Source organism: Aegilops tauschii, chromosome 5 (genome assembly GCF_002575655.3).
Source record: "Aegilops tauschii subsp. strangulata cultivar AL8/78 chromosome 5, Aet v6.0, whole genome shotgun sequence".
Classification (NCBI taxonomy): Eukaryota; Viridiplantae; Streptophyta; class Magnoliopsida; order Poales; family Poaceae; genus Aegilops; species Aegilops tauschii.
Window position 1 is genome coordinate 544,106,292 of NC_053039.3, and position 70,155 is coordinate 544,176,446.

General features: G+C 46.8%; 5 protein-coding genes and 1 pseudogene across 7 annotated transcripts; 1 reads left to right on the forward strand and 5 right to left on the reverse strand.

Annotated features, from left to right (window-relative positions):
* Window positions 1–2,983: 2,983 nt before the first annotated feature.
* Window positions 2,984–9,845, reverse strand: LOC109765184 (probable disease resistance protein At1g61300). 2 transcript variants are annotated; one of them, XM_073498385.1, is made up of 8 exons: window positions 9,389–9,801; window positions 8,438–8,626; window positions 8,106–8,361; window positions 7,695–7,917; window positions 7,458–7,596; window positions 5,757–5,960; window positions 3,906–5,674; window positions 2,984–3,553 (listed from the first exon to the last, which is right to left on the reverse strand). In XM_073498385.1, the coding sequence occupies exons 4-8, from the start codon at window positions 7,781–7,783 to the stop codon at window positions 3,499–3,501; spliced, it is 2,256 nt and encodes a 751-aa protein (XP_073354486.1). In that variant the 5' UTR covers window positions 7,784–7,917; window positions 8,106–8,361; window positions 8,438–8,626; window positions 9,389–9,801; the 3' UTR covers window positions 2,984–3,498. The 2 variants fall into 2 exon arrangements, with proteins under 2 accessions (XP_073354486.1, XP_073354485.1); XM_073498384.1 differs by having other exon boundaries at window positions 2,984–5,674; window positions 9,389–9,845.
* A 1,950-nt stretch (window positions 9,846–11,795) lies between these two features.
* Window positions 11,796–13,082, forward strand: LOC109765185 (probable F-box protein At2g36090). Its single transcript, XM_020323967.4, has one exon. The coding sequence runs from the start codon at window positions 11,905–11,907 to the stop codon at window positions 12,850–12,852; it is 948 nt and encodes a 315-aa protein (XP_020179556.1). The 5' UTR covers window positions 11,796–11,904; the 3' UTR covers window positions 12,853–13,082.
* A 19,812-nt stretch (window positions 13,083–32,894) lies between these two features.
* On the reverse strand, window positions 32,895–39,462 carry LOC109765182 (probable disease resistance protein At1g61300). Its single transcript, XM_020323963.4, has 7 exons — window positions 38,977–39,462; window positions 38,231–38,419; window positions 37,900–38,155; window positions 37,559–37,781; window positions 37,322–37,460; window positions 35,620–35,823; window positions 32,895–35,537 (listed from the first exon to the last, which is right to left on the reverse strand). Exons 2-7 carry the CDS (start codon window positions 38,390–38,392, stop codon window positions 33,060–33,062), a joined length of 3,462 nt encoding a protein of 1,153 aa, XP_020179552.1. The 5' UTR covers window positions 38,393–38,419; window positions 38,977–39,462; the 3' UTR covers window positions 32,895–33,059.
* Window positions 39,463–40,124: 662 nt separating this feature from the next.
* On the reverse strand, window positions 40,125–46,671 carry LOC109765181 (probable disease resistance protein At5g63020). Of its 2 annotated transcripts, none has more exons than XM_020323958.4 (7): window positions 46,382–46,671; window positions 45,677–45,867; window positions 45,345–45,600; window positions 44,946–45,168; window positions 44,704–44,845; window positions 43,089–43,292; window positions 40,125–43,005 (listed from the first exon to the last, which is right to left on the reverse strand). In XM_020323958.4, the coding sequence occupies exons 2-7, from the start codon at window positions 45,836–45,838 to the stop codon at window positions 40,423–40,425; spliced, it is 3,570 nt and encodes a 1,189-aa protein (XP_020179547.1). In that variant the 5' UTR covers window positions 45,839–45,867; window positions 46,382–46,671; the 3' UTR covers window positions 40,125–40,422. The 2 variants fall into 2 exon arrangements, with proteins under 2 accessions (XP_020179547.1, XP_020179548.1); XM_020323959.4 differs by having other exon boundaries at window positions 46,377–46,658.
* A 2,599-nt stretch (window positions 46,672–49,270) lies between these two features.
* Window positions 49,271–56,803, reverse strand: LOC141023134 (probable disease resistance protein At1g61300; annotated as a pseudogene).
* Window positions 56,804–61,283: 4,480 nt separating this feature from the next.
* On the reverse strand, window positions 61,284–65,115 carry LOC141023135 (uncharacterized). Its single transcript, XM_073499462.1, has 11 exons — window positions 64,799–65,115; window positions 64,428–64,504; window positions 63,718–63,785; window positions 63,492–63,638; window positions 63,248–63,397; window positions 62,511–63,090; window positions 62,221–62,426; window positions 61,934–62,134; window positions 61,732–61,863; window positions 61,541–61,653; window positions 61,284–61,470 (listed from the first exon to the last, which is right to left on the reverse strand). The coding sequence occupies exons 1-11, from the start codon at window positions 65,113–65,115 to the stop codon at window positions 61,284–61,286; spliced, it is 2,178 nt and encodes a 725-aa protein (XP_073355563.1).
* Window positions 65,116–70,155: the final 5,040 nt, after the last annotated feature.

The following is a 70,155-nucleotide window of genomic DNA, read 5'->3' on the forward strand; positions in this document are numbered from 1 at the left end:
CTCGCGGAAGTAAAACCGTGACTCTCGTGAAAGAAAAAAAAACAGAAAACGTGTTTTTTCGTTTCCGAAAGGCACGGCCGTGACTCTCGCTAAAGCACAACCGTGCCTCTCCCGAAAAAAACATGACTTTTCACGAAAGAAACAAAAAAAGTAAACGCGTTTTTTCACGTAAACGCTAAGGAAGACCGGGGAAAAACCAAAACGTCGAAAAAACCTGGGAAAAACCGTTTAAAAAGCCGAAAACGCGTGCGGAAAAATAAAAAAGACAAAATCTAAAGGGAGCGTCCAGAACATGACACGTGACGAATGGTTGAGAGCGCGCCAAATGGCGCTGATTGTCGCGAGGCTCCCGAAGGAGCGCTCGTTAACTAGTTGCTCCCCTTTTGTGCAGCCTCCCCAATCCTGTCAAAGACCGCGAGAGCTACATCTCGCTTATAGTGAGACTATCTACTGTCTCGCCCGAACTTTTTTTCGTGTTGTGTACATTATTGGGCCGGTCCGTTTCTGAGCGCGTACTCGCTCGCCGGTAGCGTTCGCTGCATTTTGCTATGTTTTTTTGTTTCTTTTCATTTTTTTCCTTTTGTTTCTTCACGGGTTTCTTAGTTTTTTTCCTTTGCTTTTTCACCCGTTTTCTTTGTTTTATTTCCTTATTTCCTGGTTTTTTATTTTTGATCCTTTTTCTTTGGTTTTGTTTTGTTCTTTTCTACTTTCATTTGTTATTCCTGGATTTTACTGGGTTTTTTTCCTTTTCTTCACTTGTTTTTTCTTTTATTTTTATTTTCCTTATTTTTTCTGGTTTGTTTTGTTTGTTTTCTTGTTTCTTTCTCGGTTTTCACCTTTCCATTCTTTTCTATTGGCTTTATACCATTTTATTTTATTTTTTCATTAAGTATTTCTGTACTTTTGTTGTTATTGTATTTCTTTGTTTCTTTGCCGATTTTTCTCGGTTTTGTGTTCAACACATATTTTACATACATGTTTAACATTTTTGAAAACAATTATTTTCATGTCTAATTTTTTCCACACACATTGTACATTTTTAGTATATATCTGTTAAACTTTTGTACACATATTTATATTTTTTAAATACAAATTTAACATTTTTTAATACATGGTCAGCATTTATCAATACACAGGGAATTTTTTTAATGGCAATAAACATTTTTTTTCACACACAATATACATTTTTTGTATACACCAGAAACCTTGTTTGTAAAGGTTCGGTCGCCGCCTTTAAGGGCGTGAGTAGAATAAGGTGGTCGTAATGACATCTTGGGTAGCATTGTGCCTCCACACCTCTGCAACGAAGACCTACCACCCCCAAAGAAGGGAATTTCGGCAACACATCCTCGTCTGATCGTTACTTCGCGCCTTTACTTTGTGCAATCTTTTATTGTGTGTTTATCTTGTGCTTGCATTTGTTATTTTTGTGTTTGTCATATAGGTCGATCACCTAGTTGTTTATCTAGACAACCTATTTTCTTGTATCATCGATGGTTGAGAGACTTCAGCCCACGCTCGCGGATGAGTTTGTTGGCGTAGGGCTCAAAATGCTTGTACTCATGGAATGAAGTGTGAATGTTGGCCCAAAATGTTGAGCCATTTTGCTCCGTGCCATGGATCGGATCGATACTAGTGGCCAAGCACAAATCGCACAACAAATCATCCCCCTCCTTCATGTTGAAGCTCTCTCCTTTACCCCTCTTCTTTGGATCGGCAACAAATTCATTTGGATCATCGTCCTCACCGTCCTCCTCCTACTCATGCTGCCCGGTGGCCCAACCCGAATATGTGTATGTGCCTGGTTGGGTGTACATATCGGATTGGGTGTACGTGCCCGACTGTGTGGACTCCAAGTCATCCACCTGCACGTCCTTGTAGCAACCTCCGCCAACACCTCCGTCGTGAATTATTTTGTTCGCATCATCGTGCGACAACTCATCCGCTTGAGGCATATCCGTGGTCGACCCCCGGAGCGGCCAGGCGGTGAACGTGTCGAGCCGGCGGGCGGTGGCCGTGGACAGGCACTGGTACACTGGCGAGACGCTGGTGCGGTACGCGGTGGTGCTCGGCGGGAGCAAGTTCTAGGCCACGGTCACCTGCTCGGAGGAGGCCGGGTGCCTTAACCTTATTAGGGAGGTCAGCCTGGCCGTCGAGGACGCCGACGGCGCGGCGGTGAGCGGCGAAGGCAGCCTGCGGCTCCTCGCGGCCGCGATGGAGGGACCAAGGAGGAAAGGAGGGGAGAAGGAAAGAGAAGAGGCCAAGAGGAGGTACGAGGAGTTCGTGGGGAGCAAGAGGGGACGGAAGGAGTCCAAGGCGAGGCGGGAGGTGCTCGTCGACCTGTGCTGCTCCGCCGTCAGCGCCGTCGCCGTGCTCAGCTTCCTCGCCTCCATCGTCGACTCGTACGCTAGAGCCTAGCGCACCGTACTCGAGACATGTACACCAGTTCTTTTCATTACGATAACACTGAAGCAAACAATCGTATTTGTACTGTCGGAGCTGAAAATTCAGGCAGTTGAAGGCCGCACAGTATGCACTGCGTATACTCTGCCGTCCGACCTGTTCAACAAATTGACAAGGTCTCAAAGCTGCAAACCAGAAGGATGCATGTGCTCCCGTCAATATATAGCAGCACTTCACCTTCACATCAGCCCTGAAACCAGCAGGATGTGCTCCGAATCCAAATTTACAATAAAAATCGTGAAAACAGAAGTTGTGGAATTAGAAAACAAATTACACGCATTTAGCACATAGCTTGATGGACCGGCTTAACCAACAAGCGTTTGCTGGGGAGCATGGCAAATGCGAACATGTTTCATGGCAGTTTGTGTTGGCCGAGGATGGCAAATTTAGTTAGCAAGCACGGCAAATTCGGTTATTTGCCGTGCTTGCGAACTAAAATTTCAGGATTTATTGTGCTTGCTAACTAATTTTTTTTTGCGACAATGGTAATTAAATTTGTTATCCTTAGAAGTGATATAAATTACCATAAAAAATGTACTCGTATTACCGTAGCTTGATTTACACCTCCGAACAAGTCGGTAACAATTATACTCCTGCCAACCAGGGAACAGGCCAAGGTGTAAATGGAAGCATGAATAATACAACTCGGGAGCTGAAGGAAGCATCCTTGCTGATAACACTCCTGGACGATTTACAACAATACAGTTGCCTATCCGTCATGGTATTCATGCTAGAAAGAAGCGTACAGGATGGAATGGACGGATCACTCATGGTATTTATTCTAGTACAATTTAAGTCTGGGTTGCAGGAAAGATTTGACACCATCGAGGTCCAATCTCTCCCAGGATTTAACATCAATCTCCAGTAGCTGCAATCTTCGTGGCAAGCTGTCCATCTTGAAAGGAAGACTCTTCAATTCTCGAGAATATCCAAGCTCCAGTCGCTCTAGGGATGGAAATGTCACATTGGGATCTCCAATACTGACCAGCGATCTGCACTTCGAAATGTTCAGATATTTGAGGCAGGGAAACGTCTTCACATTGTCTTGTTCGCTGAACTTGTCATCACCAAGGTGCCTAGTAAATGCTTGCTGCATCAAATCACAGGCAACTATTATGAGTTGTTCGAGGCAAGGCAGATAGATCGCCCAAGAGAGGTCATTTAGCTTCCCGCAGCCCCCCACCATCAAGTAGGCAAGCCTTGGAAAAAGAGATGCTGGAGATGTTCCCATCCAAGTTATCTCTCTCAAGTCTGACAAAGCTGTCAAAATGAGCCGACTGAGAGTACCAAAACAACAGGTTGGTCCTGCCAACTTGTGCCCTAATATAATTTCCTTAATGTCGCACATTTCAATTTCCAGTTCATGCAAGGTTCCTCGTGTGAAGTCATGAATAGCAGAGGGGTCAAGTGAACACGTCGTGAGTATGTGCAGATTTAAATACCTGATGGCGAGCTTGCTGCTTTCTCTTAGAAATAATTCATACTGAGGGAAAAAAAGGACATAGATGCCAACTGCTTTCAAGTGGGATAGGGTGCCCAACTCTTGAAGCATTCTTGGAAAAAGGTCATCACCAACTTGAATTTTGAAGTCTATTACTTGCAATGCTTGAAGGCTAGATATGACCCCCTCTGGTAACCTTTGTATGATAGTCCCTTCAAGGTACAAGAACTTGAGCTTAATGAGGTTTCCAAAGTGACGAGGCACTTCTTTTATATAATAATTATGGGACAAATCAAGGTGTTCCAGGTTTGCCAAAGAACATAATTCTTTAGGTATCTCCCTCAGATGGTTGAAGCTCAAATCCAAATATGTCAGTGAAGTGAATTTCTTGACTTCTTTAGCTATCATACTTTCATTCAACCGATTATTTCTAAGGCATAACATCCGCATGTGACGAGGATTGGTACCAACAGGAGGAAGTTCTGACAAATAGTTATTCACCAATGAGACACACTCAACTTGGCTCCAAGGGATACTAAATTTTTCATCTTGGGCAACTCCTCCATAGGCAAACCACTTGCCATTGTTTTTACCACAGCCACAAGAGATCCATAAAGCCATGTCACGAACCACATCATGCATTTTAACAGAATCATACAATTTTCCACAACCATCTAACAAACATGCTGCTGAAAGGTCACCCATGAGACTATATGCTTTTGTGTAGGAACTTTGTATGTCTCGCTCATCCACTAGACCTAAGCCAATCCAACATCGAGCGAGCTCTTCTTTGGAAATATTGTTATCCTCTGGCCATAGTGCACAAGTCAAAAAACATTTCCTCAGAGTGTTGTTGCGTAAACTATCAAAACTAAATTTGACCTGGCTGAAAACAACTCTTTCCATATCTAGAGGGTCATCGTTATCGCAACATGACCGTTTCATATGTTGGATGGCATATTCCCACTCAATTGTGTCAAATTTTGCATACATTGCCCTTCCAATAGTTATCAAAGCTAATGGCAAGCCCTTCATTTCCTTCGCAAGTTCTCTTGCAAGAGTACCAATGTGAGGACTATAAGAAAGAGTTTCGTTCCCGACCTTATCTTTGAATAGCTGCCATGCCTCATCCTCCCGCAGACAAGTTACTTTAAACTCTTTTCTCACCTCCATTTGACCACAAATTTTTCTTGATCTTGTTGTGAGCACCACTTTTCTCTTGATTTGGTTCACACTTCCAAGGGGGTATGGCAAGCCAACTGCTTGCAGATCAATTTGGTCCCAGAGATCATCCAGCAATATAAGAAAGTTTCTCTTCTTCAGGAAGTCAAAGATGACACGAGATTGAGATTCCATATTACCATCTTGGTTCAGGTCAAGTTGGCGTGCAATGTGAATTTGGATCTTTTCCACCGAACACCCCCTTGAAGCTGTCACTTGTACGACATAGTTAAAGGTCACGTCTCCATCCAGCGAGTTCTTGATATTTTTCAAAAGGTGTGTTTTCCCTACTCCACCTGGACCCCATATTCCAATCACTCCCACAGGATCATCCTTAATGAACCGCAAGGCCTCTTGAAGGTTAAGTTCCTCTGTAGACATTGATGGACCAGATTCGACTGTAATAACATGAGGAGTATCATTGAGACATTCTTGGACCGCACAGGCATTTTTAGCCGCCCCCAACCCAAGAATAACATTCTTCTCAGTACCATCATTCAGAAGCAAGTTGTTAGTGGCATCCTCCATATTTTCCAAAGTCCTTTCTACCTTCAAGGCATAAGTTCACACATGTAAATTAATAATCGAAATGGGCATTAAGATCAGCTATACAATTCTCAAAGGAAGTTACCTGTGGTATTATTAAACTACTCACACCAGCTACAATACATGTATTTCCCGTTTCACCAAGCCTATTGATTATATGTGATGTATCTGGTCTGTTTGCTTGGTTGCCATCAATGCACATTATCCCTAGCTCGGTGCATAACCGTATCTGTTTCAATTGTGTGTCCTCGGGTGATTTCCCCAACTTATTCCTCCAACTTTGAAGTACCTATTTAGATAAGAAACTGAACTGTGTTAGGTATCTATACAGAGAATGATCAATGTATAGCTGGGTACAGTGACTCAATATGTACTTGCAAACATACATATAGTAGCACATCTCATTTCTTCATATTTAAAATAGTAACAACAACCATTCAGTAAAACTTAAAATTATCTAGTCAAAATAATAATATGTCTGACCAACTTATGACTAAAATAAATTGTTATAATTCCAGCATTTATTAGCAGACAAAAATAATGGTAAAATATGGGTAATTAATATAGTATGTTACTACTACACTGCTATGGCTTAAAGTGGCTCATCATGCCTAGGCATGTATATGCGATGCTATTGTACATCTAGGAGTACAACCCACCATGCCGCCACACAACCAACCCATCACATCTACTAAACCACCACTTCCACCCCATAGGCCCAACAAATCTACCCACAAATTACTGTCATTTTATCATGACTTTATGACCCCTTTAGAAGTTAAACCATTTTTTTAGTTATGACCATGCCTTATTGTCACATCTAGCTTATGAAGGACAAAATTTCTTTAGTTGTTCATAATCACCTCAATAGCTTGGCTGGGAAGAAAACAAATTGCATGAGATGCATAGGTTAAAACCTTATGTGTCCTTTGCTTTTAATTAAAAATATACAAATGTTCTCATAGCAGTAAAATCATGCCATATTCCAATGGCTAATTGCCTTTGTAGTTTCACATGGTTGATTTGAAGATAAATTTGACGGTTTCAAACTATAAACTCGTTGTTTGCATCTTATAAAATCACATAGAAGAAACTATGAACTGCCAGTAAAAGAATTCTACCTTGTACTCACAAACCAATACACAAACAAACAAAGAACATTGCTTCACTGACAACATCAATTCAAGCTTGGGCAGGAAAACATTACTCCAAAATAAATGATTGTACCTATAACTGCTTATAGACCATCCAAACGTGTAGCAACAAAAAAAGGTACAAATACAATATTGCACCTCTTAATAATAGATATGTAGAACTCACATGCAATGGTTCTATCTAACTAGGTTCACAAATCATCCTATTACCTCCAATTTTTCTATCATTCGGTAATCCATATTTCAGAGCTTAACATGCTCTCCAATATAATTTTATCACTTATCTTACTTCTTGTGGATACTGTGTCAACTATCAGATATATCGTTACTCATTGACATGTCTATTACTCTCACTATGCAGACAAGAAGAGCCAACATTAATGGAATTTAGATATGCCTTCGTGGATCCTAGAAGGATCTAGCACCATATAAATTGCATTTCCATGTTCTGCTGAAACAAATAGAAATAAAGGCTATCTTCCTAGAGATACTTTACTACGTCTGCTTTGAAGAATGATACCATGTAATCTCTCAAAGAAGTTCAAAGTAAAAGAGAAATATGGCTATTTTCAAATCTAGCGTTTATCCTTTTCTTGAGGGAGGTCTAGCCTTTATTTTCAAGTTATTCTTACATCATCAACATCAGGATATGCTGGATACCACTTTTTTCCTGTCAGCATCTCTATAATTACGACACCAAGACTGTAAATATCTGACTTGTATGTGATTGTGTATATGTCTCCGCTATGGAACTCTGGTGCCATATAACCCCTGCACAAAAATTTGTAGTCATCGAATGGGAAATGGAAAAATAATGCAATTTAGTCCTAAGAACAAAAAGAATGATTCAAGAGGCTTTGCCAACTTACAGCGTTCCAGACATATTTTTGGTAATAGCCCGACTTTGATTTTCATTAAAGTACCTTGACAGACCAAAGTCGGTAATTTTCGGTGTCATGTTGTCATCCAGCAAAATATTTGCGGGCTTCAGATCTAAGTGAACAATATGATTCAAATGAAGGTAATGTAAACCCTCACATATTCCCGTTATTATCTGATAGCTCTTTATCCAGTCAAGTCCACAAGATGCATCTATTAAAGAAAGAGAGAATCCAAGAAAATATGGTTTAGTGTTTGTTATATATTAAGTGCTTAATTTGGAAATGCTAGATAGAATACGACACCACAAGTGTCACGGCATGTGTGGGCTGCTTGAACAAAATAATATTTATTATATTTTTTTAAAATGGAAACAAAAGTTGCACGTCACATGATCATACCTTTGATATACTCATCAAGACTTCCTTTAGGTACATACTCAAAGCAGAGCAACCTTTGTCACACATCTGCCATGATAAAATCTCCGTTGTGACCTACCATTTCTCCTTGTATGTTAGCACAATATCCCAAAAACCGTACTATATTTTTGTGCTTCACCATCATTAAACAATGAATCTCTTCATCAACTTTATTATCAGGAATATCAAGCCTTTCAGACAGCTTCTTCACAGCAACGGTCCCATTCTCAAGCATTCCCTACAAGTTGCAAGATGCTTTGTCAGCATCGAAGTGAGTTCTTGGATCAACCGAACACAGTTGTGGGTTGCCTTACCTTATAAACCACCGCAAACCCACCGCTGCCAATTTGATGGTTCTCGGAGAAACCATCTGTGATGTCTTCCAAAAGTGATAATGGCAAGGCCTTTGGCCGATCGTTTTCATGAGATAGCATATGCTCGAGTTCACTTCGTGCAGCACTAGCTCGACGACCCATTAGCAATAACGCACGGCTAGCAGTACCCTTGAAACAAGAGCAAGCACGTCACAAGACTCAGCTTCTCAGGCACTCGAGTAATCATGAAAGACACAGCTACAGAACAGAGAAATTCTTCTGCAATAACTACATTCTTGTTCCCTCAGACCCAAGAGGGCAAACATTGTAAAACAACGAATCTAAAAGAACAGGAAAATGTTATGAAACAGAGCAAGCATGCACGTATCTGCTCAACCGCTCCACAAAACTCAACACGTGCTTGACGGCATAGGTAAAACTGCAATAAGTCTGAAGCAAATAAACAAAAAACATAGAGTTGCGATGATGCAACAGGCATGCATTTGGATGAATGCCCAAAAGGAACCCAAACACACCTAAGAAGCAGCTACCGATCATGCAAGAAGAGCATTTGTAAGTCAGACGATGATATCTTCTGAAAGGAAAAAAAAAAAACAAGTACGTGTGGTAATAACCGGGAGAACCTTGGCTAAATTTTTGAGTCGATGAACATCAGGGCTAGGCGGCTAGCTACAGCCTTACAGCGACTCGACTCACGCGATTCGTTGGCTAGAACGCGATTAGCCTCCGACTAGGATCACCAAGCCTCCCCCTCTCCTCTCAGCCTATCCTGCACATCCTCCGTTTTGAGTTTTGTTGTGGCGATTTGGTCCGATTAACCACGTCTAGTCGGACTAGTTACTCCCAAAAATTTATATACATACATATAGAACTAACAGAAGATAACGGTAACCACGGCTAAGAAAAGATTGTAAGATCAGAATTACTTACTGTGAATCTCCTGTCTTTCCAGAAATCGCTTCAAGAAATATCAGTTACGTAGTATACTATATCACAAACGAGCTCGGTCCCCTTTTCAGAACAAAGGCAAGAAGAACTGGCTTCAAGAAAGATCAGACGCGCTTGATCTCTGCCCCCTTTCCAGAATCACAGAAGTAAAACTAAACCAAGATCTGAAGTTGCGGACGGTGCTGGAAGAGGAAAAAAGCCTATCACGCGGCGGCAGGCGTGATAAGCAACGGAGAACAATCGGCGATAGAGCGCCAGGAAGTCAAGCCGGAGAAGTTTCACAACAAGTTGCAGTAGGCAAGGAGGCACGCACGTCCGTAGGAATGATGAGCGATCCAATGAAGGCCACCGGCTTTTGTGGCTGCAGCGGATGCACGCTCCCTTTCGGGCGGGGTACCAGAGACTAGGCGATGGCCTTCTTTTTTGTGACCCTACGGTTGGCCCACCCGGGCGATGCTGAGGTTGAGGTTGGCCCGGTCTTCCCCATCGATGCTGGCTCACCGGGCCACACGATCTGTATGGATTTGTACCGTCCATAAAAAAAACTGTATGAATTTATTTATTTTTGAGAAACTTTCATCTAATCATCTTCAATCATAGCAGTACAAAGAACAAGAGAGCTAATAAAAATTACAATCATGTCTTTGGACCACCTGGCGACGACTACAAGCACTGGAGTGAGCCGAAGGCACGCCACCATCATCGCCCCTCCCTCACCGGAGTCGGGCAAACCTTGTTGTAGTAGACATTCGGGAAGTCGTTGTGCTAAGGCCCAATAGGACTAGCGCACTAGAGCAACAACAATCGCCGATGAAGAAAGTCGTAGATCAGAAGGATCAAACCTGGAAACACTCAAACAAAGACGAACGACGACCGAATCGAAACAGATCCACCAAAGACCAGCACCGACCGAATCCCGCGAGATCCAACGGTGACACACCTCCACATGCCCGACGACGGAGACACGTCGGGACGGGTTAGAACGTGAGAGACATTATTCCTACTCAGAGACATCGCCGCCTCACCGCCGCACAACCACTACCGCCGCATAGCCATTACGCCCGGATCGACGGGCCAACGTTGACGCCACGGCGCAACTGGCGTGACAAGTTCCTCAAAGAGGAGTTACCGCCGGCGAACGCGAAGGCACGCAGGCGCATCCTCTACTACCTCGGTGGCCGCAATGGTGACTCGTCGTCGTCGTAGGCCATCGTGCCAGCCGAGGACAGGATGGCGAGGCAGGCGGCGCGGTAAGAGCGGCGCAACACTCTATTTTCACAAAGTCGGATCGGGCGCCAACCTGGGTCCGCTACGACCCGACCTGATAGAGGCCTGGGCCTGCAACTGGTCTGTCACCACCGCGGAAAAAGGTCGCGCAGCTCCGCTGCTGCCTCGACGGGGAGCTTGCCAAAATTGGCGAGTAGTGGTCGCTACGCGACACCTTCGCTGTCAGCAGGGGTAAGGCCGCCTTCAGGGCAGCACGGCCAGGGTCGGCATTGGCCGCGACAGCCCTCCGCACGGTGTAGGAGGAAGTGTAGCGGCTCCTCCGCGAGTGCCAGGCAAGGCTGTTGCGCCCCGCGCCCTTCCACCGCTGGAAGGACTACTCCGACGATGACGACACTAGACGGTGACAGTGGTGCGGGAGGTCAGCGTCCACTACAAGTTAGCCTCCTATATTTTCTCTTTAAATTTTTAGTTAAACAGACAAAATATTGTTTGTTTTATTATGTAAATTATGACTGGAATTTAGTGAATTTCGTCATGTTTATACAAATTTGTTTTAAAATGGATGTGAGCACGGTTCTCCCTTCTTAATTAGTAGATGAGATAAAGCTTTTGGCTCCGTTTAAGAAAAAGAAGTAATGTGATGTGAATGGAGGCCGGCCAAAGCTTCAGGGACCATAAACATGCGGGTAAGCAATGTCTCCATCCATCTCACCCGAACCACAAAACCTAACCTATAGTTTACGGGCCGCAAAGCCAATCTGATTGCAGAGCCTGCTCCGGCGTGAGCTGCTGTATAGCTCATTCGACGTTGACACGGAGTTTGCAGGTCAATGTGGCAGGCAGACGTAGTAGAAGATGGAGCAGTATTTTAGTCGGAATCAGAGCAGGAACGCAACTGCTTCAACCGGTTCTTTCCATTTGGAATCAATCCATGCAGCAAGGTACGTCCCCCCTTCGGCCGAATCGTGCCCGGCGGCCTGTCATCGTGTCCTTCCGTTTGGCCGGGCGTGCCCGGCCTGCCATGGTGTCGTTTTCGCCATGGCCTAACAGGGAGGGAAGACACGACAAGGCATCAGCAGACGGATACGGCGCCAAATAAACACATCTTCACGCCTATAAAACAGCTCTCGCTCGCATTGCTATCCACCGCGTTCCCGCTCGGTGTCTGGACTTTGGAGAGTGTTGTTCGATCCACCTCCGGCCGCTCTCGCTCGTGGTTACAGTGCAAGCTACACCGGCCGGTAGTAAGAGCAGAGTCCACCGACGGGAAAATGCGGACGACCACCGTGGAGGACTTGCCTGCCGACGTGCTGGCCTACGCGCTGCGCCGCCTGGACGGCCCGTCCCTGGCCGCCGCGAGCTGTGCTACGGCAGGCCTCCGCACCCTCGCGGCGGACCCGGCGACGTGGCGCGCGCTCTGCCTCGCACAGTGGCCGTCGCTGGGCCTGGAGACCTTGCTGGAACACAGCGTCCTTGGCTCTGCGGCCGTCTCACCGCAGCGGCTCTTCGCCGACGCCTTCCCCTTCCCGTCCACTTCCACCTCCACGGATGCCACGGCAGCCGATCAGTGTCTCCCCGGCGAGCTGATCTCCGCCGTGGACATCTACCAGAATGGCACGCCCCGGCCGCTCTTCTCTCGGGTCATGGAGACCTCCACGTCGTCCTCGTGGTTCCTGACATCGCCCTTCCGCGTGGACGCCGTCGAGTGCAAGAACCCGGTGCCGCTGCGGGCGGCCCCGTTCTCTCCGTCGGAGCTGGAGCTGAGCTGGATCGTAGTCGATCCCCGGAGCGGCCGGGCGGTGAACGTGTCGAGCCGGCGGGCGGTGGCCGTGGACAGGCACTGGTACACGGGCGAGACGCTGGTGCGGTACGCGGTGGTGCTCGGCGGGAGCAAGTTCGAGGCCACGGTCACCTGCTCGGAGGAGGCCGGGTGCCTTAACCTTATTAGGGAGGTGAGCCTGACCGTCGAGGACGCGGACGGCGCGGCGGTGAGCGGCGAAGGCAGCCTGCGGCTTCTCGTGGCCGCGATGGAAGGGCCGAGGAAGAGAGCAGGGGAGAAGGAGAGAGAAGAGGCCAAGAGGAGGTACGAGGAGTTCGTGAGGAGCAAGAGGGGGCGGAAGGAGTCCAAGGCCAGGCGGGAGGTGCTCGTCGACCTGTGCTGCTCCGCCGTCAGCGCCGTCGCCGTGCTCAGCTTCCTCGCCTCCGTCGTCCTACGCTAGAGTCAGGGGTCCATCCGGGATATCTCTACCCCGTGAAACATGTACAACAGTTTTCCCACTAGAACAGACGATCAAAAAAAGTGCAGAGATTTGACTACTGAATACTGATAGTGAAGCGAACAATCCTATTTTTCTGTGCTGTTGGTCCCGAAACTCAGGGAGTTGAAGGTCGCACGGTGCTCACAATTTAACCATGGTGGTCTTCTGAAAAAGTCTGTAAAAATAGCCACCGGGGGAAAGGCATCCTTCTCAAAGTACAGTTATTATGCCAGGTCTCAAAGCATGGTGAAAATACCACTATGTCAATACTAGCTTAAATTCTGAAACTGAGTACTACTGCTAGTACCATTTTTCTTATAAAGGGCATTTTATTGACTTAAAATGTAACATCAAGCGAATACAAAGCATGCTGAGTAATATCCAAACTCTGCATAACTAAGATACACACAGTCAAACAAAAACAAGCTGAAAGAACGGAAAAAGACAACATATCAACAACAGTAGGATCGATAGACCGACATTCTGCCACCCATGCTGGGTAAAGACCTCCCTAGCCACCCACTTCAACCGCATACACACCGCCTTAAACAATGGTTGATACTCTGTTCGGTGTAGCGTAAACCATGTACGAAGCGAGTGCGTACATCGAAAAATAACATGCAAAGGAGGGGTGTTTTTTCGCTCGAAAACCAAATCATTTCTACATAGCCAGAGCACCCATAATAAGGCATATGCTCCCACCCGAATTAGCGTTTTGACCTATTTAAAATTTCGTCCAACCAATGACCAAAAATATTGCAACACTTGTGGGCGAATACAAATTCGATGCTATTTGGATGACCGACCATGCAGAACGCGCAAAGTTGTATTGAAAAAAAGAGGTGTTTGATTGTCTCATCATGAGAAAACTATACTTCTTACTTCCTTGCCAATTGCGACGGAGAAGATTGTCTTTGGTTAGCACAACTCCCCTTCAAAGATACCACATGAAGATTTGAACTTTTACCAAATACATCGAGTCGAAAGTTGTGCGGAAGTAGAGTTTGAACACCATAGTTGGTGCCTTTTGAATGTAGCAGGTGCTGAGCAGGTCGGCAGTGTAGATAAATGCTTCCGGATTCGTCTGAGCCAGAGGAGGAGAAGGAGGAGGAGGAGGGGGTGGAGCACGAGGAGGAGCACACGACCATGAAGGACACTAGCCGGAGGAGGAGTAGGACGTTGGCGAGGCAGAACCGGCGCCTCCGGCTGCGGGCTTCACCATGCTCAAGGCATTGGCGGAGTTCGAGCTGGCCCAAGCAGAGGAGGTGGCGGAGTAGCAGGCCATCCTCGACTCTATCAAGTCGAAGGTGGATGTAAAGGTCAACCACCGCTTTCTCCGCCAGGCAAACACGGAGCTCGACGAGATCTTTAGTCCGGATGAGGCGGATCCGGAGGTGCACTTGGACGCCAATGACCATGAGGCCCGCGACTCCGGCACAAACTTTATCAACATCTTCGACTAGGAACACAAGTAGTGTAGTTGTTATGTAGATCATGTCCTTGCATGTTTTTTTAATTAAAATGCATTCATGGATACGCCCCGGCGCGTGTGTGGACTTTTGGCAACTCAAATTAGAGCATCTATAGCCGGACATGGCAAATTCGGCCCCTCAAATGCTCGCGGACGCGTCCAGGGGCGTTCACACGCACTAACTGGACACTCTTCAAATTGTGTCGTCCACATCCGTATATCTTATATCCAATCCTCTATATCCATACTAAACCATGCAACATCGACCAAACTATGTAGATCAAACAAACATAGAAATAGACATAGGCAAGCACAATACGTTGGTCAAAAGATGACGACCGGATGTTCAAAGGACCAGCAAAGTTCACATAAACGACTGACAACTTTAAATAACTATACTAAAACTTGAAATTAAATTGAAGAAGGTGAATCTTCACCACTTCCAGGACGGCCCTTTCCCCTTCTAGTCACCCGCGCAGTTGTAGCCGTCGGCGGCTGGTGGAGAATCGTTTGATTCGTTGGACGAGGAGCCGTCGTTGTCGGAGGAGGAGGAGGAAGAGATGGTGATGAGGCCATTGAGGCGCTGGACGGCCCGGTCCTGCTGGCGCTTGAGCTTCTCTAGCCGAGTCGCCTTCTCCTTGGCCTCGCGCTCGGACTACTCGATGGCAAGCCCGAGAACCTCCGCGTTCTTTCGGCGGAGCCGCCGGATGTCTGTCTCCGTCGTCATTGTCGGTGTCAAAACTGGCGGATCACGGGTAGGGGGTCCCAAACTGTGCGTCTAAGGCGGATGGTAACAGGAGGCGGGGGACACGATGTTTACCCAGGTTCGGGCCCTCTCGATGGAGGTAATACCCTACTGCCTGCTTGATTGATCTTGATGATATGAGTATTACAAGAGTTGATCTACCACGAGATCGTAGAGGCTAAACCCTAGAAGCTAGCCTATGGTATGATTGTTGTTGTCCTACGGACTAAGCCCTCCGGTTTATATAGACACCAGAGGGGGCTAGGGTTACACAGAGTCAGTTACAAGGGAGGAGATCTACATATCCGTATTGCCAAGCTTGCCTTGCACGCCAAGGAGAGTCCTATCCGGACACGGGACGAAGTCTTCAATCTTGTATCTTCATAGTCCAACAGTCCGGCCAAAGGATATAGTCCGGCTGTCCGAGGACCCCCTAATCCAGGACTCCCTCAGTAGCCCCCGAACCAGGCTTCAATGATGATGAGTCCGGCGCGCAGATTGTCTTCGGCATTGCAAGGCGGGTTCTTCCTCCGAATACTCCATAGAAGATTTTGAACACAAGGATAGTGTCCGGCTCTGCAAAACAAATTCCACATACCACCGCAGAGAGAATAATGTTTCCACAAATCTAATCTGCTGACGCATTTTGCAGTATGACAGCACACCACGGCCCGGTCATTATTCGAACCGTTTTTCACAACCAGCCACCGCACATATCGCGAGGCGGTTTCCTTGGCACGTCTTGTCTAAGCAGAGATCGTGTCCCCTTATCACGGGATTCTCCTCAATATGGGTGTGGGTAACCCAACCGCACCATCAATTACGGCGCTTGGGGAATAAGAGGTTTTACCGGGTGAGTGGGGAGGCGCATCGCCTCTTCCGCCCTTATAAAGGGACAAGGATTCACTCTTTTCACCCACGCCCTCTTCCCGATTCATTCCCTTCCGCTCAAGCTCCAGCGCCCAAGCGTTCATCTTTTCTGCCCACAAAAGGTCTTCCGAAGATGTCCGGATCCGGAGCAAGAGGCAAATGGATGGCCTCTACCGTCCGAGAGAAGGATATCAAAAAGCTTCGGGAGGCCGGGTACCTGGCCAAGAAAATCAGCCACCGTCTCCCGACGGCGGGACAGATCGTCCCTACTCCGGAACCCCACGAGAGGGTTGTATTCCTCCCTCACTTTATCCGCGGGCTAGGGTTTCCCCTCCACCCGTTCGTTCGTGGCATCATGTATTATTATGGGATCGATCTTCACGATATGTCCCCTAATTCCTTCCTCAACATCTCGACATTCATTGTCGTGTGCGAGGCTTTTCTCCGCACTTCGGTTTATGGCTGAAGATTTTTAATGTGAAGCCCAAGGTGGTGGGCGGCGAGCATGCGGAGTGCGGGGGCGCTATGGTGAGCAAGATGCCCAACGTCATATGGCCAACGGGAACCTTTAACGATTCTGTCAAGGAGTGGCAACAGCAGTGGATTTATATCACTGAGTCGCGCGGCAAGGAATGGGCCGCCTTGCCCGAGTTTCGATCCGGCGTCCCCCTGCGGCTTACATCCTGGGTTAAGAAAGGCCTGGACTGGTCCTCGTCCGACGAACTGTCGGTGCTCCAGACGCGCGTTGAGGATATGGGAGACAAGAACATTGAACTTGTCAATGTGGTCCAGGTGATGTTAGTTCGCCGGATCTTGCCTTGTCAGCACCGGACCTGCAATTTATGGGAATTTGATCCGGCCAGGCACCAGACCTTGCGAGAGCTTTTCGGCTCCTCGCACAAGGACATTTGGAAGGTGCTTTTGAAGTCCAGCAAATCATGGCCGGACTCCACCGAGGACCGCGGGTACCAACTGTCCCGCCCTGCAAGTTCGGTAAGTCATCAAAACTTTTTATCCGCGTAACCCAAGGGAAGCGCTTAACGCGTTTTATACAACTCTCCCAGGGCTGGACGAAGAAGGCGGAGCGGATCCATTGTTTAACCCCGCTGCCCGAAAAATTGGACATCCCACTTCTGACGAAGATGCTGGTCCCGGCGCCTTACAAGGTACCAAAGAAGACGGCCGAGAAGGAGGCCAAAAAGACCCGGGGCGGCCTTCGTCGCCGCGGCACTTCGGACACAATATTCGAAGGCTCTAATGCCCATTCCGCCTCCGAAGAGGACGAGGAGGAGGAGGAAGATGAATCCCCTACGGGGGGGGGGGGGGGGGAGAAAGAAGAGGACGGCCTCCGCACACTTGGAGGCCGAGCTGCCCAAAAGGGGAAAGGCTCCTCTTCCGGAGGAGTCCACTGCCGCCACCGACAACGGCCCGGCATGGGATCCCAGGGCCCAGCCCCTGGTGAACTCGTAAGTATATAGAATCCGAGTACGTTTTAGGCGTCCGGACATATCGTGGCTTAGTATTTTAACCTAAGCCATATTTTTTGTAGTCTGGCGAGGTCCCGTACCAAACAATCCTCATCAGAGGACTTGCTGAGCTCAAATGCTATGGAGAGCGGGACGCCCCCAAAGGCCCCTTCCTCCAAACAGGTGCATAACACCGAGGCTTCGTCCCAGAAGGATGAGGGAGGCCAAGGAGGAAAGGAAAAAACCGTGAGGGCGGCGCCTGGAGGTCAAACCTCAGGGGCCGGACATGTGGGGGAAAAGATTCCCATGGGGGCTGACGGCGGGGGCGATCTTGAGTTCGGCTCCCAGCCGGATACGATTCCAGAGACCTATACGGCTCCAGAATCAAGCAGGCAGCCTCCTTCGGCTGGAGGGGGCGTGCCTGTTCCATCGGCGACCTCTGTCTATCCAGAAGTGTCAGATGCTTTGTTGGTGGCGTTGAAAGACGCCTCCATCGTTGATGAACACCGTGCCCTTATGGGTGCGGTGATTGAGAAGATTCAGGCAACTGAGAGTGGACTGAACGAAGCCTGTGTCAGCCTTATAAGAGGCTTTGAGGTATGTTTTATGGGTTGTCGAAGAGTGTCATAGTGTAGATAGTAGCCCCTGATACTCTGTTCGGTGAAAGAAAGAACCGGACAGAGGATCGAATTTTATGTTCGCAGGAAGACTCATTGAATGGCATCTATTTCTCTTCTGTTATAAGCAGGTGTCTGTAGCGGCTGCTACTTCTCATACTGCGGAGATCTCCGGGCTGAATCAAAGTCTGGAGCGGGCCACAGAAGAACTTGGCCAATTGAAAATGCAGTTGAGGGATAAACAAGGTATGCACAAGTCTTGTTCGCGTTTATTGCGAATGAATTTTCAGTATGAACTCAGCTTTATGCTTGCGCTAGGGATTGTGACTGAAGTCGAAGCCCTTAAGAAGGCTGTGGCCGAGGCCGAGAAAAAGGCAGCCACTGAGCAGGCTCTTCGTGAGAAGCACGAGGCCAGGGTTATTAAAGCTGAGCAGGAGCTGCAAGAGGCCGTGAGGAAATGCGAGACCTTGGAGCAGAGTTTAACAGAGAAGGAATCCGAACTCACCAAGGCGCATCAGGCCACAAGTGATGCCCGGGGGGAAACCCAAAGCACCCTGCAGGAGATCCAAGAGGCGAGAAAGATCGCGGCTGGTAAGGCTTTTTCCCTGTGGAGTAAGTATTTGGGGGGAAAACTTATGTTTCTAATTTTGAATCCGGATTTCTCAGGGGTATTTGCCGAGCTACCTCGCAGCATATCAGATGCCGCCCAATTCCACCGAGCCGAAGAAAGGAAAACTGCAGATAAGCTCTTCTGGTCGCAGTATTTGGCACCGAATTATCCGGTGCCTTTTACCGATCAGCTGAAACAGCTGATCGAACTGCATAAGGCGGCGGAACTAGCCATGAAAGATTTGGTTATCCGGCTATGGCTTGCCGAGCCGATTCCAAGCAGCTACTTCGGGCTCGTTAAGCGGCTCGTAAGCGCTTGCCCTCGATTTGACGTCATCAAGCGGTCGGTCTGCATAGAATGTGTGCGAATGGCCTTCGCCCGCGTAAAGGTGCACTGGGGGAAGATGGATGCCGAAAAGCTGATGACCGAAGGACCGCCAGAGGGGAAGGAACACCGCAAGCCCGAATTATATTATGAGAGTGTCCTGAAAGGATCCTACCTTGCAGCGGAGCTATGCACCAATGACATTATATTTCCATGAATGCCAATCATGTTGTCCTTTGTAATGTTTGAACAAGGTCGTTTATTTGTCGCCTGTTATATAAAAGTTTACCCTCCTATGCGGCCGTTTTACATGTTAAACCTGAGAGTTGGCCAGTCGTCGGCTTCTGCCCCCACGCAAGAAGTACGGGGGTGCTCGGGATAAACCTGAGCACTCTTTATCCCATTTTTGGGTCCTTCGAAGGAGGTGCTCAGCACAACGAACCAGGCAATCGGACTATAGGGCTTTATCACTCTCACTTAGCCATAGGAGCTTTAGTATGGTAGGCGCAGCCCCTGGTGTTCGGAAGACCGTACTAGGGGCTCTATAAGCACCTGATCGGAGAAAGAACCGATCCATCGCACGCTGCATTGGTTATGGCATTATGCGGGAGAAATCCTTAATGATTTTGTGACCTCTCGAACAGCTGACCAGCTCTCGACGTATCATGACAATCAGTTTTCGGCTTTCTCTACCGAGGTGCTCGTCCGGAAGAACCGGGACACAATCGCAGTAGTTCTCCCAGTGCTACCTTAGCCGATATAGCGGAACGTAAGGTACCAAAACATGGGAGCCGGGCAAACCCAACTATTGACCCAAGACATGATTCGGAGCTGATGCATATAATGCTATAGGTTCGGGGTGCCGAGCTTGCATGAAGGTGTTCGGACTTTATTGCCGTGTTATGGGTAAAACGAAGCCCCTGGCATATTTTAAGGCATATCGCTGTGTACGGATGCCACTTGACAAAATGATTTCAATAAGAAATAATAGCAGGTAAACGTCATAGAAATCCACATGTTGTATTTGAATAGTACATCTATGCGTATGGGTACAAGTAATGTGATAAAAAAAGGAATATGATTTCGGAACGTGCTGAGACCAGGGGGAAGAGGCCGAGTGCGGATCCGTAATATAGCCGGACGGTCACTGCGGGGAATGTCTAAGGATTCCCTTACGCGTTCAAGCTGCCTCCGTGTAGCCCATCCTGGTCGGCGCAAAGGTGAACCTGCGAAGGAAATGTAAGAAATATTTACGTGCCGGAGGGCGGTTGAGCCGCTGAGTTCGGCCTGTCCTGGCCTTCGCCGGAGTGTTTAGTTGAGCCCTGGATGGGCCAGACTATCCTTTCGCGAAGTAGTTCGGAGTCCCTTGACGGTGTCTGAAAGCCTGGACGTCGGCTCAAGGTTCGGCTGCAAGGTGCTGCTCGTTGTTTCTGCTGCTAAGGCAGTGGTGTATTTGTTGGTGCCGAGGGAAGGTTCGGCCTTGCCATTAACCGTGATGACGCTGCATGGACCGGGCATCTTGAGCTTACGGTGGGCATAATGTGGCACCGCGTTGAATCGAGCGAACGCGGTCCGTCCGAGCAGTGCTTGATAATCACTGGTATAATGCCTCTGAAAGTGGCTTTAGTGGGTTTGATCGTCGAATGATCGATGCCCATCTTGCGCACTGTGTCCTGGTAAAGCAGATTTAGACTGCTACCGCCGTCCATAAGGACTCGTGTGAGGTGGAACCCGTCTATTATTGGGTCGAGGACTAGTGCGGCTGGATTGCCCTGATTGGCGTTAACCGGACGATCCATGCGGTTGAAGGTGACCGGCCCTAGTTTATATTGTGGGACGACTAGTTCCGTTGAGTCGCCATCCCTAAGGATGCATATCCGGTCCGAGTTGGTAATTTGGGTGGTATTTACCACATTCACCGATTGAATATGCGGGGGAAATTTCTTTTGCCCTCCTGTGTTCGGTGGTCTGGGCTCTTCGTCGCTTTGAGACCCCCCTTCGTCTTTGGCGCCTGTCATGCCGGCTTGTTTGAAGACCCAGCATTCTCTGTTGGTATGGGTGGCTGGCGTTTCTGGGGTGCCATGAATTTGGCATTGGCGATCGAGTATGCGGTCCAGACTGGATGGACCCGGATTTTTATTTTTGGGTGGCCCTTTCCGCTGACCCGACTTTGAGCCCCTGAACCCGGCATTAACTGTCGTAATTTCGGCGTTTTCACCATATTTGCGGCGCTTGTGTTTGTTGCGTCATGGTTTGCCGTTGCTATCCCTGGCTTCTGATATGCCAGGTTTGCTTGCTGTATTGGTACTACGAGCCAACCAGCTATCTACGCCCGCACAAAAGCGGGTCATAAGTGTCGTGAGGGCTGCCATGGATTTTGGCTTCTCTTGGCCGAGGTGCCGGGCGAGCCATTCGTCACGGATATTATGCTTAAATGCCGCTAAGGCCTCTGCATCCGAACAGTCGACTATTTGGTTCTTCTTGGTTAGGAACTGGGTCCAGAATTTCCTGACCGATTCCCTTGGCTGCTGAGTTATATGACTTAAATCGTCAGCGTCCGGCGGCCGCACATAAGTGCCCTAGAAATTGTCCAGGAATGCCTCTGCCAGGCTCTCCCAACTTCCGATGGAGTTTGCCGGCAAGCTATTGAGCCAATGCCGAGCCGGCCCTTTGAGTTTTAGCGGGAGATACTTGATGGCATGTAGGTCATCCCTGCGGGCCATGTGAATGTGGAGGAAGAAGTCTTCTATCCATACCGCGGGGTCTGTAGTACCATCGTATGATTCAATGTTTACGGGTTTAAAACCCTCTGGGAATTCGTGATCCATTACTTCATCAGTGAAGCATGGGGGTGTGCGGCGCCTCTGTGCCGGGCTATATCACGACGCAGTTCATACGAGTCTTGTCTGCTGTATTCGGCCCGACCGGATTTGCTTTTGGTATATCCGGCGTGACGGTCATCGTCCCGCGTTGGTGCACGCCCCCGTGATCCGTAGATCGATCTTGCATGTTTTGCCTTGTTTTCCAATACGTCTCGCAGGTCCTGCATGTTGCCCCGGGCCTTGGTATTTTTGTTTGATTGGCGGCGGGGCGCGGGCTGGACTTCAGGCTGAAATGCCTCTCTGTCTCGGCCACGAGGTGGCCGATCAGCCGCATCATACGCTGGTGATGTAGGTTTCAATGCTTCCTCCTCTAGTTGAGGTAGCAACCTGCGCTTTGGATAACTCTTGGTTGGGCGTTCGAGTTCGGATTCCTCGGCCGCAAGGACTTCGGTCCATCTGTCTGCTAGCAAATCTTGATCAGCTCGAAGCTGTTGTTGCTTGTTCTTCAGGCTATTTGCTGTGGCTATAAGCCGGCGCTTGAAGCGCTCCTGCTCGATGGGATCCTCAGGCACGGTAAATTCTTCGTCGCCGAGGCTCACCTCGTCTTCGGAGAGAGGCATGTAATTGTCATCCTCCATTTCTCCATCTGCTGCCTGTTCTGGAGGGCTAGCTTGTTCATCCTCCCGCTCTAAATCTGGCTGCAGGGGATTGTCGTCGTCTTCGGCACTATCCGGAGTGTTATTGTCTCTTGTGCCGGTATCGCTGCTTTTGCTATGGCGAGACTTAGAGCGGCGCCGCTGACGTCGATGCTTGGGTTGCTTCTTGGAGGGCTCATCCTCTGCTGTCTTATCGCCATCGCCTTCTTTGGGGGTATCCACCATGTATATATCATATGATGAGGTGGCGGTCCAGCGCCCTGTGGGCGGTGGTTCCTGTTCGTCTCCTGCATCGTCGTCCATACCGTCGATGTCTTCGGAGTCGAAGTCGAGCATGTCGGTTAAATCGTCGACAGTGGCTACTAAGTGGGTGGTGGGTGGGGAGCGAATTTCTTCGTCGTCTGCATCCCATTCTAGCCGGACATAGTTCGGCCAAGGTTCTCCTGACAAGGAGAGAGACCTTAATGAATTTAGCACATCGCCAAAAGGCGAGTGCTGAAAGATATCCGCAGAGGTAAACTCCATGATCGGTGCCCAGTCGGATTCGATAGGCACGGACGCAGGCGGCTCGGAGCCCGTGGCCGGGGACGAATCCAATGGTTCGCCAACACGGCTCTCGTAAGGGGTGAAGTCAGTATTCGGCTCTATCGCCACTGAGAGTGCGGCCTCCATGGCGGGGTCTATCCACCCATCCTCGGATGGCGCAATCTGTTCCAGATTGAAGGCCGGAGTAGTTACAGGTGTGATCTCCTGAACACAATCCGACGGGAGAGCTAAATCATACTCGTTGTGATTGTGCGGCGCACCTGACATGGGCTCGAATCCATCGAAGATCAAGTCTCCGCGGATGTCGGCAGTATAGTTCAAGTTTCCAAACCTGACCTGATGGCCAGGGGTGTAGCTCTCGATCTGCTCCAAATGGCCAAGCGAGTTGGCCCGCAGTGCGAGGCCGCCGAACGCGAAGATCTGTCCGGGGAGGAAAACCTCACCCTGGATCACATCGTTGCCGATGATCGAAGGAGCCATCAAGCCTTACGGTGACGACACAGTGGAACTCTCAATGAAAGCACCAATGTCGGTGTCAAAACCGGCGGATCTCGGGTAGGGGGTCCCGAACTGTGCGTCTAAGGCGGATGGTAACAGGAGGCGGGGGACACGATGTTTACCCAGGTTCGGGCCCTTTCGTTGGAGGTAATACCCTACTTCCTGCTTGATTGATCTTGATGATATGAGTATTACAAGAGTTGATCTACCACGAGATCGTAGAGGCTAAACCCTAGAAGTTAGCCTATGGTATGATTGTTGTTGTCCTACGGACTAAGCCCTCCGGTTTATATAGACACCGGAGGGGGCTAGGGTTACACAGAGTCGGTTACAAGGGAGGAGATCTACATATCCGTATTGTCAAGCTTGCCTTCCACGCCAAGGAGAGTCCCATCCGGACACGGGACGAAGTCTTCAATCTTGTATCTTCATAGTCCAACAATCTGGCCAAAGGATATAGTCCGGCTGTCCGAGGACCCCCTAATCCAGGACTCCCTCAGTCATAAGCGACCAGCGATAGACCCACGCGAGTCGCTCATCCTCGTCGAGCGTCGCCGGTAACCCATGGCGGTGGCAGACAGAGCTCTCCGCCGCGTCCCTCTTCCTTGCCCGCCGGCGGGTGGCGCGCGCTTCCGACTCTGGCGTGCGCGTCCGGGTCAGTGGGGCGGGCACAAGCACCACCCCTGCTGGCATGGGGGAGTAGCAGCCGGCGGGGGCAGGGGACGACGTGGAGGAGGTGTGGACTGTGTAGCCCGCGCGGAGCCAAACGCGGGCCGGGAGGAGCCAGCGCCGACGGGGAAGAGGCGAGGCGGCCGATCCAGAATTGCCACCGATGTCCACCTTGGACCTCTCGAGGGTAATGCCGAGGGCCAGCTCGTCGTCGGAGTCGGAGGAGGAGTGGTTGCCGGCGCTCGATATGGTTGCCGCAGTCATCGGAGTGGATCGAATCAAAGAAATCGGAGGGGAGAAGAAGAGACGGATCGAGAGTGAAGTGAGGCTCTGGGTTGGGGATATTTACGGGGACAGAGTGGGGTCAGGTGGACCGGGCTGACGTGTCCGACGCCCGAGCAGCCTTATATCCGTCATATATTTGAGCTGGATACGAGGGGCGTCGGACATTTGAAAGCCATTTAAGACGTCTGGCTGGATTAGATTTTCGTGACCGCTCAGTGGCCGGGAGGGCCTTCTCAGCCACTTAGAGCATCTCCAATAGATGGTCCAAATTTTGACGGTCCAAAACCGAAGATGTAAAATTTGGACCGTCAAAAAGTGCGTTTTGGAGCTTTAAAAAAAGGCCAACTCCAATAGATGGTCTAAATTCGTGGTCCAAAAGAGCAACTCCAATAGATGGTCCAAATTCATGGTCCAAAACCGGTTAGAGATGCCTTGGGGAATTCCGTCGAACACCTCGTGCGCGTGGTGGAAGAAGTTGGCCGCCGGTTGGATTGGCTGCTGCTGACGGCTGCGGTCGGCTCCGGACGGCGGCGGTGATAAGAAATGAGGTTGGAGGCCAGCCAAGAGGAGCTCGGCGGGCGGCGAGGACTTGTTCGGCAGCCGGGCGGAGGGCGGCGGGGAGGCGGTAGTGCGGCTGGCGCAACGGCCGTGGACAGGCTCACGGCCGACGGGAGGAGGTCGGCGGCAGCCTAAAAGACCCGGCGGAGGCCTACTGCGGCAGCCGGACCGCCGGAGGGGCCGAATCCCGCCCTGGCTACCACTCGATTCGGCGGCGTCCGAGCGGCGGCGGGGAGGCGACGGGGGCGGAGGGCGGCGGCGGCGGAGGGGATGTGGGGTGGTGGCGGGGCCGACGACGAGGTTTTGGGCGGTCGCGGCGGCGGATTCCGGCCGGCTGTTCTTCGGGCGGGCGGACAGGCGCGGGCGGGAACGGAAATGAAGTGGCGGTTGGGTGTTCGCGGGCGGTGGCTGGTTTTGGACCAGATGCATCTCGTGATGTATATTTGCATCGCGAGGTGTTGCATTTTACATCACGAGAGAAGGTCGCAGTCTAATTTTTTTTATATGGACCATCTGTTGGAGCAGCGTTTTTTGCCCCAAGACGATCCAAAAGTTAGTTATTTTTACATTTAGATCATCTATTGGAGATGCTCTTAGGATCGTGTGGTTGTGGAATGCGGATGCTCAAAAATGCTTTCGGCTCTTTCCACGTCACATCGCCGCCGGCCGCCACCAGGAAGATCGAGGCGGCGCCGCTGCGCCGTGCGCCTGGGGTGAGGGGCGGGGAGGCGACGGGGCCGAGGGCCGCCGTGCGCGCTGGGAGCAGCCTCCGCCTCGGGCCGATTCGACGCCGGCGCTGCCTCCGCGGCTCGGCCTCGTGCTCTTATCGCTGCGCCGTATCGCGGCGGATGGCGCCTCAGCCGGAGTGCGCCGCTTCGCGCGCGCCTGAGGGTGCTATGGCGTAGCCACTCGTCGGAAGGAGCCCGGCCGAGGGGCGCTGGAGGGCCCTCGCCCGTGCTGTTCGGCTGTTCCAGTGCTTCAACTGAAGGAATTTTATTCGAAGAACAACATGGTACCTTCTCCCTTCTTTTCTGTGGATGTTTTGTTGATGGTGGTGCCCGAGGTATAAAAATGAGATTCTAGTCGAACTGTGATTCCTAACAATGCTAAAACCGGGTGTAATCTTGTTATTTCTTAATATTCTTTTCCCCGGTTGTTCTTGCTTAATGAATGTGGGATGCATCTCTCTATCCTACAAAAGTCTACAGCACAAATCTGATTAATTTTACAAGTTCGGTACCACAATGCGAATAACCGTCATACAAAGGCTATTTGACAAACACAGCAAAAGGCAAGCACAATTAATCCAAGCAAAATCAAGCAGATTGCAAACCGGAATGATACAAAATCAAGTAGCTATCTTGATTCTTGACACGTGCGGAGACACACAGAGCAAACAATTCTCTGAAAAGTAGTCACGGAAAGAAAACCCCACACTTCTAATCCTTTTCCACCCATTCCTATTTAAACTTGCACATTAGCATCCATCATCTGCCGTGCAACACCCATGATGTTTGAAAGGGGTTGGTAATTAGCCATGTCCCCTGCACTGCCGGTAAGGAGCATACCTAGTTCCAGGTCTCTCATATCCTCCAAGGCACCTTGCAGTTTTGAGCTAGTGTTCTTGTTCTGGAATACTGTAATGCAGTCTGGCTTGCTTTGCATCATCCATGTACATAACTTTGTCACTGTCTTGATTATTATCAGATACTCAATTGAGGGACCCTTCCCTTCCAAGCTATCAACAGAGTGGCCCTTGCACTGTTCTATTATATGATTCAGTTTATCCACAAAGTCATCCATGGAAAGAGGAATGAGCGCAAGTGCATCATCAAAATCATCTGGACTTATCTCCAGTTTGTCACATATCTCCAATGTAAGGCCTAAGAAGGCTGCCAGGGATTTTCTTCTAGCACCTACAAGCTGAGTAACAGCCGGCAAATTGTCATTGGGATTGTTTCTGTTAGCAGCGTGAGAGTGGTGAGCCCCGAGAAAACTGTTCAAGCGATAAAATGCCCGAGAAAATGGGGGCCGGCCCCGGTTGTCCTGTGGAGAACCTGTCTGATTTGCATTTGCTGCTTGTTGCTGCCCAAGGTTGTGCTGTGGAGAACCCACCTGATTTGTGTTTGCTGCTTGTTGCTGGCCCGGGTTATGCTGGGGAGAACCCGCCTGATTTGTGTTTGCTGCTTGTTGCTGGCCTGAGTTATGCTGTGGGGAACCTGCCTGATTTGTGTTTGCTGCTTGTTGCAGGACCGGGTTATGCTGGGGAGAACCCGCCTGATTTGTGTTTGCTGCTTGTTGCTGGCCTAAGTTGTGCTGTGGAGAACCCACCTGATTTGTATTTTCTGCTTGTTCAACATTGCATATAACTTTGAGCACCTGCCATGCCAAAAAACAATTTAGTAAAGAAGAAACCTCTTATTCTAAGAACAAGGGTGCATGTGCGATATTTCAACAGCAATGTTACATCAAGTAAAAGGAAAAATGGTCGTGCATATTCTACTCATGATGTGTACTAATTAAAAACCAAGGTATGATAATATTCATTAGTCATTACTTTTTTCGATAAACAAAATTGTTAAGGCTCATGCCTTTTTATTGGAATTTCTGCTATGGAGTACGCATGGTCCCAACGAACTTTTGTGGTCTGTTTGGCATGCATCAGTCCAAAACACGAGAAGAAAACAAAACCTTTTTTTGGGTTCCAGTTGACGTTTGGAAATTCGATTGTAGCAAACAGGTCCGTGGTGGCACACTACAATGAAGATGAGGACTGCGAATTTTTGTGTCAGATCAAACTTAGATACTACATCAACCTAGTTCGAGATAAAGTCTACTGGACTGTTGGATATAAGTTCACAAATTTATGTTATGTTTCACCACGCATGTTATTATATCCTCTATCTGAAAAATGTGATGCAGATGACAAAAAATGAGATATAATAAATAAGTGACTTCACCATTCCGAACTGCTCTTTCGTATCTGTGAAGCGTAGAGTACTAATAGATTATTGGAAAAATAATACGGAAATCTATATGCACTCTTACCTCATGTAGATTTGTTTTGACTGATGCAAGATACTCCTCCCTTTCTGCAGGATTAGAATTTGCACAAAGTTGCATCAGCAGTTGTGCTATGGGAGTTTGATATAATCTGGGGTTTACTGCATTAATCATATCTGTGAGCAGCTGAACTGAAGTATTTGTCTCTGTGCTGAAATTCATGATCGTTATACAATTGGCATTGTCCATTGCCAGTACTGCCAATGCTTCCCCTGCTGTCTTCTTGAGTTCTTCACTCTCATTAGCAGCATCAAAGAAGATGTCCATCAAGTCGTTAATGAATTCAGCTACGCCATCAAGTCCAAGGGTAGCTTGAGTGGACGTATCCAAAGATAGCTCCGTAAGGATCTTTGTTGCTGGAACCTTTAGCTTGTCGTACATGTGGTCCTGTTCCAAGATTGAGCAAATATCGTGCGCTACTATCCCGTTGCTACAAATATCTCGGCGTATCTTTTCATTGGTTTCATCTGTGCCACTGACAAGCATGCTCACCACTTCCAGTGCCTTCTCAGTTATTTCCATGGTGATACCATCATCTCTGAGGATCTCATACACTTTATTTTTGACTGGGGATATGATCTTGGAGAAGAGACCCTTGTAATCATATATGTGTTTGCAGTTGTCCGGGTTAACTGCAAGCTTGGCAAGAATCAACAGGCCATGGATAATTAGAGGTTTGCTTTCAGCTCCACTGGTAGTCCTGGAGGATCGAAGAGTTCTTTGCTGTCTATTTCTGATGATTTCTGCTCTCTGCCGAGCTACCCTTTCCATTAATTGCTTAACAAAAATACAAGATCCATTGCTTTCTCCTCCATTGGCAGCGCTGGCTGACTGAATAGCCCCCTGCTGGTCAATTGTGATGTCAATAGCTGTCTGATGGTCAATGTTGACATTGGTAGCCGGTGTTGATATTTTCGTAAAGTAGGGATCAATCATGGAAGAAATGGACTCTGTTGCTCCTGATATGTCAGCCAGGCGCAAGTTGCTAGCAAGATGTGCCACAATTTGTGCGATGCATATTTTTGTCCTCTGATCAGTGCGGCTCTTTGAGGTAACCATGTCAAGCAGCCTGGAGACACAGAGCGGTGAGGATTGTATCTGGGATAGTGTTCTTGTTCTATGGTCCTCTTGGGATGTCAATCTATGCATCACCAAAACTGCATCAATGCGGTCCTGACTGTACTCAGATTTCATCATTTCTGCTGCGAAGGAAGCCAGGTTCCTGTTGATGGTACCTGCCACCCCATTTTTTATGGCCGTGCCCAAGGTTTTGTCCATATATTTGTCAATCAATTCTCTCTTGTCCTCAAGTCCATACTTGAAGCTCACGTGGTTTGCGAGATCAGAACGATACAACCTCAGAAACAACCACAAGATGAACAATCCACCTTGGAGAAGCACGAGAGCATAGAACAAGATGAGTGCACGAAACACATTGGAATTGTCATGGTGTCTCGACAGGATGGCAAGGAGACGATAGATGGAAAGTGATATGCAGCCTAACCCTGCGATCATTGGAACTGCAAGGACCAATATTGCTAAGAAGGCCGTAAAGTATATGAAATCCCTTGCACTTCCAAGTCCCAGCATGAGATAGTAAACGAATTTAGAGCCAGTTGCTCGGCCAGTCAGCGGCCTTCCTCGCCCCCATTTCGTGTAGTGCTCGGCGCCCAATTCAAGGAATGCTGGTGGAACTTGGTTGAAAAATTCTGCCTCGGGGCTTACATTTATGCCCACGACCCTGTTGCTCATCAGAGGCAAACAACTAATTACTGGATCTGTTTGTAGTACGACTAGTCATCTACAGTCATAAGAAGAGGGCGAGGATTGAGGAGGTACGTACCTGGCTGTTTGGATGAAGACGATAGCAGTGATGACCCAGAAATCAGCCGTCTGTAGAGAAGTGGAGAAACCGCCGAGCAGGACGACGGTCGCCCAGACTAAGGCGAGGGCGCCGAGCCCCGTGGCAAGGATCTGCAGGAACATCTCGGATACCATGCAGATGTTAAGCGGCAGCTCCGGCACCTGGTGCAAGGGCGTGTCTCCGCTCGTTGGCCGTTCAAGGTCGAGCCCTCGAGCACCTTGCAGCTGGAGTGCATCCTTCAAGACCACCACGACTCCATGCACCAGTTGCACCACCACCCTCGAAGTCATCTCCATCCTGCTTGCGGTCTGTTCAACCAAGCAGCTTGGTTCTCCTCTATCAAGTGTTCCAGTCTTCTAGCTCTAAATGCTGTCTGGGAATGCAAGCGCATACATATATCCTAGAATCACAGAGACAACCACCAGGTATTAACGCGTACGAATTTCATATACCACCTCTTGTCTCCTTGACCAGATTCTAGGACTTGCTGCGTGTTAGTACTATTCTATATAGCCAACTTGGAAGTAAAAGTTAGTATGTGCAACGGCCACTATGCTATCTTAATCATGGGTACCCACGACCACGTGCACGACCTCGATGCACATCAACCGATCCGAATCATATTGTAGCTGGTAGAGCATGATTATCGTCGAATGCTTTAGGATCATCTTCCCAAGTCACCACATTAATATTTATCCTCTCGGACAAGATCTTGACAGGATCACCCGCCCCTGCTTCGTCTCCCCGATGCGACTTGGCGGCCACCCCCACCGGCCACCGCCACAACAATGGCGGAGCCAAGATTGGCTGACTGACCCGGGCGAGAAACTAAGGGCGAAAAATAATCCCCCAAAAAAACTAGTTTCATGGCAATACAAAAGCAATGGTTTGATGCACTTGATAGGTTGTCTCCTATGCAGGCCACTGTACTTGCCGTTTCAGTGTGGCATATCTGGGAAGCTCGCAACACTGCTCGTAATGGTGATGACCATGTGCAGCCTACCTGCGTTGCTATGAAAATTCTTGCCTATGTGGACCTCATTCGACAACACTGTTATGACCCGGACATTCAGCACAGGCGTGACAATATTTGTTTCCCCGATCGATGGTCTCCGCCGTCGCCAGGTACAATTTTGATTAATTTTGATGCTGCTGTTTTTCCTGGTCTACAGAAGGTTGGAGTGGGCATTGTCATTCGAGACCATCGTGGAGCTTGCCTAGTGGCGTGCAGCCAACCTTTATTAGGAACAGCAACACCGGAGCTTGCTGAAGCATGGGCATTACGAAGTGCAGTCTCACTTGCTTCTGCTGAAGGCTTTTCATCTGTGATTTTTGCTTCAGACTGCTTGTCCTTGGTGCAACGTATAAATTCTTGGTGTGTCGACAGATCGGTTGTGGGTGCTGTGGTTGCGGATGTCAAGTTGCTGCTGGAGCCTTTCTCCTCGGCTTCCTTTCGTCATGTCAAGCGGACTTTGAACAACTCGGCGCATACCCTAGCTAGGTCTTGTGAACGTGCTGTATCTTGTTGTATTTTTCATTCTGTTTTTGGATCAACTGTGGGCAGTTGAGAGTTGCCCTACCTTATAAACCACCGCAAACCCACCGCTGCCAATTTGACGGTTCTCAGAGAAACCATCTGTGGCAAGGCCTTTGGCTGTTCGTTTTCGTGAGATAGCATGTGCTCAAAGTCATTCCGTGCAGCACTGGCTTGGCGACTCATTAGCAGTTACGTGGGGCGAGAGTACCCTGAAACAAGAGCAAGCACATTATTTGGGAGGCCCACAAGATCCAGCGATCCAGTTGCTCGAGTAATCACAAAAGATATAGCTATGGTATAGAGAACAATCTTTTGATTCTATGAGTAGAAAAAAAATTCAATAACTACAGTCTTATTCCTTGAATGGATAAACATTGCAAAATAACAAAACCCAGTTAACAGGAAAAAATGTTGTGAAACAGAGCAAGCACAAGCATAGCTCCTCCACAAAACTCAACACGCACTTGACGGCATAGGTAATTAGAACAAGGGCAACTCTAACGGATCCCCTAAAAATAGAGGAGTAAACCGGCGGAGTCCAAGGCCAGGCGGGAGGTGCTCGTGGACATGTGCTGCTCCGCCGTCAGTGCCGTCGCCGTGCTCAGCTTCCTCGTCTCCGTCCTGCTCCGATAGAGTCAGGGACCTGCCGGATATCTGTACCTGGTGAAACATGTAGCACAACAGTTTTTCCACTAGAACAAATGAGCAAAAAGAGTAAAGAGAGATTTGACTATTGACAGTGAAGCGAACAATCCTTTTTTTTGGGGTACTGTTGGGCCTGAAAATCAGGCAGTAGAAGGTCGCATAGTGCTCACAACTAAACCATGGCGGTCTTCTAAACAATTCTGTCAAAATAGTCACCGGGGAAAGGCATCCTTCTCAAAGTAAGTACAGTTATGCCAGGTCTCAAAGCATGGTGAAAATACCACTAGGCCAATACTAGCTCAAATTCTGTAACTGAGTGGCACCGTGCCCAGCAAAGACATGGCTTCAGGCTTCAGCAGCCAGAGCGCTCCACGCATTTGCAACCAGAATGGTACCTCCGAGGCTTGCACAAGTCGATTGAACGACGCCAGCCACAGGCTTGGACAGATTCAGAGACTAGAGCAGCATGTGCTCCTGTCAAAACACACCACTTAACATAGCACAAATATTTACCCAAAATGTAGCACTTGCAAATTTCAAAAACTATGAAAATAGTTAGTGTAGTAAGAAAACAAATTGCACACGTTTACTTCATTGCTGGCTGCAACCAAGATCGATTGAAAAGGGGATGCATCAGCTGCAAACAGGAGACCATGTGTTCCTGTCAGTTCTGGATTATTTACCCAAGCCAGTTCTTAATCCAGAAGGATGTGTTCCCGTCAAAAGGTAGCACTTGCAAATTCCAAAAATCGTAAAGTAAGAAAACAAATCGCACGCATTTAGTTCATAGCCTGTTTTACACAAGTCGGCTAAGAATTATATCAATTATTACATATACATATTCCTATCAATCAAAGCTACAGGCCAAGGTGTAAACTGAAGCATGGATACTATAAACATGCATGAAACAAGCTCATGGTATTTACTCTTTTTCTAATTTAAGCCTGGGCTGCAGGAAAGATCTGACACCTTCTTCCAATTCCAATCTCTCCCAGGATCCAACATCAATCTGTAGTTCCTGCAGTTTTCGTGGTAAGTTGTCCGTCTTGAAAGGAAGCCTATTCAATTCCGGACAATGATGAAGCACCAGTCGCTCTAGGGATGGAAATGTCATATCAGGATCCCCAATACCGACCAGTGATTCACACCTCAGAAATTTTAGATATCTGAGGCAAGGAAATGTCTTTGAACTGTCTTGTCCACTGCACTGGTTATCACCATGGTGCCTCATAAACGCTTGCCGCATCGAAGAACAATCATATATTACGAGTTGTTCGAGGCAAGGTAGATCCATCGCCCAGGAGAGGTGGTTTAGTTTCCCGCAGGAATGCACATCCAGACAAGCGAGCCTTGGAAATAGAGATGCTGGGGATGTTTTCGTCCAAGTTATCTCTCTCAAGTTCGACAAATCTGAAAAGCTGAGCTGATTGAGAGTACGAAAACCGCAGTTTGGTTCTGCCAACCCGTGTCCAAATATTATTTCCTCCATGATGCACATGTGAATTAGCAGTTCATACAAGGTCCTTGGTGCAAACTCATGTGATAGAATATCAGAGAAGTAGAATGCACGTGTCTCGAGTCTCCGCAGAGTTAAAGACCTGATGGGGAGGTCCTCACTCTCTCGTAATAATTTATACTGAGAAAAACACATGGCAGTGATACCAACTGCTTTCAAGTGGGGTAGGGTGCCCAACTCTCGAAGCATTCTAGAAAGAAGGTCCTTCGGAATTGGACGTAGATAAAAAGTGTTGAAGTCTATTACTTGTAATGATTGAAGCTTAGATATGACCCCCTCCGGTATCCTTTGTATGCTAGTCCATCCTAGGTACAAGAACTTGAGCTTAATTAGGTTTCCAAAGGAGTAAGGCACTTCATTTATTTCAATATTATGCGACAAGTCAAGGTGTTCCAAGTTTGTCAGGGAACATAATTCTTCAGGTATTTCTCCGAGATTGTTGAAACGCAAATCCAGATATGTCAGTGAAGTAAATTTCTTGATTTCTTCAATTAATATGCTTTCATGCAACCAGTTATTTCCAAGGCATAACATCCTCATGTGGCATGGATTAGAGCCAACAGGAGGAAGTTTTAATACATAGTTGCACATCAATGAGACAAATTCAACCTGGCTCCAAGGGATGCTAAAATTTTCGTGCCGGCCAATACCCGCACGGACAAACCACTTGCCATTTTTCTCATTGCATCCACAAGAGATCCATAAAGCCATGTCACGAACCACATCATGCATTTTAAAAGAATCATACATTTCTCCACAACCATCTAACAAACATGCAGCTGAAAGGTCACCCATCAGACTATATGCTTTTGTGTAGGAACTATGTATATCTGACTCATGCACTAGACCCAAGCCAATCCAGCATCGAGCGAGCTCTACTTTGTAGATATGTTGATCCTCTGGCCACAATGCACAAGTCAAGAAACATTTCCTCAAAGTATTGTTTCGCAAACTATCAAAACTAAACTTGATCTGGCTAAAAACAATTCTTTCCATATCCAGGGGGTCATCGTTATCACAACATGACCGTCTCATATGTTGGATAGCATATTCCCACTCAGCCGTATCAGTTTTACCATACATTGCCTTTCCAAGAGTTATCAAAGCTAATGGCAAGCCTTTCATTTCTTTCACTAGTTCTCTTGCAAGAGCTTCAATGCGAGGACTATAAAAAAGAGTTTTGTGGCCGACCTTATCCTGGAATACCTGCCATGAGTCATCCTCGTGTAGACAAGATACATTCAAATCTTTCCTCACCTCCATTTGACCACAAACCCTTCTTGATCTTGTTGTGAGCACCACCTTTCTCCAAATTTGGTTTGCATATCCAAGAGGATATGGTATGCCGACTGCTTGTAGATCAATTTGACCCCAAATATCATCCAACAATACAAGAAAGCTTCTCTTCTTCAGAAAGTCAAAAATGACACGAGATTGAGATTCCACATTACCATCTCTGTTCAGATTGAGATGGCGTGCAATGTCAGTTTGGATCTTTTCCACTGAACACCCCCTTGAAGCTGTCACTTGCACAACATAGTTAAAGGTCTTGTCATCATCAATTGAGTTCTTGATTTTGTTCAAAAGGCGTGTTTTCCCCACTCCACCTGGACCCCATATTCCAATTACTCCCACTGGATCATCCTTAATGAGCCGGAGGGCCTCTTGAAGGTTACGGTCGTCAACAGACATAGATGGCATAGATTCGACTTCAACAACATGAGGATTATCATCGAGACATTCTTGGGCCTCTTGAAGTTCCTTAGCTGCCTCTTGCTCAATAGTAACATTCTTCTCGGCAATATCATTCATATAACGAACATTGTTCCTCCTCAGAAGCAAGTTATTGGTGGTATGCTCCAAATTTTCCAAAGTTCTTTCTACCTTCAAGGCATAAGTTTACATGTCTAACTTAGTGCTCGAAATTGGTATTAAGTTCAGTTATAAATTTCACAAAGAAACTTACCTGTGGTACTGTTGAAGAAGTCAAAACAGTTATAATGCATGTATTTTCTGATTCACCAAGCCTACTGATTATATGTGATGTATTTGGTCTGTTCGCTTGGTTACCATCAGTGCATTTTATCCCTAGGTCAATGCATAACCGTATCTGTTTCAAAAGTGTGTCCCGCTGTGATTTCCTTAACTTATTACTCCAAGTTTCAAGTACCTATTTAGATAGAAAACTGAAGTATGTTAGATATGTAGAGAAAGAATGCCCAATCCATACCTAGCTAAGGTGAGCCATCATGTACCTGAGACATAAATACAGTAACACGTCTCATGTAGAAAATAATACCATTTAACAACCAGTTCCTCAAAAGAAACCTTTTTAATTGAAATAATAATATGTATGAAAAATTTATGACTACAAATAAATTAGAAGACTAAAATAATGGTAAAATATGGAGTACTATGTTGCTATGGCTTTAAAGTGTGTCATTATGCCTAGGTATGTATATGTGATGCTATTCTACAACTAGGAGTAATCTTACTTTACACCCAAGCCAACCCACCAACCCATCACGTCCTACTAAACCACCACTTTCCACCCCATAGGGAAAATAATATGCCCAAGAATTGCTGTCATTTTCCCTTTAGAAATTATTAACCATATCTTTTTGTAACCATGACCACGTCTTAGTTCGCATCTAACTAATACATATAATGAAGGAGTGAATTTTTAATTCTTCACAATCACCTCAATAGTTCGCCTTGCAAAAAACAAACTGCATGAGATGCAGAAATTATATGGGTTGTACCTGTTTTTGTTTTCAAGGTGAATGAGACCAAACTATATCTCATCTAGATGAGTTCTAGCATAACTGATATTCCAATGATGAAATTAGCTTGGCAGGTAGTTGGACATGGTTGGTTTGGCGCAAGTTGACTGTTTTAAACTATAAATCCTTACATTTTTTTAATAGAGCATCTTATAAAACCACAAATAAGAAACTGTGAAGTGCTATCTACCTTGCTGTAGAATAGGTTATTGTACTCGCAAAGCAATATACAAACCAACAAAATACATGGACTCGTAGACCACATCAATTCAAGCTCAAGCAACAAGAAATATCCTCCAAAAAATAAAGGATTGTACTCAACCACATCTGAATCACCCACCCATGTAGCAACCAAAATAAATAAAGTACAACTACAATATTGCACGTCTTAAAAATAGAGATGTAAAACCGACATAAAATTGTTCTATCTAACTAGATTAAAAAAAATTCCTATTACCTCCATCTTTTGTGTCATTTATTAACCACATTTAGAAGATAAATGTGTTCTTTAATATAATATTATCCCATATCTTAATCCTTGTGGATATTGTATCAGATATAGCGTCACTCTTTGTCTTGTCTATCTTCCCTTACTCTCTTCGCCATGTATAGACCAAAAATGGGTGACATAAACAAATTTTAGATGTGGGTTCTCAGCACCATATAAATTGCGCTTTCATTTTCTGTTGAAAAAGATAGAAATAAAGGTTATCTTCCTAGAGATACTTTACTACACATGCTTCGAACAATGATATTATGTAAGGCCCTAAAAAATTGCAAAGTAAAAGCAAAATATGTTTATTTCAAAAGCATAGTGTTTATCCTTATTTGAGGGGGGTGGGGGGTGTCTAGCCTTTGTCATGAAACAGTCGATATTGTTCTTACATTATCAACATCAGGATATCCTGGATACCACTTCTTTCCTGTCAGCATCTCTATAATTATGACACCAAGACTATATATGTCCGAGTTGTATGTGATCGTGCATTTGTCTCCTCTATGAAACTCTGGTGCCATATACCCCCTTCGAAAAAATTGTACTCATGTCAGCGAATAAGGAAAAGGAAAAGGGTGCAATTTCTGCTTAAGACAAAAATGATTCAAGAGGCTTTGCCAACTTACAATGTTCCAGCCATATTTTCGGTAATAGCTTGGCTTTGCTTTTCATCGAAGCACCTTGACAGACCAAAATCAGCAATTTTTGGTGTCATGTTGTCATCCAACAGAATATTTGCCGGCTTGAGATCTAAGTGAACAATGCAATTCTGGTGAAGGTAATGTAAACCTTCACAAATACCCTTTATTATCCGATAGCTCTTTATCCAGTCAAGTCTAGAAGATGTATCTATAAATGAGAGAATACCACAAGATAAGTGACACTACATGCGTGGCTGCTTGAGTTAACTAATCTTCAATATATTCATTAAAAATGGAAACAAAATTTGCAGGCCACATGATCATACCTTTGATATACTCATGAAGACTTCCTTTAGGTACATACTCAAAGCAAAGCAACCTTTGACGTACATCTGCCATGACAAAATCTCCATTGTAGTTTTCCATTTGGCCTTGTATGTTAGCACAATATCCCAAGAACCGGACTATGTTGTTGTGCTTTACCCTCATCAAACAACGAATTTCTTCATTGAATTTATTATCAGGAATATCAAGACTTTCAAGCAACTTCTTCACAGCAACAGTCCCATTCTCAAGCGTTCCCTGCAAGTGCAAGATGCCTTGTCAGCATCAACTTGAGTTATTACATCAACCCAGGGCAGTTGAGAGTTGTGTTACCTTGTAGACCACTGCAAACCCACCGCTGCCAATTTGATGGTTCTTAGAGAAACCATCCGTAATGTCTTCCAAAAGTGATAATGGCAAGGCCTTTGGCAGCTCGTTTTCATGAGATAGCATATGCTCGAGGTCATTTCGTGCAGCACTAGCTTGGCGGCCCATTAGTACTTACGCCCGGCAAGTAGTACCCTTGAAACAAAAGCAAGCATGTTATTTAGGACTAGGAGGTCAAAAGACACGAGTAATCATGAAAAAGACACAGCTATGAACATAGTGTTGCTCTGTTGTTGGCAGGTTGTGCGGGTGTGCAAGCTGCTCTCCCAGGTTCGAGACTTGGGCTCGCCGGGTGCTCAGGTTGCTTCTCCTATAAAAAAAATATGCTGCCAAGGGGTAGTCCTAACTGCTCTCCTCTTTTTAAGACACGGCTAGCCGACTGCCGTCTTCTTCGTACGGCTTATCTTCCACTCTGCACTCAGCTGCCGCCCATGCTTCTGGACACCGGCACCCTCTCCCTGACCTACCCCCTCTGCAAATCTGCCCTCGGCCTTTCCTGCTACACCTACAGCGACCTCTCAACCTATCCCGTACATTACATCCCCTGCTTTGAGTTTTGTTGCGGCGATCTGGGCCGATTAGCCACATGTAGTTGGACTAGTTACTCCCAATAATTTACAGTGATATAGAGCTAACAGAAGAAGACGTTAACCACGGCCAACAAAAAAGATTATAAGATCAGAAGTACTCACCGTGGATCTCCTGTCTTTCCAGAAATCGGTTCAAGAAAGATGAGCTTGATCACAAACGAGTTATGCCCCGTTTCCAGAATTGCGCAAGTAGAACTAAAACGAGTTCTGGAAGAGCGAAGCGGCAATCGCGCGGCAGGCGTGATAAGCAACCCAGCCAGAAGAATCAGCGATACAAGAGCAAGGCGCCAGGAAGTGAAGCCGCCGGAGAGCTTTCAACAAGTTGCGCACTAGGCAAGGGAGGCATCTTTTCTTGTGGCTGGAGTGGATGCACGCTCCCTTTCAACTTTCGAGGCAGAGATTAGTCAATAATGGAGGCCACAAAAGAAACGGAGCGGGAGGATGCTGAGCTGGCGCTTGGCCCGGGAGGTGCTGGTGGACCTGTGCTGCTCCGCCGTCAGCGCCGTCGCCGTCACCGTGCTCAGCTTCCTCGCCTCCGTCCTGCTACGCTAGGGTCAGATATCTGTAGTGCTGTTCCTCGTGAAACATGTACATATACAACAGTTTTCCCACTAGAAGAGAGGAGCAAAAAAAGTACAGACATTTCCCCTCAACAAAAAGTACAGATATTTGACTACTGACACTGAAGCGAACAATCTTTTTTTTTTTTGTACTGCTGGGCCTAAAAATTCAGGCAGTTGAAGGCCGCACGGTGCTCACAATTAAACCATGGTGGCCTTCTAAAAAATTCTGTCAAAATAGTCACCGGGAGAAGGCATCCTTCTCAAAGTACAGTTATGCCATGTCTCAAAGCATGGTGAAAAAAGAAATACCTCTAGGCCAATACCAGCTCAAATTCTGAAACTGAGTACTGCTGTTAGTACCATACCAGAAAGCACAACACACCATTCCTTCAGTTCCAAGAGAGCCTGTCCATGAGTAAACTGGCGCGCAAGCAAAGCTCCGATCCTCCTCCAGCTGCAATCAAGAAATTCCCAAACATGCTCCAGCTGCAACCAAGCTCCACACATTTGCCAAGTCCCCTGCAACCAAGCAGCAACCAAGATAGTACCATGGTTGGCACAGATCGACTGGAAAAGGGATGCATCAGCTGCAAAACAGGAGAGAAGACTGTGTACAGATTCAAAGATGAGGGCAGCACATGCTCCCGTCAGCTCTGAATCAAAAAGAATGCGCTCCCCGTCAAAATGTAGCACGTGTAAACTTCAATAATCGTGAAATAAGAATACAATTGCACACATTTAGTTCATAGCTAATTTTATCAGAGTGCACACAAATGGAAACACCTCCTGACAAGTCGCTAAGAATTTTTACAACATGGCCAACAGGAAGCATGAATACAACTCGATCGGGAGCCAAAAGGAAGCATTTTTTTCCATGACACTGCATAAACATGCATGCACGATAAAACTCCCAGACGAGATACTGATACAGTTGCCTATCCTTGTTGGGCCCAGAAAGAAGCATGGAGTGGAATGGACGGATTGCTCATAGTACTCCATACAATTTAAGCTTGGGTTCCAGGAAAGATTTGACACCTTCTTCCAATTCCCCTTTCATTCTCTCCCAGGATTTAACATCAATCTGCACAAACTGCAGGTTTCCTGGCAAGTTGTCCATGTTGAAAGGAAGACTCTTTAATTCTGCACAATGTTCAAACTCCAGTCGCTCTAGGAATGGGAATGTCACATCAGGATCACCAATACTGACCAGCGACGAGCACCATGAAAATCTCAGATATTTGAGGCAGGGAAATGTCTTTGAACTGTCTTGTTCGCCGAACTTGTTATCACCATGGTGCATCACAAATGGTTGCTGCATCGCATTACAGTTAAATATGTTGAGTTGTTCGAGGCAAGGCAGATACATCGCCCAAGAGAGGTGTTCTAGCTCTTGCCAGTACTCCACAAACAAACACGTGAGCTTTGGGAATAGAGATGCTGGACATGTTTCCATCCAAGTTATCTCTCTTAAGTTATCAAACTCTGATAATTGGAGCTGATTGAGAGCCCCAAAACAACAGCTTGGTAGTGCCAACTCTTGTCTTATTATTATTTGATCCAAGTTGGCCATGTGAATTGTTAGTTCATACAAGGTCCTTCGTGCAAAGTTATGTGATAGAATATCAGACAAGTTGAGTGCACGTGTCTCATGATCCTCCAGAATTAAATACCTGATGGGGAGGTCAGCACCTTCTCTTAGTACTGCACATCCCACATGGATACCAACTGCTTTCAAGTTGGGTAGGGTGCCCAACTCTAGAAGCATTCTAATGCCCTCAGAAACTGGACGAAGAGTTCTGATGTCTATTACTAGCAATGCTTGAAGTTTAGATATGACCCCCTTTGGTAACATCTGTATCCTAGTCTCTTCTAGGTACAAGAACTTGAGCTTAATGAGGCCTCCAAAACAGTGAGGCACTACTTCTATGTCACTATTTCCCGATAAATCAAGGTGTTCCAGGTTTGCCAAGGAACATAATTCTTCAGGTATCCTGTGCAGCTGGCTGAAGCTCAAATCCAGGTATGTCAGTGAAGTGAATTTTCTGATTTCATGATATTGTAATCTACTCAAGAAGTTATTTCCAAGGCATAGCATCCTCATGTGACAAGGATTAGAGTCGACAGGAGGAAGTTCCGACAACATATTCATCATCAATGAGACACGTTCAACTTGACTCCAAGGGATGCTAAATTTTTCATCCCAACCAACTCCTGCACGGACAAACCACTTGCTATTATTCTTACCGCAGCCACAAGCGATCCATAAAGCCATGTCACGAACCACATCATGCATTTTAACATAATCATGCATTTCAAGATATTCATTATACATTATAATTCCATGGTCTTCCTCTAACAAACATGCAGCTGAAAGTTCGCCCATCAGATTATATGCTGTTATGTAGGAACTTTTTATCTCTGGTTCATCCACTAGACCTAAGCCGATCCAACATCGAGCAAGCATTTCTCTGGGAATCTTCTGATCCTCTGGCCATAGTGCACAAGTCAAGAAACATTTTCTCAAAATGTTGTTTCGTAAACTATCAAAACTAAACTTTACCTGCCTGAAAACAACTCTTTCCATATCTAGCGGGTCATCTTTAACATACCATGACTGTTTCATATATTCGATAGCATATTCCCACTTAGCCGTATCAGTTTTTGCATACATTGTCTTACCTATAGTTACCAAAGCTAATGGCAATCCCTTCATTTCCTTCACAAGTTCTTTTCCAAGATCTTCAATGCGAGGATTATAAGAAAAAGTTTCATGACCGACCTTCTCTTTGAATAGCTGCCATGCCTCATCCTCCTGCAGACAAACTACTTTAATATTTTTTCTTACCTCCATTTGACCACAGACTTTTCTTGATCTTGTTGTGAGCACCACTTTTCTTCTGAGTTGGTTTTCAATTCCAAGGGGATATGGTATGCCAACTGCTTGCAGATCAATTTGGTCCCAAAGGTCATCTACCAATATAAGAAAGCTTCTCTTTTTCAAAAAGTCATAAATGATACGACATCTAAATTGCACATCAGAATCTTTCCTGAATTCATCCAGATTGAGTTGTTGTGCAATATCAGTTTGGATCTTTTCTACCGAACACCCCCTTGAAATCGTCACCTGTACAACATAGTTAAAGGTTGTGTTCCCATCAAGCGAGTTTTTGATATTGTTCAAAAGGTGCGTTTTCCCCACTCCACCTGGACCCCATATTCCAATCACGCCCACGAGATCATCTTTAATGAGCTTGAGAGCCTCTTGAAGGTTGCGGTCCTCAACAGACATAGATGGACTAGACTCGACTGCAGAAATATGAAGATTATGATTGTGACATTCTTGGGCCTCTCTAAGGTTACAGTCCTCAACAGATATAGATGGACCAGACTCGACTGCAACAATATGATGATTATCATTTAGACATTCTTGGGCTGCACGAAGATTTTTAGCTGCCCCCTGCCAATGAGTAACATTTTTCTCGGCACTATCATTCATGAGATGAACAATATCCCTCCTCGGAAGCAAGTTCTTGGTGGCATCTTCCAGCTTTTCCAAAGCCCTTTGTACCTTCAAGGTGCAAGTTTACACATGTAAATTAATAGTAAATTGGCATTACGAATCAATTGTATACATTCCACGAATGAAGTTACCTGTGGTACCGTTAAACTACTCACACCAGTCATGATGCGTGCATTTTCTGTTTCACCAAGTCTATTGATAATATCCGGTGTATCTGGTCTGTTCGCTTGGTTACCATCAGTGCACTCTATCCCTAGCTCGATGCATAACCGTATCTGTTTCAGTTGTGTGACCCGCTGTGATTTCCCCAACTTATTCATCCAACTTTCAAGCACCTATTTAGATAGGAAACTGAAGTGTATTAGATATGTAGAAAAAGAATGGCCAATCTATCAGGTATAGTGACCCATTATGAACCTGCAGACATACATATAGTAACACGCCTCATTCGCTCCATATTAAATATAGTAACATTTAACAACCAATTTGTCAATAGTAACCTTTCTACTTGAAATAATAATATGTATTTACCTATTTGTGACTAAAATAAATAGTTATAGTTGTAGCATGACTAAACCTGAGCCAACCCACCATGTTGCAGCGCAACAAATCCATCACGTCCTACTAAACCACCACTTTCCACCCCAAGGCCCAACAAAATTCTGTCCATGAATTACTATAATTTGATCATGACTTTACAATAATCCCTTTTAAAATTATTAACCATATTTTTTGTAATTATGACCATGTCTTGTTATCACATCTAGCTGGCACATGTTACGATGAAGTGTCCTTTTAGTTGTTCACAATCACCTCAATAGCTTGGCTGGGAACAAAACAAATTGCATGAAGTGCATAGATTGAATCCTACACTTCCTTTACTTTTAAATTAAAACGTTCTCATGACAGTAAAATCATACCATATTACAATAGTGAAATTGGCTTGGCAGGTTACTAGTTGGACATGGTTAGTTTGGACGTAAGTTTGACAATTTTAAACTCTAAGTTCTTACATAAAAAGTTCTGAAGTATCTTATAACTACAGAAAAAAAACCATGAATTGCTAGTAAAAAAATATCTACCTTGCTGCAGAGTATGTTATTCTACTCACAAACCAATAATAAACGTCGATTCACAGACCACATCAAGTCAAGCTTGAGTAGCAAAAAAATTCCTCCAAAAACAAAGGGATTGTACCTATAACCGCGTCTAGATCATCCACGCATGTAGTAGCACTACAATATTGTGCATCTTGAGAATACATATGTAAAATCGACATACAACTGTTCTGTTTAACTAGGTCCACCAATCACCCTATTACCTCCATTGGTTATGTCATTCATTAATCCATAGGAAGATTAAGTTCTCTAACATAATTTTTATCACATCTTACTCCTTGTGGATGTAGTGTCAATTGTAAGATATAGCATGACTCGTTGTCATTTTCTATACTCTCTTACTCTCTTCACCATGTATATAAAAAAAATTGTCGATAATGAATATTAGATATGGCTTCTTTGAGCCTTGTAAGATCTAGCCTTTTCATGTTTCGTTGAAAATAATAGAAATAAAGGTTATCTTCCTGGAGATACTTTACTACATCAGCTTTGAAGAATGATATTATGTAACTCCTTCAAAATAAATGCCAAGTAAAGGCGAAATATGGTTATTCCAAAATCAAGTGTCTATCCTTTTTTGAGGGAGGTCTGGCTTTTGTCATGGAAGAGTCACTAATACCGTTCTTACCTTATCAACATCAGGATATGCTGGATACCACTTCTTTCCGGTCAGCATCTCTATAATTATGACACCAAGACTATATATGTCCGACTTCTTTGTGATCGTGTATATGTCTCCACCACTATGAAACTCTGGTGCGATATACCCTCTGCATGAAAATTTAGTCTTATGAATGAATGGAAAAAAAGAAAATAATACAATTTCTAACCAAAACCAAAAAGATAATTCAATAGGCTTTGCCAACTTACAATGTGCCAGCCATATTTTTGGTAATAGCTTCGGTTTGCTTCTCATCAAAGCACCTTGATAGCCCAAAGTCAGTAATTTTTGGCATCATATTGCCATCCAGCAGAATATTTGCGGGCTTGAGATCTAAGTGAAGAATACGATTCTGGTGAAGGTAATGTAAACCTTCACAAATGCCATTTATTATCGCATAGGTCTTAATCCAGTCATGTCCATTAGATGCATCTATAAAGGAGAGATAATCGAAGAAAGTAAGGTGTTTGTATTTGACATATATGAAGATTGAAATACTCAAATTTGTAATGTTAGATAGAATACGACACCATAAGTGGGCTGATTGAACTAAATATCTATAATATATTCATTAAATGGAAACAGGAGTGCAGGCCACATGATCCTACCTTTGATATACTCATCAAGACTTCCTTTAGGTACATACTCAAAGCAGAGCAACCTTTGACGTACATCTGCCATGACAACACCTCCAGCATGATCTACTATTTCGCCTTGTGTGTTAGCACAATATCCCAAAAAACGCACTATATTTTTGTGCTTCACCTTCATCAAACAACGAATCTCTTCATTAAATTTATTATCAGGAATATCAAGCCTTTCAAACAGCTTCTTCACAGCAATGGTCCCATTCTCAAGCACTCCCTAGAAGTCACAAGAATCCTTGTCAGCATCAACTTCAATTTTTGTATCGACCGAGGGTAGTTGAGAGTTGCCTTACCTTATAAACTACCGCAAACCCACCTCTGCCAATTTGAAGGTTCTCGGAGAAACCATCTGTTATGTCTTCCAAAAGTGATAATGGCAAGGCCTTTGGCTGTTCCTTTTCGTCAGATAGCATGTGCTCGAGGTCATTCCGTGCAGCACTAGCTTGGCGACCCATTAACAGTTACACTCGGCGAGTAGAGTGCCCTTGAAACAAGAGTAAGCATGTTATTTAGGACTAAAAGGCCACTGGATCCAGCTTCCCAGTTACTCGAGTAATCATGAAAGACATAGCTACAGAACAGAGAACAAACTTCTGTTTTGTTGAGTAGAAAAACTTGAATCCGTGAGAAAAAATAATCAACAACTAGATTCTTGTTTCCTCTCCACTGGACAATCATTATGAATCTCGATTAACAGGAAAACGTCATGAAACAGAGCAAGCATAAGCATGTCTCCTCCACAAAACTCAACATGCACTTGACGGCATATGTAACTACAGTAAGTTCGAAGCAAAAATAAGCAGTAAACAAGAGCTGCGATGATGCAGCAGACGTGCATTTGGACGAATGTCCAGAAGGAACCCAAACACTACTAAGAAGCAGATTCTTAATCTGAAAGCTACCCATCATGCAAGAAGAACATCTGTAGCAGCAACCAGTTTAACCATCTGGAACATATCTTCTCAAGGAAAGAAAAGTACTAGTGGTGATTACCTTACCTGGATCAGGGGATGTACAGGAGAGGTTGAGAGGAGAGGGCGAGGTCGAGATCAGATTTGCAGAGGGAAGATAAGCTGTAGGAAGAAGACGGCTAGCCGGAGACTTGCTGACCCTAATCGCCGGCTAGTTGGAGGAATCGCGCGAGTCGAGCCGCTGCAGCTAGTCGTCTTAGCTATCCAGATCTCGTTTCTGAATCTGAAAACAGTAAAGACAGAGGTGATAGCAGACCCTCCGCTTCTCACATGTGTTGTCCCAACGTGGTGGCATCCCAATCTTGTTTCCCCTCTCGCTCGTGTCTGCATCTGTTTGTTAGCATGCTGTGTGGGGTGTGGATCTGACTGATTGCTACCGTGCTGCGTGTGGGGGGATGGATCTGGGGAAAATTTCTGTGGGACTGGGGAACATAAAGGCGTGTTTGGTTGCCCGCATGCAGCTCAATCAGGCCCGCGTGGAAAGTGCATGGCCTGTTTGGTTGATTGGGCTGCATGCGATTCGTGGCCCGCATGAAACTTAAAGTAGGCATGAGCCTGGCCTGGCGGAAACTGAGCAGTTTCTCGCGAGCCTGGCTCGACCGGCCACGCGTGCGAGGAGGTTGCACGTCTCGGGCAGTGCGGGAGACAGAGGGGACGTCTCATAACTCCCTCCCCCCCTCTCATGTCACCGCCCAGCCCGCATTGTTCCCACCGCTCCTTTCTGCCTCACCGCCCCTCCCTCTCCTCTCCTCCAATGGCTCCGCCTCACCCATCGCCGCACCGTCCTCTGACCCCCGTCGACCAGCGCATCGCCAGCATCCAAGAGCGCTGGTGGCCGGGCTCCGGAACTCGGGCAGGGACCTGGCATCGGCGCTGCAAGCGTCGTCCCCCATCTGCTGCCGGCCACCACGAGGGCCGGCCAATGCGGTGCTGGCCGTCCCCCATCTGACTGGTTGCTACCGTGCTGCGTGTGGGGATTGATCTAGGGAAATTTTTCTCTGGGACTGGGGTCTCACCGTGTCCTTCGTGACGACCGTAAACATAAAGTGCGGACTGCGGACGAGGCAAGGGCATCTCCGATGCTCACCCGCAAATGTTCCCGCATAAGTTCACGGACATTATGCTGAAGGCGGCCATCGAACATTGCTTGCATATATTTGAAGCACGGTTCAAACTAACCGGACGGATTTTTTTGCGAGGATTTCATTAAATTTCAGACATAATTTACATATAAAAAGTAGATGTTTCGACCCTTTAACTAAAAAACATTTAAAAAAAATTCTAAACCCTATAACGGACGACAACCTTGTACATGTGGCAGCGCCCGGTGGTGACGGAGCGATCGATGGCCCAAGCACGGCGAAGTCCGGGTCGTTGCGGACCCATTCCGGCACCGCGTCGGTCTTGGCGAACAAGGAGCGGCGAGTGGTGTTGCGCCGGTTGTACTGCGCCCTCTACCGCGCACCGCGCTCCTCCTCGAGACAACGGCCATCGAGCCCGAGGGACCGCCGACACTGCCGCCTCCGAGGTGATGGAGGATCCAGTGGTGCGCCTTCCTTATCGCCAGCGGCAGCTCCTCCTTGATGGCTTGGCGGCGGTTGCGGCGGGGCGGTGAGGCGGGCCTGTCAATGCGCGTGTACCGGCTGTGTGCCAATGGCGACACGGGCTCGTCCTTGACACGGCGTCCAATCTGGATGCCGCGGCCGCGGCTCAGCGGGGGGGAGGCCGGCTCCTCCTTGACCCGTCGTGGTGGGGACGTCGGCTCCGTGTTGACGCAGTAGCACAGTGTGGATGGTGGATCCTCCTTGACCCGTCGTGGCGGGGACGTTGGCTCTGTGTTGATGCAGTAGCACAACAGGGATGATGGATCCTCCTTGATCCGCGCCGGCGACGGTGGCGTCGGGCCCATCTGACGGAGCGAGCGCTTCGTCATGATCTCCATCTGACGGACAAATTCTTCATCCGTCAGAGCCGCCTCCGCGAGGAGACGCGGCCACTGCTCCGGCTGTTGCAGCGGCTTCTGGTCCTTCTTGTTGCCGGAGGAGAGGACGACTTCTCCTTGCCGGAGGAGCTGACCACCATGGACGCCGAGGGGCCCGGAGAGCGCGGACGGCGACGCCAAGATCCACCGAAGGATGAACTCCCTCCACCACCGCCTGCCGGCGCGGACCACCAAGACTTCAGCATCGCCGCTATAGGATGAGGGGCTTGGAGAGGTAGAGGACAACCTCGGTCGGAGAGGAGAAGGTGTGGATGTGGATCGCCGGAGCACGGCTTATATAGCCGTGGCCAGGCCAGGTGATCGGGCGTTCAGCCCGCTTGAATGCGGCGCAGCGGACGGAGTTGGTTTCTCGAGATGCGGCATTCGCAATTAAACGGCGACGCCCGAGAGGTCATGTCCATCAGAGCCGCCCTCCTATCCGGTCAAATCGTTGTCATCAATGTTGGCCGTTGCATGCTCTGGACCGGCATGAATGCGGCGCGGGTGTTCGATGGAAGGCGCAGGAGAGGCGGGTGGGATTTTTGGGTGGGCCAGGGCAGTCAGAAACGGACGTAGCAGCCCCCAATCCCCGTCTCCGGTTTGTCGGAAAAAGTGCGTCCGAACCGCCGAGTAGACCGATACAGGCCCGCGCGGTCCGGACGTATATGGGCGGTTTGAGGGTCCACGTTGGAGATGCCCTAAGCATGTCTCCAATATTTATCCAAGTCAACAAACTGTAGCACTTGCAAATTTCAAAAACCGTGAAAATAATTAGTGAAGTAAGAAAACAGACTTTACACGTTTACTTCATTGCTTGCTTGAAACCAAGATCGACTGAAAAAAGGATGCGTCAGCTGCAAACAGGAGATTGTGTTCCGCCAGTTCTGAATTACTTACACAAGCCAGTTTTGAATCCAGAAGGATGTGTTCCTGTCAAAAGGTAGCACTTGCAAATTCCAAAATCGTAAAATAAGAAAACAAATTGCACACATTTAGTTCATAGCTAGTTTCACAACAAGTCGGCTAGGAATTATTACATCCATGCATTCTCCTGTGAATCAGGCTACGGGCCAACAGGCCAAGGTGTAAACGGGGGCATGGGTATAAATTAAACATGCATGAAACAAGCATCAAATGGAATGGACGGATTGCTCATGGTATTTAGTATTTTGCAAATTTAAGCTTGGGTTGCAGGAAAGATTTGACACCTTCTTCCAATTCCAATCTCTCCCAGGTTTTAATAAAAATCTTTAGTACCTTCAGTTTTCGTGGCAAGTTGTCCGTCTTGAAAGGAAGCCTCTTCAATTCTGGACAATCATTAAGCTGCAGTCGCTCTAGGGATGGGAATGCCACATCAGGATCCCCAATACTGACAAGTGATTTGCACCCCCAAAATATCAGATATTTGAGACAGGAAAATGTCTTCAAACTATCTTGCTCACTGCACTTGTTATCACCATGAGGCCTCATAAATGCTTGCTGCATCTCATTACAGCCACCTATCTCAAGTTGTTCGAGGCAAGGCAGATACATGGCCCAGGAGAGGTGGTTTAGCTTTCTGCAGGACTGCACCTTCAAACAAGCGAGCCTTGGAAATAGAGATGCTGGAGATGTTTCCATCCAAGTTATCTCTTTCAAGTCGTCCAAATATGCCAAACTGAGCTGATTGAGAATACGAAAGCAACAATATCGTTGTGCCAACTCGCGTCCAAATATTATTTCCTCCATGGCGCACATGTCAATTTGCAGTTCATACAAGGTCCTTGGTGCAAACTCATGTGATAGAATTTTAGAGAAGTAGAGTGCACGTGTCTCAGTTCTTCATAGATTTAAATATCTAAAGGGGAGATTGTCGCTTCCTCTTAGTGATATATACTGAGGAAAACCCATGGCAATGATACCAACTGCTTTCAAGTGGGGTAGGGTGCCCAACTCTCGAAGGATTCTACGAAGAAGGCCCACACCAACTGGACATAAATGACAGGTTCTGAAGTCCATTACTTGTAATGCTTGAAGGCTAGATATGACCCCCTCCGGTATCCTTATAATGCCAGTTGATTCTAGGTACAAGAACTTGAGCTAAATGAGGTTTCCAAAGCAGAGAGGCACTTCATTTATACCATCATTATCCGACAAATCCAGGTACTCCAAGTTTGCCAAGGAACATAATTCTTCAGGTATTCCCTTCAGGTCGTTTGAGTGCAAATCTAGATATGTCAGTGACGTGAATTTCTTAATTACTTCAATTATTATGCTTTCACGCAACATGTTGTTTCCAAGGCATAACATCCTCATATGACGAGGGTTAGAGCCAACATGAGTAAGTTTCGACAAACGGTTCTTCATCAATGAGACACATTCAACTTGGCTCCAAGGGATGCTGAAATTTTCGTTCGGACCAACTGCTGCACGGACATACCATTTGCCATTGTTCTCCCCGCAGCCGCAAGAGATCCATAAAGCCATGTCACGAACCACATCATGCATTATAACAGAATCATATAGTTCTCCACAACCATCTAATAAACATGCAGCTGAAAGTTCACCCATCAGACTGTATGCTTTTGTGTAACAACTTTGTATATCTGACTCATCCACTAGGCCTAAGCCAATCCAGCATCGAGCAAGCTTTAATTTGGGAATCATCTCATCCTCTGGCCATAGTGCACAAGTCAAGAAACAATACCTCAAGCTGTTGTTTCGTAAACTATCAAAACTAAACTTGACCCGACTGAAAACGGCTCTTTCCATATCAAGTAGGTCATCACTATCACAACATGACCGTTTCATATGTTGGATGGCATATTCCCACTCAGCCGTATCAATTTTGCCATACATTGCCCTTCCAATTGTTATCAAAGCTAATGGCAAGCCCTTCATTTCCTGCACAAGTACTCTTGCAAGAGCTTCAATGCGAGGACTATAAGATAGAGTTTCGTGTCCGACCTTATCTTGGAATAGCTGCCATGCCTCATCCTCTTGCAGACAAGCTACTTTACACTCTTTCCTCACCTCCATTTGACCACAAACTTTTCTGGATCTCGTTGTGAGCACCACTTTTCTCTGGGTATGTTTTGTACTTCCAAGGGGATATGGTATGCCAGCTGCTTGCAGATCAATTTGGTCCCAAAGGTCATCCAACAAGACAAAGAAAGCTTCCCTTTTTTAAGAAGTCAAAAATAACATTAACATCATTCTTCAAATTGAGTTGGCGTGCAATGCCAGCTTGGATCTTTTCCACCGAACACCCCCTTGAAGCTGTCACTCGTACAACATGATTGAAGGTTATGTCTCCATCAAGCGCGTTCTTGATATTGTTCAAAAGGTGTGTTTTCCCCACTCCACCCGGACCCCATATTCCAATCACTCCCACGGGATCATCCTTAATGAATTGAAGAGCGTCTTGAAGGTTACATTCCTCAGCAGACATAGATGGACCAGACTCGATTGAAACAATGTGAGGATTATCATTGAGACATTCCTTGGCTGCACGAAGTTTCTTAGCTGCCCCCTGCCCAACGGTAACATTATTCTCTTCGCTATCATTCATATGACGAACATTGCTCATCCTAATAAGCGGGTTGATGGTGTCATCATCCAGATTTTCCGACGTCCTTTCTACCTTCAAGACATAAGTTTAAACATGTAAATTAATACTCAAAATTGGCATTAAGATCGGTTATACATTCCACAAGTGAAGTTACCTGTGATACTGTTGAACTACTCACATCAGTTACAAGGCATGTATTTTCCATTTTACCAAGCCTATTGATTATATGCTATGTATCTGGTCTGTTCGCTTGGTTACCATCAGTGCACTCTATCCCTAGTTCGATGCATAACCGAATCTGTTTTAACTGTGCGTCTCTCTGTGATTTCCCCAGCTTATTCTTCCAACTTTCAAGTACCTATTTAGATAGGAATCGATTAGATATGTAGAGAAAAAATGACCAATCTATACCTGGGTATAGCGACCCACTATTGTACCTACAGACAGTCAGACATACATATAGTAACATGTCTAATTTGCTCTATATTTTCAAGTAGTAGCATTTAACAAGCAATTTGTCAAAAGTAACCTTTTCTAGTTGAAATAATAATACGTATGACCAATTTATGAGTAAACTATTTTTTTTATAATTCTAGCATTTATTGGCAGACTAAAATAACGGTAAAATAAGGAATTATTGTAACATGTTACTAGTAGATTGTTGCATATTTAAAGTGGGCTATTGTGCCTAGGTATGTATATATGATGATACTCTACAAATACATCTTGGAGTAGACTAATCTTACTCTACACCTGAGCTAACTCAACACACCATTTCATAGTGCAACCAACCCAACATGTCCTATTAAACCACCACTTTCCACCCCATGGGCCAACAAAATCTGCCCCTTAATTACTATCATTTGATCATGACTTTAAAGTCCCTTTAGAAATTATATGACTATAATTTTTCGTAATTATGACCATGTCTTATTGTCACATCAAGCTAGCACAATGTTATGAAGGAGTGCCTTTTTAGTTGTTCACAATTGACTAGGAACAAAACAAAATGCATGAGGCGCATACATTAAATACATACCCACTCTTTACGTTTAATTACAATGTACAATTGTTCTCATGGCAGTAACATCATGCCATATTCCGATGGTGACCTTGGCTTGTCATGTTACTAGTTGGACATGATTGGTTTGGGCAATATAATAGTTTTAAATTGTCAATTCCTACATAAAAAATTATGAAGCATCTTATAAAACCACATAAAAGAAACCGTGAACTGCTAGTCAAATAAGTTATTCTACTCACAAACCAATACACAAACCAGGAAAATGCATCGATCCGTAGACCGCTTCAATTCAAGCTTGAGCAGCAAAAAATGCTCCAACAGTTACGGGGTTGTACCTATAACCGCGTCTAGATCATCCACCAAGTAGCAACAAAAATAAAGTACAACTACAATATTGCATGTCTTGAAATTATATATGTAAAATCTACATAGAACTGTTTTATCTAACTAGGTGCACAACTCATCATATTACCTACATTTTTTTGTCATTCATTGATCCGCATTTGGATGATTCACTCGGGTGCAGAGATGGATTTTCGGCACTCTAATATAATTTTATCATGTATATTACTCCTTGTCTATGTTGTGCCAATTATAAGATATAGAGTTACTCTCTGTTCTGTCTATCTCTTCTTACTATGTAGCAGAAAAAAGGTGGCGTTAATGAAGTTTAAATATGGCTTTGTGGAGCCTAGTAAGATCTAGTACCATGTAAATTGCCCTTTCATGTTCAGTTGAACAAGTACAAATAAGGGTTATCTTCCTAGAGATACTTTACTACATATGATTTGAAGAACAATGTTATGTAATGACTTAAAAAAATGCAAAGTCAAAGGAAAATATGGTTATTTTGAAACCTAGCATTTAGCCTTTTTCTGAGGGAGGTCTAGCACTTTGTCATGGAACAACCGCAAATATTGTTCTTACATTATCAACATCAGGATATGTTGGGTACCACTTCTTTCCCGTCAACATCTCTATAATTATGACACCAAGACTATATATGTCCGACTTGTATGTGATCGTGTATATGTCTCCACTATGAAACTCTGGTGCAATATATCCCCTGCATAAAATTTAGTCATACAAACAAATGGAAAAAATAAAATAATACAATTTCTAACTAAAGACAAAAGGAGAATTCAAGATGCTTTGCCAACTTACAATGTGCCAGCCATATTTTTGGTAATAGCTCGGCTTTGCTTTTCATCAAAGCACCTTGATAGTCCAAAGTCAGTAATTTTTGGCATCATATTGCCATCCAGCAGAATATTTGCGGGCTTGAGATCTAGGTGAACAATACAATTCTGGTGAAGGTAATGTAAACCTTCACAAATACCATTTATTATCGCATAGCTCATTATCCAGTCATGTCCATAAGATGCATCTATAAATGAGAGAGAATCGGAGAAAGTAAGGTGTTAGTATTTGACATATATGAAGATTGAAATACTCAAATTTGTAATGTTAGATAGAATACGACACCATAAGTGGGCTGATTGAACTAAATATCTGTAATATATTCATTAAAATGGAAACATGAGTGCAGGCCACAGGACCCTACCTTTGATATACTCATCAAGACTTCCTTTAGGTACATACTCAAAACAGAGCAACCTTTGACGTACATCTGCCATGAAAAAATCTCCATCTTAGCCTACCATTTCGCCTTGTATGTTAGCACAATATCCCAAAAAACGTACTACATTTTTGTGCTTCACCTTCATCAAACAACGAATCTCTTCATTAAATTTATTATCAGGAATATCAAGCCGTTCAAACAGCTTCTTCACAGCAACGGCCCCATTCTCAAGCATTCCCTACAAGTCGCAAGATGCCTTGTCAGCATCAATTCAGTTTTCGGATTAACCGAGGGCAGTTGAGAGTTGCCTTACCTTATAAACAACCGCAAAGCCACCGCTGCCAATTTGACGCTTCTAGAAACCATCTGTGATGTCTTCCAAAAGTGATAATGGAAAGGCCTTTGGCTGCTCGTTTTCATGAGATAGCATGTGCTCGAGGTCATTTCGTGCAACACTAGCTTGGCGACCCATTAGCAGCCACTAGATCCAGCACCCGAGTTGCTTGAGTTATCACGAAAGAGATAGCTGTGGTGCAGAGAAGAATCTTCTGATTGGTTGAGTAGAAAAAATTTCAATAACCACACAACATTATTCCTTCAATGGATAAACATTGTAAAATAACAAAAGCCGGTTAACAGGAGAATGTTGTGAAACAGAGCATAGCTCCTCCACAAAACTCAACACGCACTTGACGGCATAGGCAACTAGAATAAGTTTGAAGGAAATAAGCAGCATTTTTCTGTTAGGTTTTTGAGGATTTTGAAAATGTTTAACGGGGTTCCCCCTATTAAATTCGGATGTAACTTTTCGAGTAGATGATTTTTCATATAAAAAACTTTTTCATCCGAGTTCGTATGCAAAAGTTATGCCCATTTTAAGAAATTCCAGAGAGATTTTGCAAATAAAGTCGAAATTCATATTTGTTAATTTTCCCAACAACTAGACCACATATCACATGAGAAACTTATTTTATTTTATTTTTTTGACATTTCCATCATTTTCTTTTGGTTTTTCTAAAACTGAAAAGGCGGTCCAACCGGGAGGGGGGGGTAGAGTTTGATGGGCCCTTTAGTACCGGTTCGTGCCGTGAACCGGTACTAATCCCTCAAAGCCCATTAGTACCGGTTGGTGGCACCAACCGGGACTAAAGGACTAACCTTTAGTCCCGGTTGATCTGGCCAACCGCGACTAAAGGCCTTCGGGCCAGCCTGAGGACCTTTAGTCCCGGTTGGCCTGGCCAACCGGGACTAAAGCCCCTCCCGTCCGCCAGCTGTCGACTGAGCGCGCTGGGCCCAGATAGTTGGTCGCGGGTCTCCTCCCGAACCGCGACTAAAGAACCCTTTTGTCGCGGTTCGATTATTTTCGGGACTAATGGGGCGTATGGAAGCGTCTTTTTCTACTAGTGTTGGTTAATCGGGAAGCCTCAGATTTAAAAAAAATCAATAACATGATAGTGCAACAATAGCACTGCCGCACTGGAGACCGAAAAATAGTACTATAGCCTCTCTTTTTTTGGACAAGTAAATATACGCCATCTCCCTCCCTGGTTACAAAAGGATTTATGGCAGAGGGTGGCCTTCCTTTTTTTCCTTCTTCTTTTTTTGCCTGAACTTCCTTTATTCGATGCATTTGCAAAATAGAGAAGTGTAGCTGTTCCATTGTACAAACTCAGTATCGAATCAAATTAACAAACTCTCTAATCAGCAACATCTCTACACAATGTACCTGTATGGCTGGCTATATTGGGGCTTGCTTCGGTAGACCCCCCCCCCCCCCCCCCAACAAAACGTAGAAGGGCGGAATGGTCATACGAAAGAAGGGTATGCCCACCTCGTATTATACAGTTGTGGGTGGCGTGCGTAGACCGCGTGCATGCAAAAAAAAATACAAACAAACTGCCAGCACGATCTACTCGCCCGCCCACCCCGTCTACTCGCCCGCCCACCCCGTCTACTCGCCCGCCCCATCCGATCGCCGCCGCCGCGGATCGCCGCCCTCCGACCCCGTCCGACGCCGCCATCGCCGTCCCAACGGCGTGCGTCGCCGCATCTCACCGTCATCGTCCACCGCCCGGACGTGAAGGCTCGTCTACTCGCCCGCCAACCCCGTCTACTCGCCCGCCCCATCCGATCGCCGCCGCCGTGGATCGCCGCCCTCCGACCCCGTCCGACGCCGCCGTCCGACTCCGTCAGACGCCGCCGTCGCCGTCCCAACGGCGTGCATCGCCGCATCTCACCGTCATCATCCACCGCCCGGACGTGAAGGGCCCGACGTGCCACGCCGCCTCCGCACCACTCTCCCCACCCCCCATCGCGGATCCTGCCAAACATCCGGCCGGTGGCTCGTCGTGCACGTCGCCGGCTGCTAGATTCAAGGCGGGGACAGCTGCCGTCGTCGAACGCCGGCGACGCCTACACCGTGGGGCAAGGTTTGTCATCTAAACCTAGCGGGCATGATGGATGGAAGTTAGGGCTAGTTAAGTGGCGAATCTAGGATGTAAGTGGAGGGCAGGCTTAATTTAAAGAACGCTATATTTTTTCATGACGACATCACACAATATGCACACACCGCTGGGCAACCTCAACTAGTTGTTTCACACAACACTAAAAAGTGTTGTTTGAACCATTGCATTAAGAAAAATTCATGGTAGCTGCTGGGTTCATGGATTACACGTCTTTCTCTTTTTTTGCAAACCAACATGAGTTTTTGTCCTTGTTGTAATCAACACTTCAAATGTTTTGCAGTTCTGTGAGTTAGGCGTGTTGACATGGAGAAAGAATCCGCATTCGGGAGGGACGAGAATGATACTGATAAGGTGACTAAGACTGATAACGAAAATTTGAACGAAGATGATGAGAGCAACGACAATGATTCCGTCTCGTCATATGATATCTTCCCTCCGGATGATTTTCATAATAATGAACATGGCGCAAATAGTGAAAACGTAAGTGGCGTATATTTTGATTTTATTTTTGAATTTGCAAAGTATGGCATGGCTAACTATATATCTTTGTGTACAAATTTGCAGGAAGATGTGGATGTTGACAATGTGCAACATAGTTGGCAGGAATCATTTGCAGATAACTTGAGCCAGGTTAGTTGATAGATGTTGTACATCGATCAATACTATGATTTAAATGATAGTAATTGACATATATATTTTCAAATGAATGCTGTAGGAGGAGTCAGATGGTCCTAGCGTTGATCACGATGAGGGAGAGATCGATATTGAGGAGGCTCAAAGGCAGAAGAAGATGCTTGAGACACATTGGAAGGTCATGGCTATGACCTTTCGGTCGCAAGGGGATGCATACATATTCTACAACAATCACGCCAGAGAGCACGGGTTTAGCATCAGGAAACAGAAGGTGAAACGAGGTGCTTCGGGAATGATACGGTACCGGCGGTTTCTTTGCTCCAGGGCAGGGAGAAGGCAGATCAAGTTCATAACCATGGAGGGCCGCAAGCGCAGGCTTAGACCGGAGACTCGTTGCGACTGCGGTGCACATATGGTGGTGAAGCTGGACAGAGAACGTGGCGTTTGGTTCGTCGCATCATTCGTGGACTATCACAACCACGCGATGGCTCGGCCCGACGAGGTTTGTTTTTTGTGGTCACACAGACGGATTGGAGATGGCCAGAGGGCCGAGATATTGGCGATGGAAGCGGCCGGGATAAGAAAGCATATTATAATGGACAACTTCATCAGCAGATACGGTTCGTACGATAAGTGCGGGCTTATCAGGAGGGACATTTACAATCTTTGTTGCAGAGAAAAAATGAAGCTCATTGCAAAGGGTGATGCAGAGACGGCAGTTGGCATTATGAGGAGCAGGAAGGAGAAGGACCCTGAGTTTTTTTTTTTGAGTATGTGCGTGACAAGGAAGGGCGACTGAAGAGTATGTTCTGGTGCGATGCACAGTCGCGGAGGGACTATCAGGACTACAGAGATGTGGTCGTGTTTGATAGCACGTATAAGATGAACAGATACGGTATGCCGTTCGTCCCCTTTGTCGGAGTTAACAACCACCGTTGCACCACAGTGTTTGGTTGTGCCATCATTGCTGACGAGACGGAAGGGGCATACGTGTGGCTGCTGCAGACATTTATGAAGGCAAACTGTCAGGTGAAGCCAAAGTCAATAATCACAGACGGTGACGCTGCAATGATCCGGGCTATTCGGACTGTCCTTTCAGATGTTTTCCATCGTATTTGCTCCTGGCATATCGAGAAAAATATGCAGAGGCACCTGCATTACAAGTCACTGGATGAGTTCAGATCGCTCCTGTACTATGCCACCTCTCAAGCGAACTTTGAGCAGAGATGGAAAGCTTTCTATGATAAGTGGAAGACGGATAGAACTGAAGAGTGGCTTGACAGGATGTACATGAAGAGGAGACTTTGGGCAGCTTCATATCTTTCCGATGGTTTTTTCCTTGGTATGCGAAGTAACCAGAGGAGTGAAAGCCTCAACTCCTGCCTTCACCTTCACCTGGACAATGGTATGACAATTGTTGATTTGGTGGTGCATTATGAGAACTGTATAGTTCGCCTGCGTGAGAACGAGGCGTACGATGACTGCGAGGCATTCCAGAAGGAACCACCGTCGGTTACTGAATATAAGGCCCTTGAGGAGCATGCCGCCAAAGTATTCACACCTGCTAATTTCTACATCCTGCAAGATGATTTGCATAAGATGGGTCAGCTGGAGATATTTGAGACGCTCGTGGGAATTGGGCGTCAGACATTCATGGTGACATGGAAGGATAACCACAAGTTTAGGTACAATGTTGTTTATGAACCAGGTAACTCAGAAGAAACTATTACATGCAGTTGTCTTAGGATGGTTCGGAAAGGGCTGCCATGCAAACACATTCTGTTTGTTCTCCATCATCTGAACTTAACTGAAATACCAAAGTGTTGTGTCCTGCATCGGTTGTCCAAACATGCGAGAGATGGGTTGCCTGTGCAGCGGAAGAATGATATGTTTGGATGGGGTTGGTCAGGGCCAATGGAGAGAGAACGGTATAGTGCAATAACCATTAAAATCGCAGAAGCTGCTCATGTTGCAGCAAATGATCCCTTCTTGTTCGACGAGTTGATGAAGTGTCTGGACAACATAATAGCGCAGAAAAAGATTTCAGAGGAGGAACTTATAGGAAGTAGAAGGTATGCTATGCTTAAGAAGGAGGCAAGTCAGGCACAACAAGTTGAGCCTGGTATTGGTGATCCTCAGAAAGTTTCGACGAAGGGTGCACCTAAGAAGGGGCGGTCGAAGGGTGGCCCCGACGTTACAAAGAATGGTAGGCCAAAAGATTTTACAGAGAAGAAAAGTGGTCCTTTGTGCAGTCTGTGTAGTCTCCCAGGTCATAACAAGGCTACATGTAGTCTGAACGAGAAGTGAGTTGCTACCTTTTTGTTTTGTTATGTTGCCAATTTGATTCCACCGACTATATTTTCTCACCTAATTTTTTTATATTTTGTTCAGGAATCGGGCGTAGAGAAGCAGCTTGGTTGGTTAGAAGAATAAAAGTGGTCGCAGGAGTCATGTCTAAATAACCTATGCTATTTTTATTCGCACATGTGTGCCAGAAAACTTGATTTGTACTGTTACGTGATGATTTGTACTGTTTATATATGCAGTTTCGAAATTTTGTTTATTTTTTACGATGATTTGTACACCTGATTTGTATTTCTTGTACTGTGATAAAATGCGGCCGGACGCTGTTATTTTGTACTGTGATTCCCTTTGTACTGTTATGAAATGTATGCGGCCGGCCGCTGCTTCTGTCCAAAATAGCAAGTTCGAAAAAAATGCCCAAATACCTCTGCCGGGCCCATAGTAGCAGGCAGAACCTGCCCAAATCTAGCCCGAAGGCGACTAGGGTGGCCGATTCAGCCCACTAATGGGCCCAGACACGGGGTCCAACGGGGCTGCGGGTACTAAGTAGAGAGGAGCTCGGTGGAGGGGGCGGAGGCAGGTATTTAAGCTGGTCCTCGACAGCCCCCGCTTCCGAGGTGGGACTAAACACTGAGTTCAGTGGCGCGGGGGGGAGGGGAGTGGGCGTGGGCCGGGGGAGGGGACGAGTGGCGGCGTGCCTTCATTGGGCCAAACTGGGCCGGCCCGAGACAACGCAAATTAGGCCTCCTGAGCCTTGCGGCGACCGCGTGCAGCGTGGGGCGCAATGGGGGCGCCATCTTTAGTACCACCTCGGAAGCTGGGGGGCGCGAGGACCGGCTTAAATCGCTGCCTCCGCCCCCTCCACCGAGCTCCTCTCTTATCACCGCCCGCAGCCCCGTTGGACCCCGTTGCCAGGCCCATTAGTGGGCTCTATCAGCCGCCCGAGTCGCCCCCTTGGGGCTTGATTTGGGTATGATCTGTTCGCTACTGTGGGCCCAGCTGCGGTGGTTGGGCATTTTTTCTAAGTTTTTTTTGACAGAAAGCAAAGCAGCCGGCGTCCGCATTACATTACAGTACAAAATACAAAACATTATAAAAAAGCAGCGCCAGGCCGGCCACAGCGGCGTAATCATCACACTATATAACAAGTTGAAAAATCATCACCCACAATGATGCAAATAAGAGTGTCACCGACAATAATGCAAATAAGAGTGACATTGAAAAATAGATATTGTAGCAAATACCGACCACGACACATTTATTTAGCTGCGGAACATGCTAAACCATGCCGCATTACAATATAGAGATGTCTTATTATGAAAATTGTATCAAGTACTGACAATGGCACGTTTATTTAGTGGAGATAATAGCCAACACCCCATCCTCCGACTCATTTCTTCTCCATGATCTTGAGGATCTTCTCTTTCACTACTTCCTTCGTGTTGCACTCTGAAAAAAGTATTTCAGCTAGAATGCGTCCCCTTGAAGCATTAACCTCATCTTGATCAAACTCAAATGTCCAATCATCTCCGTCCCAGTTTTGAACGCATTTCACCACGAAAAGACCACAAGAGACTCTGCAAGAAACCACAAGTCAATTATTGATGGATCAGACAAGTACATACTAATTCAACATTTGCAACATACCCGTCTGTTTGTGACGGCATATCGTACTCCCTTATTGGCCAGGATGATACGTCAGGATGTTCCGTTTCAATAAGAGCATTCACCTCCTTTGTATCATTTGCTATTTCTGCCCTCTGAAATAAAAATGACAAATCCATATGAAGTACGTTTCGAATAACTATATATTGTTTTATGTAACGTTGCAAGCTTACCAGCTTAGCAATCTTTGCAAGAACTCTTTTGCTGCATTTACCAGTAGAGTTTAAAACTTGAAACTCTTTTTTCTTGTTGTGCATAAGAACTGTTATCCAATGATTTTCTTCCACATGAAAAGGAAAGTACGCCTACAACAAAGTTTATTCATGTTGGTGTACACACAGATGTACTACGAATGATCATACTAAACTGAAGTACCTTATCTTTGATGAAATACTCTTCAGTAACTCTAGACACCATTTTAGTTTGGTTTGTGAAGTGATCCATAAAATGCCTCTCAGAGTTGTTAACATTTCCATCAGCACGAAGAATAAGCCAGTGAGACACCCAAGATGATAATATGTGACGGTCAGCACGAGGATTATGGGTCTGCATATGGTTGCAATAACTATTGATGACCTACAAAATAACATAACAGCAATACGCCTATTAGATAATTTATGTAAATGACATGTACAACTTAATAAATTATTGCTAATACTTACACCGCCATGCAACCACTTTTTTGAAATGATGGCTTCAAGTATTTCAGGTGTACATGTTTCCCCACCAATTCCCGTCATGTGCACGACAGTTTTGCTGCAAAGCTTCTCCGAGTCTGCCAGTGTCCGGATATAAACCTTCGCGGCCTCTATGTGATCCTCCTTAATGTAATCAGTATTAATCATAGCAGCTCTTATACCAAACAGACCTAAAATAGTAAGAAACAATGAGTTAATAAAGTGTGCATGCAAGGACAGAAGTATGTTGCAAGAATAAATTACCTAGCACTTACTTTTCTTTGCACGTTTACGTCCACCGTTCTGCTGGTAAGGTGAAAGACAATATTTTGACTGTTTCCTCTTGCGTTTCCCATCATTCTCTTTCCCATCATTCTCCGGAGTGCCATTTTCTTTCGCATTTTTAATACGGGTGTTCAGACTATCCATACTAATCTCCTCAGATTTATCGGCGCTAGACCCGTCTGACACTTCATTCATATTCTTGGGGGTTGAAGTAATAGCCGGAAAGTCATTCGTGTCTACCGTCGCAAGAGATGGGTTGGGTGAATTACCATTGTCCTCAATAACGAAGGGGTCGCCTTCATCTCCTGTACCAGGTGTGTTGTGATGCACACCTTTCTCACGCGCCAATTTATTCCCGTTCCCAGTGGTGAAGGATGCGTCCACCCTGTTGTCCATATCTTCTTTTGCAGGAGTTGATTTTACATCTGTCCAATATTTTGATGATTTGTATTTTGATGGACCATACTTCCCCACCCAGTATTCACTATGCTCCACAAACTCAATGTCATCATCAGACCCCTTGTCTGGCTTGAATACAAGACCTTTCTTCTCCAGCTTCTCCACTACTATCTGCAATGACACATCGAAAGCATTAACTACATGCATAAATTATGAATAATCCAATGTAAACTTAACATCACTCATATTACCTCAGCACATTTTTGAGGGAGAAGTCTAATTTCTTTTTGCATATCTTTGATGCATTTCATCACTTGATCTAATGTACTATCCCTGCTCGATGAACCCTCATCTCTATTATCTTTCTTTTTTGGGCACGACCTTCTTGCTCTAATTCTTGCTCTAATTCTTCCTCCGCCTTTCTTCCTTGTTGAGCAATTAATGTCTGCCTGTACTTCTCACTTATCACGTCATCAATCTGTGACAGCTAAAATCAATATAAATTTCTCAACATATAAATAGTAACATAAGTGCATGCAGTACGAAATAGTAACATATTAATAGTAACTTACCGTCCCATTACCACGGCCGTATGACGTGTCGTACGCGTCACGCTTCTTAGCCTCATCTTCTGACCAATTAAGCATCAACGGATATTCATGAGCCAATGGATCAAATGCCTCATCATCCAGTGGCTGCACTTTCTCCCAAAACAAGTACTGCATGAACATGAAGTATATTAGCAATTTTTTTTCACAAACTATAATTCAAAAGAAACAAATATAACATAAGATTTACCTGTAGGAGGGCAAGGTTTCCGATCGGCCAAGTAAATTTTGTAAGATCTGATAAGGTCTTTGTGAAGCCTTCAACGCAAACGCGTAAAGTAAACGCGTTCCAATTAAATGCTTTGATGGCCTCCACATCGTGCACTAACTTGTAATAAGCATTAGGAACTTCTTTCGTGGACTGCGGTGCAAGAACCGTGCCTAGAAGAACCAGAACAATTCTACGGAGAAAATCATCATCGTACGTGCCACTGGCAACGATGTTCTCAATCAGCTCGTCTATCATCATTTCCCCCGTATTGGAATCTAGAAAGCGACTAGGCACCTTCACCTTCGCCTTTAACCCCCCTTTTCCTAGCGCTTTCATGGCATCTTTGCCCTTGTTCTGTAGCCCGAAAATGTCAAACACATCTTCGGTGCGCAATGATATCGCACCATTTTTTGATGGCATGATGAACCTTTTTCTGTCCAACGCATATGATTTAATAATGAACTTGAGCAAACATTTTCGCATGAGCACACTAGGAATCATGAGCATTTTTTCCAGACTAGTGCTTGCAAAACACTTTTTCTGCCTAGAGTTTAGTTTGCTGACCAAGAGACACCACTTCTCAACCAAACAAAAAATATCTCCGTACTCCACCGTCGCTAGGAATAGGAGCAAAAATAATGTTAGCTACTTTATATGGGTACATAATAAACATGATGAATGCATAGTACCTCGTGCCATGGGATCAGGGCCGGCCCTGGGGGACGGCGGCACGGTGGCGTTGGTGGCAGATGGCGTCGGTCGCAACCTGCAAATAAAATTCATAGATATATAACCTCATTCACATTACATAATCCAAGGTGCAACTTAGGGTGTGTTTGGGAAAACTACGCTATAGCCAAACACTTAGGTGGTTTTGACAGAACTAAGAAAAACTATGGTATCTACAGTGCATGTATCAGCCACTCATGCATGCATGTATTTACGCAGTACTTAGTGCACTAACTACACACACTAATGATCTAGGACAAAAAATTCTAGGATCAAGGTTATCCATGATAAAGCACATGAAACATGCAAGTAGGTCCGAATCTGTGTTCACCAACTTGGGGGCGTCGGCGTTACGTGGCGACGGGGGCGACGGCGTCGGCCGCAGATGGCGTCGGGGCAGATCGTGTCGGGGCAGTCGCTGTCTGGTGCGTCGGCGTGAGCTGGCGTTGGTGGCACATGGCGTCGGCGTGAGGTGGCGTCGGGGGCGGCGTCGGCGGAGGCGATCGTGGCGTCGGCGTGAGGTGGCGTCGGGGGCGGCGTCGGCCGCAGATGGCGTCGGGGGAGGCGATCGTGGAGGCGGCATGAGGTGGCGTCGGGGGCAGCGTCGGCCGCAGATGGCGTCGGGGGAGGCGATCGTGGAGGCGGCATGAGGTGGCGTCGGGGGCAACGTCGGCCGCAGATGGCGTCGGGGGAGGCGATCGTGGAGGCCGCGTGGACTGGCGATCATGGAGGCGTGGAGGCGGCGTCCACTTGGGCTCTGACCCCGATGGATATGCATGTATACGCGGGGCCTATCTATTAAATTTTTTTCTAAGAACCCATTCATTAGTTTTTTTCTCAATCATTACTTGCGTTCGTTTTTTAAAACAACCATTATCGAAAATACATTGATTGATAGGTACTTTTTTTTCACTCCGCCAAATGGCACGAGACTTTTTCCACACGTTGGCATCACCGTCGACAGCACCCATGCCAATTTTCATATTTTTCGGACGCTCGATGCATTTTCTAGGGTTTTCTCGGTCAAAAATCAATAAAACACTGGCCGGACGTGACGCAACGTTCGTTTTGTATCCGTTTTCGTTCCAACCTTGCGTGGGGGCCTACGTTGGCCGTGCCCACGTGTACGCACACTTTGGTGCACTTGCATGCATGCGATCACGTAGCCCCAGTGCAACCAGCTACTTTTCGGTCTGCCGGAGAGGGGGTTCCCAACTACGGGTTTTTTCTACTCCGTCAAACGTCACGAAACTTTTTCCACATGTTGGCATCACCATCCACAGCGCCCACGCCAATTTGCATATTTTTCCGACCCTCGATGCATTTTCTAGGGTTTTCCCTGTCAAAAATCAATAAAACACTGGCCGGACGTGACGCGACGTTCGTTTTGTATCCGTTTTCGTTCCAACCTTGCGTGGGGGCCTACGTTGGCCGTGCCCACGTGTACGCACACTTTGATGCACTTGCATGCATGCGATCACGTAGCCCCAGTGCAACCAGCTACTTTTCGGTCTGCCGGAGAGGGGGTTCCCAACTATGGTTTTTTTTCTACTCCGTCAAACGTCACGAAACTTTTTCCACACGTTGGCATCACCATCCACAGCGCCCACGCCAATTTGCATATTTTTCCGACGCTCGATGCATTTTCTAGGGTTTTCCCTGTAAAAAATCAATAAAACACTGGCCGGACGTGACGCAACGTTCGTTTTGTATCCGTTTTCATTCCAACCTTGCGTGGGGGCCTACGTTGGCCGTGCCCACGTGTACGCACAATTTGGTCCACTTGCATGCATGCGATCACGTAACCCCAGTGCAACCAGCTACTTTTTGGTCTGCCGGAGAGGGGGTTCCCAACTACGGTTTTTTTTCTACTCCGTCAAACATGACGTAACTTTTTCCACACATTGGCTTGACCATCCACAGAACGCACGGCAATTTTCGGTATTTTTTGATGTCCGATGCATTTTCTAGGGTTTTCTAGGCGAAAGTACCCTAAACCGCTGTCCGGACGTGCCGCGACGTGTGTTTCTTATGTGATTTCGTTCATATCATGCGTGCAGGACTAAATTCGGGATGCACACACACTCGCAAAATTTCGTTTCATTATATGCATTCAATCACGTACCTTTACATTGAGCATCGGTACTAATTTCTTATGTTTTACCATATATTCGTGTACAAATGCATCATCAAATCAATACTCTCGAATGAAATGGACAAAACAAATTTCACTCAAATTTCATTCAACATAGATAAGATATTTTACATACTCGAGCGAACTCGACGATGATAAGTTCGTACATAAAGTCTAGTACTTAGGCTTAGAACGACATAACCAAATTAACTAAACAACACACTAAAAAAACTACTCGGCGTCGCTATCAACGAGGTCAATCACGTCCGGGCCGTTGCTGCCGTCATCGTCGCTGCTGGACCGGTTCGCGACGTCGTCCGAATCCTCTTCCTCCTCCGCCGCCGGTGCCTGCTGCCACTCCTGCTGCCACTCCGGCGGCGCCATCGCCTCGGCCGCCTGGATTGCGGCCGCAATCTCGGCGGCTTCCTTCACCGCCGCCGCCGCAGCCTCCGACGCCCGTACGGCCACGTGGTACCCCGGGGTGTCATCCGGATCGCCGTCCTCGCGGAGGATGACCTGCTCCGGCGGCAGCTCTATCTCCGGCGGCAAGGAAGGGGCGGCCGGCGCGGGCGCCGGTGCCGGCTGCGCACCATGGCAGCCGCCACGTCTGCGGCGATCGTGCGGTGGAGGCGGTGCGCGAAGACGGCCGCTGCGGCCCGTCAGGTCGGGGGTCACGCCGGCCGCCGCAAGGCGGAAGGCTGCCATGACCTCCCAATAGTCTTTCCCATGCCAAAAATTCTTGCGGCCTTCGATGTTGTGTCGGCCGCCGCTGTGGTTGCGGAGCTCCTCCTCCGTTGCGCCGGGACCCGGCGTCGCGTAGCCGTCCGCGTCAATCTTCCAGTTGTGGGGAAGACGACAGCCCGGCGGCACGGGGAGGCAGTAGCGGTGGAGCTCCACCGTCTCCGGCACTCCGATGCTCATCGGCCATGCACCGGGTTTGTCGTCGTCGTCGCCGCCGCCACCGGTGCTGCTGCTGCTGCCGCGGAAGAACGCCATCGACGGTGGTCGTCGGTGGGACGGGTGCGAGTGTGGGCGTGGGAGGGACGGGGTGGGCGTCGGAGGGACGGGTGTGCATTTATAAAGCGGCGGGCTGCGGGCGGGGCGATGCGGGGGAGAGGAGGTGGCGGGTGGGACGCCGGGGCTATTAACGTCGGCGCGTTAATGACCGCGCGGCAGGCGGGCAGGCGCTTTGACCCTCGGCCGCCGCGAACGACACGTCCGAAGGGGGCATGCCAGGCGGCGGGGCAAACCAGGCGGCGGGCCTGTCGGCTGGCGGGCGAGGAGGCGGCAGTGGTGGCGTCCGGCAGGCGAGGAGCCGACAGCGGCGGCAGGCGGCAGCGGTGGCGTCCGGCAGGCACAGCGGGAGGCGGCAGCGGTCGCGCGGCAGGCGAGGAGCCGACAGCGGCGGCAGGCGGCAGCGGTGGCGTCCGGCAGGCGGCACGCGCGTGAAACCGCCTGCGTGCATGCGCGCCTCGGGCGGCGTGATTGGCGGACGGCAGGGGCCGCGACGGGTGCGGGCTGGCGTGGGGCGGGGGACGTGGGGGTGGGTGGGTCCGCGACGGGTGCGACGCGACGCGGATGACGCGCATGCACGTTGACTGCGGGGCTGCCGCGTTGATCGCGGGCGGGCCGCGCGGGCACGTCTGCATGCCTGCCACGTCACCAGGCGCGTGCAGACGGACGGTTTAACTTTTTGTCCCTCGCGGGCGGGCGGCCGGCGCCATGCATTTTAGTCCCACCTCGGCCGCGGAAGAACACCGCGACCGGCTTAAATAGCCGCGTCAGTTAACCCATGCATGGTCATATTTAACAATGTGATGTAACGTTACTTACCTGCCCGGGCGGTGCACTGCACTGTCCGGGCGGTGCACTGCACTGTCCGGGCAGTGCCCGGGCAGTTATGTAACGTTACATCACATTATTAAATATGTTTTTTATTTTTCTATAATATTGTCAATTCGTGTATTTTTTTTAGTCAGACAAATGACGCGAGGCCACTATGTTTTTTTTTTACTCCGCCAAATGACACGCAACTTTTTTCACACGTTGGCATCACCGTTGACAGCACCCACGCCATTTCGCATATTTTTCCGACGCTCGATGCATTTCCTAGGATTTTCCCGGTGAAAATGCCCTGAAACACGGGCCGGACGTGACGCAACGTTTGTTTTGTGTCCGTTTTCGTTTCAACCTTGTGTGGGTCCCTACGTCAGCTGTGCCCACATGTCTGCCCACTTTGATGCAATTGCATGCATGCGATCACGTAACCCTAGTGCAACGAGGTTAGTTTCTGTCTACCGGAGGGGGGTTCCACACTATTTTTTTTTACTCCGCCAAATGGCACGAGACTTTTTCCACAACGTTGGCATCACCGTCGACAGCACCCACGGCAGTTTGCATATTTTTCCGGCGCTCGATGCATTTCCTAGGATTTTCCCAGGAAAAATGCCCTAAAACACTGGCCGGACGTGACGCAACGTGCGTTTTGTGTCCGTTTCCGTTCAAACCTTGCGTGGGTCCCCACTTCAGCCGTGCCCACATGTCTGCCCACTTTGGTGCAAATGCATGCATGCGATCACGTACCCCTAGTGCAACGAGCTTCGTTTCGCTCTTCCAGAGGGGGTTCCTAACTACTTTTTTTTACTCCGCCAAATGGCATGATACTTTTTCCACACGTTGGCATCACCCTCAACAGCACCCATGCCAATTTTCATATTTTTCGACACACGATACATTTCCTAGGATTTTCCCGGTGAAAAAACCCTAAAACACTGGCCGGACGTGACGCAACGTTCATTTTGTCTCTGTTTTCGTTCCAACCTTGCGTGGGGCCCTACGTCGGCCATGCCCACATGTACGCACACTTTCGTGCAATTGCATGCATGCGATCACGTGGACTTTGTGCAACGAGACCCGTTTCGGTCTACCGAAGGGGGTTCCCAACTACTTTTTTTGACTCCGCCAAATGGCACGAACCTTTTTTCCACACTTTGGCATCACTGTCGAGCACCCACGCCAGTTCGCATATTTTCCGGCGCTCGATGCATTTCCTAGGATTTTTTCAGGTGAAAATGCCCTAAAACACTGGCCGGACGTGACGCAACGTTCGTCTTGTGTCCGTTTTTGTTCCAACCTTGTGTGGGGCCCTACGTCAGCCATGCCCACATGTATGCCCACTTTCGTGCAATTGCATGCATGGGATCACGTACCCCTAGTGCAACGAGGTTCGTTCCGGTCTACCGGAGCGGGGTTCCCAACTACTAGTGCAACGAGGTTCGTTTCGGTCTACCGGAGCGGGGTTCATGCATTCGATCACGCTCCCGTAGTGCAACCAGCATCGTTTCGGTGTGCCGGTCGGGCTACTCTCAAAGACGTTTTTTTAATCTCGACCGAACGACCCCAAACTTTTTTCACGTACTCCAGGCATCATCGGGAGCACGCACGACAATTGTGGTTGCCCGAGTCTTGTCTGAATAACCTATGCTGTTTTTTATTCGTAAGTGCGTGCCACAAAACTTGATAAGTGATTTCTTTATGTTTTCTCAAAATATTTA

Excerpts from the sequence above, each read along its gene's own strand:
- LOC109765184 (XM_073498384.1), bottom strand. The coding sequence starts at position 7,783 with ATGACACCGAAAATTACCGACTTTGGTCTGTCAAGGTACTTTAATGAA. Across the intron at positions 7,597-7,694 it reads AAAAATATGTCTGGAACGCT|GGGTTATATGGCACCAGAGT; the intron begins GTAAGTTGGCAA and ends ATTTTTGTGCAG. Across the intron at positions 5,961-7,457 it reads CATATCCTGATGTTGATGAT|GTACTTCAAAGTTGGAGGAA; the intron begins GTAAGAATAACT and ends TTATCTAAATAG.
- LOC141023135 (XM_073499462.1), bottom strand. The coding sequence starts at position 65,115 with ATGCCGCCTCCACGATCGCCTCCCCCGACGCCATCTGCGGCCGACGCT. Across the intron at positions 64,505-64,798 it reads ACGCCGACGCCCCCAAGTTG|GTTGCGACCGACGCCATCTG; the intron begins GTGAACACAGAT and ends TTTTATTTGCAG. Across the intron at positions 63,639-63,717 it reads GAAACCTTGCCCTCCTACAG|TACTTGTTTTGGGAGAAAGT; the intron begins GTAAATCTTATG and ends ATGTTCATGCAG.
- LOC109765182 (XM_020323963.4), bottom strand. The coding sequence starts at position 38,392 with ATGGGCCGCCAAGCTAGTGCTGCACGAAATGACCTCGAGCATATGCTA. Across the intron at positions 37,782-37,899 it reads TCTTCATGAGTATATCAAAG|ATACATCTTCTAGACTTGAC; the intron begins GTATGATCATGT and ends TCTCATTTATAG. Across the intron at positions 35,824-37,321 it reads GATATCCTGATGTTGATAAT|GTACTTGAAACTTGGAGTAA; the intron begins GTAAGAACAATA and ends CTATCTAAATAG.
- LOC109765181 (XM_020323958.4), bottom strand. The coding sequence starts at position 45,838 with ATGGGTCGCCAAGCTAGTGCTGCACGGAATGACCTCGAGCACATGCTA. Across the intron at positions 45,601-45,676 it reads GGTTTGCGGTAGTTTATAAG|GGAGTGCTTGAGAATGGGAC; the intron begins GTAAGGCAACTC and ends TGTGACTTCTAG. Across the intron at positions 43,293-44,703 it reads CATATCCTGATGTTGATAAG|GTGCTTGAAAGTTGGATGAA; the intron begins GTAAGAACGGTA and ends CTATCTAAATAG.
- LOC109765185 (XM_020323967.4), top strand. The coding sequence starts at position 11,905 with ATGCGGACGACCACCGTGGAGGACTTGCCTGCCGACGTGCTGGCCTAC.